We start from the raw sequence: 72,089 nt of genomic DNA, 5'->3' as shown, positions 1-72,089 counted from the left end.
GAGGCAGTTAATTGGACCAATTGGAAGCAATATGCGGTCGACTATGCGACCGCATAACTGTTATGCGGTGCATTATGCTACCGCATAACGGTTATGCGGACCGCATAGTGACCGCATACACAGACAATTCTTTTGGCTTTTTTGTAACCAACTATGCGACCGATATGCTGTCCGCATATCGGTTATGCAATCGCATATACCTTGTTTCGGAGCTCCATTTTTGAGTTTTTAAAACCCGACCCTATTTCGTTAAATACACTCTTTGGGTCATTTTTGAGCTATTATCTGACATTTTAGAGTGAGAGAGGGTGCCCTAGAGTGAGAAGGTGTTCTCCAATATTTGTCCTTCAAATATTGCCCAAGTTTTGGAAGATTAAGAAGGGAAAACTCACTAGGTCTTCATCCTAGAGGTAAGATTCTACATCCTAACCCTCACTTTCGACTTTTGTGTAGAATTGGATAATTAGCAAGATAGTTTATGGGCAGTAGGGTTGTTTATTTACATGCATGTGATATCAAGGGGTGTAGAAAGATTTTTGAACTAGGCATGGTAAATATTGGGTTGTGGGATGATGGAATTCTCCATAAAAGGGCCTTGAAACCTTAATGCACACCTAGTGTTTGATAAAATGCTCAAATGAGCTAGAACCATAATCATCTTCCTAATTTTGGTTCAATTTGTTATATTTCTAAAATAGATTGAAGTTGCTAAGAATTCCGAAACATTTAGAGTGTAAGGAAGCTCAAGTGAGGTATGTTGGCTAAACTCTTCTTTAAGAATTAGAATTCTCGTTATCCTTGTAAGTTCCGAGATGTTGATTATAAATCGAGTATTCCGATAATTTTTGTGATGAAGATATATGTTCAATTCGTATTTCAAATGCTCTTATCATATTGCATTATAAATTGAGGATATGTCCCAAACTATGGATTACGTATCCACATGTTATAATTTTTAGTCGTGATTTATATGAAAGTTATTATGCCAAGTTGTGTAGAGATTGCGATTGTGATACACCTCCACCCGCATACATTGGGGTGAGGCGGCATGACCGCTTTGTGTAGGGATTATGGTATAGATATTGTGATTGTGACACACCTTCACCCGCATATATATTGGGGTGAGGCGGCATGACCGCTTTGTGTAGGGATTATGATATTGTGGGACTGCACCTCCACCCGCTTACATTGGGGTGAGGCGGTACGACCGCTTTGTGTATGGTTTTGGTATTGCTGTGGCACCACCACCCGCATACATTAGGGTGAGGCGGCATAGCCGCTTTATATTGGTATTGATATCGTTGATACATTTTCACCCGCATATATTGGGGTGAGGCGGCATAGCCGCTTTGTGTAGGTTCTTGGTATTGTGGTTATACATCCACCGGCATACATTGAGGTGAGGCGGTAGGGCCGCTTGATTAGAGTTGTGGCATTGTACGTACACCTCCACCTACATACATCGGGTGAGGCGGCGAGGCCGCTTTGTGTGAAGATAGTTATAAAGGATCTCATCTTAAATCCTATAAATGTTATTGATAGCTTTTAATAAGCTTGCTATGGTTGAGACAGTTATCTATATTATTCTATTTCCGCACTAGTTCATCATAATTATCTTGTATTTTTAAATTCTTAAATTGGTGTTTAGTTTTCATTCTAGTACTATTCGACGGTACTAACGTCCCTTTTTTCGGGGGTGCTGCATATTTAAATGGATGCAGGTGGTTCTACAGCAGGAGATATTGATCAGTGATAGCAGTACACCTTCTTCCCTGTTGACTTGGTGAGCCCCACTTCATCCCGGGGTCATGTATCTTTTGTTCTTTATGTATTATGATTGAGGTATAGTCGGGGCCTTGTTTCCGGCATTATCATTGTACTCTTCTTTATCTATAGAGGCTCCGTAGACATAGTGTGGGTTGTGTATTGGTACTGGGAAAGACAAACTATGCTATGTTGTGGTTGCATTACTTGTCCATTTGAGACTTTAAAAATGGTGAAACTTATGGTAAGAAATTGGTAATTGCAAACACGACCACTTTATTGTTTAATTAAGGAAAACATATATTCTCTTTATTCATGAATGAGTTTGGGTAGAAGAAATCTCACAGGCTTGCTCGGTCGAGTTCACTAGGTTGAGCGTCGGTCGCGATCCACGGTTTTGGGGCATGACATTAACCCAGCACGAAGATGAGGTTCGAGAGCTCACCAAGAAGAGGGATACTTATAAGCTTCTGAGTGAGAAGCTTCAGACCGAGTAAGAAGCAGCTCGGAATGAGCATACCGAGTGGGCCGAACAGATAAATTGAGTACTTAAAGATAGTGACGACGAACTTGACTCAGTGGCTAACGATCCGATCCTGCAGGTTCGACAAAGGCTTGAACAAATCAGGCAGCTCCAAGCGCAGGTAGATGCGATACAAACTGAGGCCGAGGAGTTCAAGAAAAACATGGACCTCACAACCTCACAAAAGGAAGCTGTCCAAGCACAACTGGCGTCGGCCGAGGCTCAGCTTCGGGCTGCAAAGGAGAAGACCTCGGTGCAGGCCAAGAGGATTGAGGAGCTTCGATCTGGGCTTAACTCGGCTATTTCTAGCCAAGAGAGCCTGGCCACGGAGCTCGAGGCAGCCAAATCTGATGTGGTCGTGGCCAATACAAAGGCCGATGCTAAAGTGGCCCAATTCAAGGTTGACGTCGAGGCTATTCAGGCACATGCCAATAGCATGGTGGATCATGCAAGGTGGGAAGCTCGAAGGGAATCCATCGAGGGAGTCTATGCTCAGGGCTTTGACATACTGGCGGAAATCGAGAATGCCAAGGTAGAAGAAGCCGGGGCTCGGAAGCTGCCTTTTCCCGAGAAAGGTTCCGAGAGCTTAACTGAATCTGAAGGTCGGGAAGACCCCGATGATGAAGACGCTGCCCCCGATGAGGACCGGGCCACTTAGGAATTTAGATGTTTTTATTGGCCATTGTACATTTCTATATTGGGCCATTTTGGCCTTTGTAAAAAGATTATATATACAAGGCTTTCTTTCCACTTTGGCTTTCAAAATTTTCCTTTGCTTTATTACTTGTATTCATAAGGGCCGAAACGCCTTAACATAAAGTAATTTAGGTTGTGTTCAAAAGTTCAAACAAACCTTGCTTTTGCCCTACTTTATTTTAAGGCATCTTGGGGGTTCAGTGTTACCGGAACATTTTTCCTATGTAGGTAGTCGAGATTGTAGTTTGTCGAGGGTAGATTTTAGAACCCGAGTAATCTATGTGGGCATGGTTCCTTTGACCGTTTAGCCCTTATAATAAATCCTACCTATCAAAACCCTTCCTTTACGAAGTAATTTCCTCACTACAGTTGATATCCGAAGGTAATGCATATCTGAGGGTAATACCCTCCCCCCTAGTATTCGAGGTTGATTTTATAGTGACCTCGGATATTGTTGAATTGATATTCGATACCGATTCATGATCGGACTTGATTCTAAGTTAGCATGATCCATTGTTGCCTCGTCAAAAACCCTACCGAAAAACCCATTTGGGACAAAACCGGTCTAAGGAAAAAAGAGTGCAACGCGTGCTTTCAGACCTAAAAACTTCGTTTCGCTTCTTGTTGATCACCTGCAAGTGTTAATCGTTAATCTAAAATAAAAAGGAAATGAAATAGGGTCGTACCTTAGCAGTAATATCGTTTTAGGTGGGGATATATTCCAATTGCTCGGTAGTTGTTCTCCGTTCATCATTCCGAGATTATAGGATCCTTTCCCCGTGACCTCGAGAATCTGGTACGGTCATTCCCAGTTCATACCCAATTTCCCTTTGTTCGGATTTCGGGTATTTATGGTGACTTTCCTTAGGACTAAGTCCCCGACATTAAAGTATCGAAGTTTGGCCCTTCTATTGTAATACCTCTCGATCCATTGTTTTTGGGCAGCCAATCGAACAAGGGCGGCCTCACGCCTTTCATCCAATAGTTCCAAGCTCGTATTCATGGCCTCGTCATTTGACTCTTTTGTTGTATATCAGTATCTGATACTTGGTTCCCCGACTTCAACCTGTATTAAGGCTTCGGCGCCATAAACCAATGAAAACGGAGTAGCCCCGGTACTGAATTTTGCAGCCGTGCGGTATGCCTAAAGGACTTCGAGTAGGATCTCCTTCCATTTCCCTGTGGCGTCGGTTACCCTCTTCTTAAGGTTTTGGATTATAGTTTTGTTGGTCAATTCAGCTTGCCCGTTCCCGCTAGGGTGATAAGGTATCGATAAGATTCTTTTGATCTTAAGATCTTCGAGAAACTTGGTCACTTTGCTGCCGATAAACTGTTTCCCGTTGTCACACACAATTTCGGATGGCATCTCGAACCGACATATGATGTGGTCCCAAATGAAGTCGATGACTTACTTCTCCCTAACCTTCTCGTATGCCTGTGCTTCAACCCACTTAGAAAAATAGTCAGTCATAAATAAGATAAATTGAGCCTTACCTGGTGCCCATGGAAGAGAGCCAATGATGTCCATTTCCCACTTTATGAATGGCCATGGTGACAAGACTGAATGCAGCAGTTCCCCAGTTGGTGAATCATTGGAGCATATCTTTGGCATTTGTCACATTTTCGAACAAACTCCTTCGTATCTTTTTCCATGTCGATCCAGTAATAGCCGGCTCTTATTACCTTTTGAACCAATGATTTGGCGCCTGAATGATTTCCGCAAGTGCCCTCATGAACTTCCCTCAGAACATACTCGGTATCTCCCGATCCCAGACATATTGCTAGTGGGCCATCGAACATTCTTCTGAACAAGGTTCCGTCTTTGGACAAGGTGAATCAGGCTGTCTTTGTGCGTAGGGCCCTCGATTATTTTGGATCTGAGAGAAGTTTCCCAGTCTTCAAATATTCTACGTATTTATTTCTCCAATCCCAGGTTAAGCTTGTGAAATTTATCTCGGCGTGACCTTCTTCGACTACTGACCTCGTGAGTTGCACAACGGCCCCTGAGTTAAGCTCGTCGTCCTCGACCGACGACCTTAAGTTTGTGAGGGCATAGGCCTCACTATTTTGATCTCGAGGCACGTGCTGCAAAGTCCATTCTTTAAACTAATGTAATGTTACTTGTAACTTATCTAGGTACCTTTGCATTCGTTATTCTCTGACTTCGAACGTTCCATTAACCTGATTCACCACAAGGAGGGAGTTACACTTAGCTTCGATCACCTCTCCCCCAAGCTTTTGGCTAGCCCGAGACCTGCAATCATGGCCTCATATTCGGCCTCGTTATTAGTCAACTTCACAGTTTTAATGGATTGTCTAACCATGTTGCACGTGGGTGGCTTCAGTACGATGCCAAGTCGGACCCTTTTGCATTTGATGCATCGTCCGTAAAGAGGGTTCAGATTCCTGAGGATGTTCCCAAGTTTACCAACAACTCTTTTTTGACCTCGGGTATTAGGGCCTGCGTGAAGTCGGCCACATCTGCCAAGATTTGAGACTTAATGGCTGTTCGGGGTCGATATTCGATATCGTACCCGCTGATTTTCACGACCCATTTAGCTAATCATCCCGAGAGTTCGGGTTTATGCATTATTTTTCATAATGGGTAAGTTGTCACAACACATATAGAGTGGCACTGAAAGTATGGTTTCAGTTTTCTAGAGGCGCTTAACAAAGCAAGGGCCAATTTTTCTAGGTGGGGATATCTTGTTTCGGCCTCACCCAAGGTCCGACTAACATAATAAATCGTAAATTGCGTACCTTGTTCTTCCCGAACTAGGACTCCACTTACCGCTATCTCTGATACTGCTAAATATAAGTACAATTGTTTGTCTATCCTTGTCGTGTGAAGCAGTGGCGGGCTCGACAAGTATCGCTTAAGTTCTTCCAGGGCTCATTGACATTCCGGAGTCCATGTGAAGTTATTTTTCTTCTTCAGCAATGAGAAAAATCGATGATTCTTATCGGAGGACCTCGAGATGAATCGCCCCAGGGCGGCTATGCGCCCGGTTAGCCTCTGCACGGCCTTCATGTTGTCTACTACCGTGATATCCTCGATAGCTTTGATCTTGTCGGGGTTGATCTCGATTCCTCGATTGGATACCATGAATTTGAGAAATTTACCTGACCCGACTCCGAACGCGCATTTTTCTGGATTCAATTTCATGTTGTACTTCCTCAATATACTGATGTTTCCTACAAATGCTTCAAATGGTCCTCTGCTAGTAGGGACTTAACTAACATGATATCAATATAAACTTCAATACATTTCCCTATTTGTTCTTCGAACATCCGGTTTACTAGGCGTTGGTAAGTGGCACCAATATTTTTTAATCCAAATGGCATTATGTTATAGCAGTATGTGCCATACTTAGTGATGAAGGAGGTCTTTTCTTGATCATCTGGGTTCATTTGTATTTGGTTGTACCCGAAATAGGCATCGAGAAAACTGAGGATCTCGTGGCCGGCTGTGGCATCGATCATGCGATCGATGTTAGGCAAAGGAAAAGAGTTCTTGGGGCATGCCTTATTTAAATCTTTGTAATCCACACACATTCTTAGTTTGTTCCCTTTCTTAGGGACTACTACTACGTTTGCTAGCCATTCGGGGTATTTGACTTCCCGGATGGACCCTATTTTAAGGAGTTTAGTTACCTCATCTTTGATGAAGGCATTCTTGATCTCGGACTGGGGTCTCCTTTTCTGCTTCACCGGATGGAATTTCGGGTTCAAGCTCAATTTATGAGTGGTGATCTCTGGTGGGTTTCCTGTCATGTCAAGATGGGACCAAGCAAAATAATCCATGTTAGCTATAAGAAATTGAATGAGTTTTTTCTAAGCTCGGGAGTTAACCCCGTGCCCAGGTATACCTTTTAATCGGGCAGATGTTTGATTGGTATGACCTGCTCCAGCTCTTCGACCGTGATTTGGTAGCGTCGGAATCATCGGAGACTATGAAGGATCGAGAAACCCCATAATCATCGTCTTCGTTAGTCCCCTGCTTATCTAGTTGGGTTGAGGCCGCCATCTGTGATTGCTATTTGGCTTCCTGTTTTGCTTTCGAATTTGGCTCATTTATCGATGAAAGTGTTGATATTGGAATCACTTCATCGACGACAAACATTTCCTTCGCGGCGGGCTGCTCCCCGTAGATTGTTTTAATCCCTTCTGGTGTTGGGAATTTTACCACCTGGTGAAGGGTCGAGGGCACGACCCTCATGTTGTGGATCTACGGTCTCTCGAACAAGGCGTTATATCTCATGTCCCCTTCGATCATATAAAACTTGGTCTCCTAGATGGTCCTGACTACGTTCACTGGTAATGTTATTTCTCCCTTAGAAGTTTCACAAGCCATGTTGAGTCCGTTTAGAACTCGAGTTGTGGGCACGATTTTGTCCTGTAGGCCGAGTTGTTCTACGACCCTCAATCGAATGATGTTGGTCGAACTACCTGGATCAATTAACACACGTTTAACTCGAGTTTTATTCATCAGTATAGATATTACCAGTGCATCGTTATTGGCTGTATGATTCCTTATGCATCCTCGTCGTTGAAAGATAAGGTTCCTTCTGGTATGTAGTCCCGAATTCACTTCTCCCTCGTGATTGACACCTTGGTGCATTTTAACATCGGACCTTGGGGAACATCGACCCCTCCGGTAATTATATGAATGACGTGTTGAGGTTCTTCTTGCTCGTTTTGTTTATTGGAATCCCTGCTTTTGAAATGATTCTTGGCTCGATCACTCAGAAACGCCCATAGATGCCCGTTGTTGAATAACCTGGCTACTTCTTCTCTCAACTATTGACAATCTTCCGTTTTGTGGCCATGGGCTCCATGATATTTGCACATTTGGTTGGGATTTCTCTGGGTCTGGATCGGTTTGTAAAGGTCGAGGCCATTTGGTATCTTTGATGTGTCCGATAGCTGATACGATGAAGCCTGCGTCAACATTAAAGTTATATTCTGATAATTATGGTACCTCTTTAGGTCCGATAGGCCTGTCAAAGTCGTTCTTACTCATAAGCCCTCGAGAGCTCTAGCCTTGATCACTCATCCTTTCATTTCGTACAGGATTTTGCCCAGATCCGCTGCTCCTACGATCTTCATTATACGGCTGGTACCGATCCCTGTTCAACCTCGGTTCTCGGTTAATGTCCCTCTTGATTCTATCAAAGGGCCTAATAGGATAAACGGACCCGGAAGGAACCCCAAATTGGTCATCTTCGACCCTGATCTTTGATTGATACCGATTGTGCACATCGGCCCAAGTAACAATTGGGTATTCTATCAAATTCTGCTTCAATTACTACGAAACCACTGAACTTCGAATATTGAGTCCTTGGGTGAAAGCTTGAACAGCCCAATCATTGGCGACCGGTGGCAGATCTATTCGTTCTATATGGAATCGAGACACGAATTCTCTGAGCATTTCGTTGTCCTTCTGCCTTACCTTAAAAAGGTCCAACTTCCTGGTTTCGACCTTGATGGCCCCAGCGTGTGCCTTTACAAAAGAATCTGCAAGCATAGCAAATAAATCAATAGAGTTCAGTGGTAAACTGTGGTACCATATCATAGCTCCCCTTGACAGGGTTTCCCCAAATTTCTTTAGCAAGACATATTCGATCTCGTCATTCTCTAGATCATTCCCTTTGATAGCATATGTGTAAGAGGTGACATGCTCGTTTGGGTTGGTCGTTCCATTGTATTTAGGAATCTCAGGCATGCAGAACTTCTTGGGAATCGGTTTGGGAGCTGCGCTCGGGGGAAGTGTTTTTGCACAAACTTTTTGGAATTCAAACCCTTCAATATTGTGGTGCCCCCGGGATTTGATCGACCCTGGAATTGTAAGTTTTCACCTTCTTGTCGTTTGCCTCAATCTTCTTTTCCCCCGACTCAACTCGTTTTGTCAATTCTTCGAGCATCTTCATGATTGCAGGATCGACCCCTGATTCTTTCTCGTTCGATTTTCTTGAAACCGATTCGACCATGTGGACAACTTCCTGGGACGGCTCGGGCTCGATCCTGCTCAGTGGGTGATTCTGGTTTTGGAGCTGGGCTATCGCTGCTTGTTGAGTTTGCAACATTTTGAAGATCACCCGTAGGTTGATCCCGCCCTCTTTTCCGCTATGTGTGCTTTGAGCGGCTGATCGAACATCTCTATGGATGCTGCTCTCGGGATCGACGGCCAAATTTGCATTGATGACTACATGCGAGCTGACGTCGATTGGATCTACAGCCGGAACTCCATCGAGGCCAACTGGAGGTACGTCGTTCCCTGGTGCTATGTTATCATTTTCGTCGTGGTGACCAAAATCATTGTCCACATGTATGGGTGCTGACTGAGAGTTCGACATTTTGATCCTGGAATCAAAGATACTCCAAAGAACCAGTGTAAAATAGTGTGTGTTATGAAAGTTTGTACCAGTTAATCACTATTATCCTTAGCCCCACGGTGGACACTAAATTGTTTACCCTAAAAATCGGATAACAATTGAATTTATACGCGATTTTAAAGATACGTGATATAACTTGATTCAAATTAAGGAAACGGATTAGAATTGAAATTGACGATAAAAAGAATAAATGCAAACCACACAAATCGAACAGCCTTACGTCAAATTATTTACCAAATCGAACAAGCCCTCGAGTTCGATCACCTTTGAACCAAGAGATGTCTCAACTGATGTATGAACAGAATAACAAGATGATAAAAGCTAGAAAATGATAGTATATTGCTTTTTATGTTGCGTAATGTGATCTGCCTTACAAATGATCATACCCCCTTTATATAGTAGGGGAATCCTACTTTTGATACAATTCTATACAAGGTAAAAAATCTCATGATTTGCTAATCAATCGGCCTATCCTTGATACGTGCGGACATTTTCGCTGTGATCTACAACCGATCGCGGATATTTCATCCTTCTGTTATTCGGCTTGGCAAATTTCTGTCGATCTCGTCTGATCTCGATTTTGTTTGATAACATGGTCTCGAGCTTAACGAAATAACTACGCACCTCGGTTTGATATAATTTGAGATCGAACTTTAACCTACCATATTTCAGTCTCGATTGGTCACACAAGAGGCGAACCCGGTTTTGACCGTATACACAATTCTAGCAGTAATTTGACTGATGAATACAAAGAAATGGCATGTACCTGCCAACAATGTTTTAGAAACAAAAACAAATTCATCTATTTGTTTTATGGTTTAATTCTTTTGAATGTCGTCGTTAAATTTTGTCAGCAATATACATCTTTTTCTATTATCTTTTTCCGCTCTTTTTCCCTTTGAACTAATCGCATTGCGCATGTAGGTATGCTAGTTTAACTAAAAAGAAGACAAAGAAAAGAAAGAAAAGTTCCGGATGCACAAATAAAGAAAAAACGGAGTGTAAGAGAAACAGATGAAATCGCCGCGCTGAAGCATTTTCAGTTCGCCATTGGCGCGAGCTTCCTCTTAGACAAAGCTATAAATAAATCACCTCAATTTATCAGCTTATTTGGGCGCCAACCCCTTTCACCATGTTTCGAAGGTAAACCTAAAGCAAATCTGAATTTGTACCGTATCAATATCTACTTTAATATTCATAGGTTTTTTTCATTGATTAGGTTATTAAGAACAGAAATTATACTTATTCATCCGGATTATGGAAATGTATTTTTTGATTGTCCATATTATTATTGATTTTACTAGTTAAAAGACTACTTGTATTAATTTTACCGAACTATTTGAATGAAACGAATTAGGGTTCTGAGATGAATTTTCGTTGCTTGAAATGAGAATAAAGTGGTTGAGCTAATTTCTTCTACTTTACCTTTTTTTAAAGGTCCATCCTGCGACTTTCGGCTGGTCAATCAGTAAAAAGAATTCCGATTGAGGTTACAACATAGGTACTTTTATATTATCTTCTTATTTCATGTAAAATTATATAAAGAATGTTCTCTATTATTTATTTTTCTCTTGTCGGTGCTGGGGAGCCAAATAAAATTTATTAATTGGTGATTAACATATCTATGGCACTTTGGTGTATCACATTATGCAGAAGCTTTGTCTGGTCGTCTTCATTTCATGATTACCATTATGAAAATAAATATTGGGTGGTGTTAATGAAGTAAATTGGTTAGCTTCTATTACCCATTATAGTAATTTTGCGTAGTTTATGAGGATATTGGATTTGCATATAATGAAATAAATAAGTCACTGGTGGCTACACATATAGATGCTGAGTATTTGGCTTTCAGATAAAGGCACGAAGAAAAAGGTTTGGTCCATTCAAGTTTAAAAGAAGGTGGATCACAGGTGATGGTTATCAATCTAGTTGGAAGTATAGATGAAGGATAAGAGGAGATGTTCCAAAAAGGGCGTGGTACTTAAAAGTTTCTTGATTAAGTGAATATGTAAAAGTGTTAGTGATTCTCTTTTCTTTTCTTTTCTTTTCCTTTCCTCCTTAGCACAAGCAATGAGGGATTAGGAAGGGAAATGTGAAGGGAAACGAGGTCTTGGGTGGGTATCACTATCACATTTTCGTTAGTGTAACATAAGTAAAAATGGAAAAGAACATAACCAAAAATTTATTGTATGTTAGCATCGTGCACTAGTTTGTGTTATCTTCTTCTTTGCAAAATTCAATACCCAGGCCATTGTTGGCATAGAGAAGTTATTCTGAAGAGTTGACTAGAGAAGGAAAACATATTTCTTTGGTTAACAAAATAAAATAGCATTCTGAAAGTCAAACAAAAATTCTTTTTTAAAATATAAAAAAAAAGAACCAGCAAAAGACTGTCAACCAAAAAAACTTACTTATACTATAATCCAAATATTTTTGATAGTCATCTTGACGACTATTATGAGCGTTTACCTTTTTCTATTTTCACCTATTTCCCATCTTTGACGTTAATTTACTTTTTTAATAATTTATTTCATTTTTGATAAAGTAAATAATATTATTGATATGAAAAAACTCTCGTGTAAAAGTAGTTTATCAAAAAAAAAAATGAGAGCACACACCAAAGTATAGTTCTATGCAATGACACAATCTTCTCTACAAACAACAACCTCTTAGGTGCACCAAAATCTAACTAAGAATTATTTGCTACTCCTTAAAAAAAACAATAAACCTAGTACATTCCCACAGATAGGGTATGTGGAGGGTAGTGTGTACGCAGACCTTACCTCTACTTAGTGAAGGTAGATGGGTTGTTTTCAATACGAAGACCTTACCCCTACTTAGGTGCACCAAAATCTAACTAAGAATTATTGGCTACTCCTTAAAAAAATAACAACAAAAACAACAAACCTAATACATTCCCACAGGTGGGGTCTGGGAAGGGTAGCGTGTACATACCCCTACTTAGTGAAGGTAGAGGGGTTATTTTCAATACGCAGACTTTACCCCTACTTAGTGAAGAAGAAGAAGAAGAAGAAGAAGTAGTAGTACCAAACAGTAACAACAGGGAAATACAATAACTGAAGTGAACTAAACAACATGACGTAATATAGATCTAAGAATATGAAGGTACATAAGCCTAATACATACCCCTACTTAGTGAAGGTAGAGGGGTTATTTTCAATACGCAGACCTTACCCCTACTTAGTGAAGAAGAAGAAGAAGAAGTAGTAGTAGTACCAAACAGTAACAACAGGGAAATACAATAACTGAAGTGAACTAAACAACATGACGTAATATAGATCTAAGAATATGTAGGTACATAAGTGCTACTAATACTATTGGTAAGAAAAAGGGAAACTTTCAACTACCTACTAACCTTCTACCCTAATCTGAAGTGAACTAAACAACATGACGTAATATAGATCTAATAATACGAAGGTACATGAGTGCTACTAATACTACTGGTAAGAAAAAGGGTAACTTTCAACTACCTACTAACCTTCTACCATAATTCTCAACCTCCACACCCTCCTTTCAAGGGTCATGAGGTACGATAACTGAAGGGAACTAAATAACATGAAGTAATATAGATCTAAGAATATGAAGATACATGAGTGCTACTAATACTACTGGTAAGAAAAAGGAAAACTTTCAACTACCTACTAACCTTCTACCCTAATTCTCGACCTCCACGCCCTCCTTTCAAGGGCCATGTCCTCAGTAAGCTGAAACAGCGCCATGTCCTACCTAATCACCTCTCCCCAATACGTTTTTGGCCTACCTTAACCTCTTCTCAAACCCGCCATGACCAACCTCTCACGCATCCTAACAATAGCATCAATGTTTCTCCTCTTAACATGCCCGAACCATCTTATCCTAGACTCCCACATCTTGTCTTCCACAGAGGCAACTCCCACTTTGTCTGGAATAACTTTATTCCCAATCTTATCTCTCCTGGTACACCCACTCATCTATCTCAACATCCTCATTTCTGCTACTTTCATCTTCCGAACACAGAAGTTTTTGATTGGCCAACATTCAACCCCATACAACATAGTTGGTCTAACTACCACTCTGTAGAATTTACCCTTAAGTCTTGGTGATACATTCTTATCATATAGAGCACCAAATGTGAGTCTCCATTTCCTCCATCTCATTCCAATACAATGTGTGACATCCTCATCAATCTACTAGTTACCTTGGATTATAGATCCGAGATACTTGAAACTGCCTCTCTTTGGGATAACTTGAGTATCAAGCTTCACATCTAGGTCCGCTTCATGATTCCCGTTACTGAATTTGCACTCCAAGTATTCTGTTTTAGTCTTGCTTAACTTGAAACATTTAGATTCCCAGGTCTATCTCCAAACCTCAAGCCTCGTGGTAACCCTTAAAAAAGAGAAAGCAAAAATATAGAAAGTCATTTTCTATCCCCTCAAAAGTTATGTTATTTTTTCTCTTTCACAGGACCCATATGATAGTTAGGTGGGCGTCATCATATGCTCTAACATCTTCTCTTCCTTCTTTTAAAGGCTCTGCCATGTAGCGCATGCTCTAGTTGGCATAACGTCATTGAATGTACCCTGAACCAATTCAGAACTACCCGCCATAGTCGTGCAGCCACTCGCCAATGTAACAAGAGGTGATCCACATCTTCATTCAAAAGGTTGCGCATGAAGCATTATCCTCATATTCTTCAAGTTTTCAACTGCCGCAACCTTGCCACCAACTCAGCAAAGAAGCCCACTTTCTAGTGGGCCTTTAGAAGTCTAAGTTGATTCATATGGGAATCCCGAGTCCTTCCTCACCAAAAGTATGTGATAGCATGACTATTGTAAACACTTCATAGCTCCTTGCACCCAACTTCCACGAGTCATGTCCATGGAATATGGCGTTCTATTTGTAGAGCTTATTGATCAACCTTTTGAAATTCGTCGCCTTGTTGACCACTTAAAGGTCTGTTACCTCAGGTCCTTCCCTATTTTTGTAGTCGTTAGTCTCCAATTGACCAAGTGATACTTTCCAGTTTCATCTGCTGAATGAGCCTTTCCACCTTTCCCATCATACTAGATCAATACTTTTCCATCATGCTCTTGTTTAATACTTTTTTCTCCCTTTTGACGAGTACCTCCTTTGCCACGTTGCTTGTCTCTTCTCAAATTTTTGAATTATCAGGTTCCGCATAGATTGGTCTTTGTTCGAAGAACACAAGGCAGTTTGAAGTAAATGGTCATGAGTGGTCAAGTCCTGCAATCAAACACTCGTGCTTGGTCTTCAATATTGTCCATATCGCTTACTAGTATTATCTCACACTTTTTGCGGCAGGTCTTAAGTCCTGACACTTATGGAACCATACAAGAATCTATCTCAAGGATGTCAACTAGGAAATATCTGCATCGCAGAACACCAATGTGTCATCCATGAATATAGGTGTGTGATTGTCACTCTACGATGTTTTCCCGATAGCAGCAGTGAACCCCTCAAATAACCTCTTGTCACTGCTCTGTGCATCATTTTGCTCAAAGGTTCTATTGTTAAGGTAAACAACATAAGAGATAACGGGTCTCCCTACCACAAGTCCCTCGAGCTTCCAAAGAACCAATATGAGCTTCCATTTACTAAGACGAATTTTATGTTTGTTGAGATACAAGACTTGATCTACTTACTCCATTGACCCATGAATGCATTTCTTCATCACAACAGAAACCAGGAACTGTAATTCACATGATCGTATTCCTTCTCAAGGTCAACTTTGCAATTTGCACAAAATCTTGGGCTTTCCCTCCGTACTCGTTGATCCACTACTGCGTTTGTCACCAAAGTCAAGTCTCAAATCTCTCTTTCCTCTCACAAACATGGGATCTCCGAACTCTTCATAATTCTCCTAGCCATTATGCACGAGATCATAGCTTCCGACTAGCTGACCCATCGGACAAAGCATCTGATTTCTAGGCAATTTCTCAACAAACAAAAAGCCTTTGCTCTTTTGTTTGTGTTTGTGAGATACTCGTAAAATGGGTTGTTTTCCGGTTCCCATTCTTTTGCAGTTTCTTTTCAAACCTAGCATTAGTCATATCAAAGAATCTTTGTATGTATGTTGCTCTAGCTTTTGAGCCTGTAGAGAGACAAACAAGCAGGGCCAATTTGGTACTTTTTGAATCTACTCACTCTAGAGTTGTTGGACACAAGTGTTGTTTAGATGGGTGAGATCTATATAAGGACCTAACCTCATGGTAGGTACCTAGCCATAAAGTTGCTGAAATTCGGCACATGCACTGGTGTGTAAAGCCCTCCCCCGAAAACCTGCTACTCTGAGTTCAGATTTTTAATCTCATGCTGCTTCTTTTAAATGTAAAAGTTCTATTTTATTTTATCATTTTTCATAGTGTTATATGATACAAACTTACTTTTTCTTCTTTTGCCAAATATTTTAAAGCCTTGATGGTATATCCACTTAGTAACTTCTCTCTCCCTTACAGAAGAAAACAAAAAGGAATATTTTTTCCTTTTTTCTTTAGCATAGTGCTCTTTCTGAGTGACGCTTGCTGTTTCCTTTTGCTACATTTTTTACTACTACAGCAGGAGAAGTCTTCCCTTCCCTGCTGCATTCTTTTGTCTTCTGAACTTTCATGCCAAGTCCCAAAAAAACCAGAAGAACCTGATACAATTACTGTCTCTCTGTGTTGGTGAAGAAGAAATCATTAGAAATGGAATGTTACCGAAGGTGATACATTGGTAAAGCAAGGATCTTCATTGCAAAGGAGCTGGATAATTTGGTTTACAGTTTTTAAGTAGTGATGGTTTTCCTTCATTTATATTTATGTGAAGTGTTAGAAGAGCTGTAAACCTGGTTCTCTATATTGTCTATCCAAGATTAGTGTTGTCCTGACACTAGTTGTTTGGAAGACCTAAGCTAATTTGGGACTTCCAAGTTGTATTCCTATTAATTTAATTTAATTTCCAAAATTTAGAACTCATGTAGGACTGTTACTAATGTGAACCTGGAGGAAGTTTCAAATGTGGAACTCCATGGACGTTGTTGTATTATAATTTTTGGTAAAACTTCAATTCCTTTCTGATATATTCTAAGGGAGCATTATATATTAGACATTGAATTTTTCCGATACCAAATCGGTATTTATATGGGTGATAAAACTTGCAACCAGTTTAGATCCGATAAATGTTGTGAAGGTGCCGTGATTTTTGGTTGAGAATGATAATGCAAAGAGAATGAGGAAAGGGCACAGAAAGACAAAATATTCTGGGTAGGGGGCTAGGGGCCAAACTTGACATTACATTGGAGTGGCCTCTGGGTGGAAGACTGACAAGACTTGTGACGTGTCACAGAGTTGAATCATTTGAGAGGTACATGCCTTGTACAAATTACTGGTTTGAAAAGTGTGGTTGGCATAGGATCCAGTAGTATTTAAGCTCTAAAGTTTGATTTGATTCTTGTTACCATCTGCAATATGCATTTACTTCCGTGGTCTCGTAGAAAGGTTAACTGCTACTCTACTAGGACAACTGATTGACTAGCTTGTGTCTAGGCCCTGTTATCTCTCAGTCTGAATATGTCAAACAATAGAATGGTAGGCAATGTCAACCTGGGGTCTAAAGCCTTTAAGGAACCCTGTTGGAGCTGATTCCATACATGTTTTAGGTGAAGATATTTTTCAGTTTCCCATATGATTATCTAGGCTTCAATTTCCTTGGCAATGTAGAATGGAGGCCTTCTCATTGTCAGTACTTGGAAGCTCTAAAAGTCTGCCAACTTGCACATCAAGTATGCGTTGAGTGTCTATGAAGGTCGGGTTTACCTTCTGAGGCTCAAATGCTTGATGTAGACATTATGATTTGCTCAGTCCTGTAGGTACTTATATCTGACTTTAGATATACTAGGTCAAAAATTCCTGCCATGGGGATATGACATTGCTGTGGTCATGAATCCCGCTCTAATTCCCAGGTCACTCTGAGGTGGCAATAGACTCAAGCTTGTCTATATACTAATAAGCTTCTTTGAATGGTAATCACGGTACTCTTGGATCGACCTTTTGATCTCTCAGCATTTTTGACTACTTCACTACAATATAGTTATTCTTGTCCTACCATGGTATATCAGAGTTTGAACCAATTTATGATTCAAGAATTCAAAGCCTTATAATAGATTTCATTGGACCATTATGTAAGATCATTTCTTCGGTAGGACTATTGTCAAAAACTGGGATTTCATGTGGTTTGTTATCAAATTTAAAGCTTAAGATTTTCCCTAATGTTTGAGAAAGAAGATGTGCAATAAAAAAATCCTATAATTTGACCAATTAAGATTAAATTGGCTAATCCCCTACACAGTTGATATTTTTCGGCAAGTTCAATGGATCTTTTTCTGGTTCCTAATTTCCTAACCTGGTTGAATCATCACTCTTAAACAAATATACATGATTGTGATCGAGGAGGTTTGGTCATTGTTCAAATTATCCCAGTTTTTTATTTGCACCTCTTTTGATCATTTAATTAGCGTGTCAACAGTCGACTTGTTCCTCAAGAATTGAAACTTGAATTGTGTGGTTTCTGCTGGAAAGTATCTGAATTTGTTTCTTTGTTCTTTTGCTCCTTGTGCCTAAAGTATTTTCTTAGATGCTCCCAACCCCCCCTCCCCCCCGGTGGGGGAGGGGGCAGATTTTTTCTTTATTGGAATTTGTAGCTCTTACATTGAAGTCTGCAGTTCTTTTCTTTGCTGTTATAATTTGTTGTTGTTACTTCTACAGTGAGCAAAACCTCGATGGTTCTATCTCTAATTACTTCTCATTTTAACAGTTTGATACATTAAAGGGGACACTTCGTCACTTTAGCCTGATTCCTCCAGGTGGTGGTGGGATATTGACACATTCTTTGGCTAGTGTAGCATCATGGGAAACTATCAGAAGCTGCTGATGCACTTGAGAAGGATTTAAAGGGCACTCAAGCGGGAGGAGTTGTTGATGATTTGGTTAAGCGTGCTAGGAATAGAGCTATAATCGAGCAAGCACTAACCTTACTGCAATCTTATGACACCACTAATACTATCAGCATAACTTGAAACCATTATCATTATAGCATCAAGGTTCAGTTTATCTGCTGCCTACAAAGTTGCTCGAGAATGGCTTTTTGATGATTAACATGTTGAAATTTTCAGTGATTGCGGCACTTTTATTTTTGTTGCAATCCAAGTAAAGTAGTTATGCCTTTCTTGATCCGGAAATAATCTACGTTGAAAGATATATCACTATTGAGCAGCATTATTGATATATTTAGCAGGAGTAACCATTGGATTTTTCTTTTTTTTGATGAACTATCTTATTAGCTGTTACCTTGTTTGGTATGTATAATAAAGGCAGCTCAGTCAACTGTATAACTTCTTTGGTAGTTTTCCGTGGGAGTTGGATTTGAAAGAGCTCAGCCAAGCATTGCAAGGTTTCTCTTCTGTTCGAGGATAAGTGGACATAATTCAACTTGAAACAAGAAAGATTGAAATTTCTCAAGAAACATCGATTATGTATATTCTAACAATTCTAGTTTAATTCATTTTGAAATACTAGTAAGGGTTTGAAGTGTCATTTATATTCAGAAGTTCTAAAACATCGGCTTAGAAAGCAAAAGTTTTTTTGTGAAATTGTAACTTTAATGGGATTACATGTTTAATAAATTACTAGACTTCATTTTAATTGTTTTAGTACATGTTTGATCGCTAAACCTTTTCGAAACTAAACCTGAATTTTTGACTATCTTCTTTCAGACTTGTAGATAATAAGCTTTTGCAGTTCAGTCTGAACTCCAGAGATTTTTTTTATTGCTTTTAGATTTTGACGTTGTATGTGTTTTTCTCCAGTTAATATAGCTGTTGAAATCAACAATTAAAAAAAAAGAAAAGAAGACCAGAACGAATATAAGAATTTTAAATTGGGAATTCCATTAAGTATGTCATACCAAATATGATACCCCCAATAGAATTGCTTAAGGAGGCTCATCTAATTCCAGTGCGAAATAATTTCCAACTTATATAGATAATGTACCTCTAACTGACAACTCCATTAATAAAAGAGTGATACCATAAGTCAAGACACATTACTCATTTAGGTTCACCTAACTCTATTCAGAAATAGTCCAGCTTAAATAGAACGTGTACTTTCAAGTGATAACTGCAATGAATGCATAATTAGTTTACTAAAAAGTTGTACCTTCAAGTGATAGCTATGTTTAGGAACAGAAAAGTGCTGATAGGTCTCTTTTTCTTAGCAAAATATATATAGATATATGCTATCATGAAAATGAAGACGAAGATTAGTAAGGAGAACAAGACATAAACAAAAGAAAAGGTTGTCAAACGATAAGGTAATGGACACACACATATATATATATATATATATATATATATATATATATATATATATAGTGTGTGTGTGTGTTAAGAAAGTTCCTACACCAAATTTTAAAAATTACCTATTGTAATTGATTGAAAGCTCATGTTTAGAAAAAGTGAAAAACAAAGTTTTTTTTTTTTTTGTGGGGTGGGGGGTTTGAGGGTTAGGGTTGAGGAGCAGTGGGTGGGGGAGAGAGGAAGAAATGGACGCAAATGGAAAAAGATATACCTTACCGGTTTACCCTATGGAGATACTAATCCTTTCCTAATTCAATTTCGTGCACCCAAAATTAGAATAACAAAAAGAGCTAGATTTCATTGTCATCCCTCTAGGATATTTTTATACTAACTAATTGATTATTCTCCTCCTTTTTGTCAAATTGCTTCCTAACTTTAAATAAATTTCGTTCAAGACATTTACAAACCAACGACTTTTAACTTTTGTGCATATCTTGTTCCTCCATATATTAGTTTTCGTCTCTATATATATATATATATATATATATATATATATATATATATATATATATATATATATATTAAGTCCTGTGGTTGTTAGCTTTGATTATCGATTAGGTTAAGTTGGATAGTCATTTCAAGCCACAAAGACTAGCTAACTAATTCTTATAAATAAGTTGGTTTGATGTCTCTTTTTTTTTTCTTTTTCTGATTATGTGAAATATTAAAAAGAATGAAAACAGATTATGTATTATCAGTTTGTTTAGTTATCTAATATGATGGCTACATACAAACTTTCCCTTAAACTAAAATATCCATTTTTAACAAGGAATTGTCTTTATTTTTATGTTGATGGGCTTTTAATTTATATATATAATTAACTTACTTATTTTATAATAATAAGACTATAAGTTTCTTTACCACTTTACTAATAATCTGAAATCCAAATTGCAAAAGTTGAAGAGTTAGTAGCAATGGATTATGTTACATCTAATCTCCCGTTTGACCATAGATTTTGGCTTCTTCTTTTTTGTGTGTGAAAATAGAGTTTGTTCATGGAATATGATCAATTTTTGGAAAAAAAATTTAAGTTCCCAAAAACTAGTTTAGGGTAGTTTTTCCACCGACAAAACTTCAACTTTTTTTTCCAAATAAAATGCATGTCCAAATACAACTACAACTTCACAAAATTATTTTTTAAAATAACTTAAAAAATTCTTTTTTCAAGTTTCAACTAAATTTATATCCAAAAGTTACTAATATTCTAGTAGTCCTACGTCAAATAGTCTTTTTTATTAAGAAGTGATTCAAGAGAACATTCCCGAGAATAGAAAGAAATAAACAAATCGGGTTAAAAGTAGATTGTTCCCCTTGTAGCATGTTGAAATATTGGCGTTTGGTCAGTTTTTCCAAGAAAACACTCACTAGCATTTATAATAGTAATAACACTTTCCGAAAACAATTTGTATTTGGATAAATTCTTAAATGTAAAATAGTTAGCTTTGTGTCTGTATACGGTTAAAATCGGACTCACCCGATTTTACTACTTGATCGAGACCCGGAGGTTGTATCAAAGGATGACCTCGTAACGGAACAGACTAAATCACGACGATAAGGTACCGAGTTTAGAATCGAGGTACTTGTCAAGATCGAGGCTAGTAGCGATCGAAGCCAAATGAGACAGACATCGAGCAAGATCGAAGATAACACAATAACAGAAAGGCGAGATATCCGTGATTGGCCAAGGATCGTGGCGTAAATCTCGGAACGGATCAAATCAGAAATGATTAATTAGCTAATCATGAAATTTTCTTCTACAATTAGAATTATACCATAAATGCAATTCCTCTACTATTTAAAAGGGGATTCTAATCATTTGTAACACACATTGTTCACATATATCAAAGCAATATAATTATCTTTCTCGTTTATACTATTGTTTATCAACTTGTTATATTTTAATTGTTCTTACATTAACCACTTCGAGCGTATCCAAACTCGAGGGTTGAGTTCCATTCTAACACTGGCTTGCTTTACTTTATAGTTCATTTCTGTTATTAATCTTCATATTTATCAATTGGTATTAAGTGAAATCACGTGTCCTTAGAACCACATTATAAGTTTAATTGTTATCCATTTTTAAGGGTAAACAGTTTGACGCCCACCGTGGGGCCAAGGATAATAGCGATTGCTTAATACTGATTCCGATAACATACACTGCTTTACACATGTTCTCGTAAAAAAAAAATTCCAGGATAAACATGTCAAACTCACAAATAGCGCATACACATGGTGACAACGGCCTCAGACTTCACGGAAAAAATGACAATATAGCCGCCCCAGGGATCGAGGCGCCTCAGGCTGACCTCGAGGGAGCACCAATTGCAAATCTCGTCGATATCAGTTCACATGTCGCCCTAAATGCAAATTTGGGCGTTGATCCCGAAGGTAGCATACGCAGGGAAGTTCGATTATGTGGTCGAGGTACGCAGGGCGGATAAGATGATGAAGTTAGCCTCCAATTGATATTCGAAATGTTACAGGCTCAACAAGCAGCTATAGCACAACTACAAAATCAGCACCGAACACCGAGTAGGATCGAACCAGAAGTCGTCCACAGGACCGAGCTTGTGCCGGAAAAGTCGAACGCCAACGAATCGGGGACTGACCCCGCCATTATGAAAATGCTCAAGGAGCTCACTAAACGGATTGAATCGGGAGAAAAGAAAATCGAGGCAAATGACAAGAAAGTAGAGACATACAACTCTCTGGTTGACCAAATACCGGGGCACCGCCGATTCTAAAAGGTATGGATTCAAAGAAATTCGTACAGAGGCCTTTCCCTCTAAGTGCGGCTCCGAAACCCATTCCGAAGAAATTCTGAATACCAGAAATTCCTAAGTACAATGGGACCACCGACCCTAATGAGCATGTCACTTCTTATACATGCGCAATAAAAAGGAATGACTTGGAAGACGATGAGATTGAATCTGTTCTACTGAAGAAATTTGGAGAAACCTTGTCGAAAGGAGCAATGATATGGTAACACAATTTGCTGCCTAATTCTATCGATTCCTTCGCCATGCTTGCAGACTCCTTCGTAAAGGTACATGCCGGAGTAATAAAGGTTGCGACTAGGAAGTCGGAGCTCTTCAAGGTGAAACAAAAAGACAACGAAATGTTGTGGGAATTCGTATCTCGGTTCCAGATGAAACGCATGGAACTACCACCGATCACAAACGATTGGGTTGTTCAAGCCTTTGCTCAAGGTTTGAATGAACGAAGTTTGGTGGCATCACGACAGCTAAAGCAGAATTTAATTGAATATCGAGCGGTAACCTGGGCCGATGTACATAATCGGTACCAGTCAAAGATCAGGGTCAAGGATGGTCAATTGCGGACCCCTTCTGGTTCCGTTTATCCAAACATGCCCATCGACATAACTCAAAGGGATATCGACAGAGAACCCCGGTCGAACAGAGATCGGTACCAACTATACAACGCAGATCGTAGGAACAGCGGCCTAAGACGCAATCCCATCCGAAATGATCAAAAGAACGATCGAGGATAGATCTCTCGAGGGCTCATGAGCAAAAGTGGCTTCGATAAATATGCTGATCCCACAGAAGCACCACGATTATCAGAATACAACTTTAGCATCGACGCATCACATATTATGTCAGCCATTGGGATAATCAAAGATACTAGATGGCCCAAACCCCTACAAACCGATTTATCCCAAAGAAACTCCAATCAAATATGCAAATACCATGGTACACATAGCCATAGAACCGAAGACTGCAGACAACTAAGGGAGGAGGTGTCCCGTCTATTCAATGAGGGTCACCTTCGAGAATTCTTGAGCGGCCGAGCTAAGAACCATTTCAGAGACAAAGATGCAAACAAGAAAAACGAGCGGGAAGAACCATAGCACGTGATCACTTGATCGTTGGTAGGGTCGATATTCCCCAAGGGCCCGTGTTCAAACGCACTAAAGTATCAATCACCAGGGAAAAATGAACTCGAGACTCTGTGCCAGAAGGCAATTTATCATTCAATGATGAAGAAGCAGAAGGGATCTCACAGTCCCACAATGATGCTTTGGTAATCATTATCCTTACGAATAAAATTCAGGTTAAACGTGTTTTAATTGATCCAGGAAGCTCGGCCAATATTATTCAATCGAGGGTCGTGGAGCAGCTCGGCCTACAAGATCAGATCGTACCCGCAGCTCGGATTCTCAATGGCTTCAACATGGCGAGTGAAACGACTAAAGGTGAAATCATCCTACCAATAAATATAGCCGGAACAATTCAAGAAATAAAGTTCCATGTGATCCAGGGCGATATGAGATACAACGCACTGCTCGGAAGACCCTGGATTCACAACATGAGGGCGGACCCCTCAACCCTTCACCAAATGTTGAAGTTCCCAACACCGAATGGAGTAAAAATGGCGTATGGGGAACAACATGCTGCCAAAGAGATATTCGCGGTCGACAAAGTAATACTGGTATCGGCACTTTCGTCAACAAAGGGATTGGAGTCCAAAGGAAAACAGGAAGCTAAATAGCAACCACAGCCACAAGCCTCGACTCAATCGGAGAAGCGGGGAACGGACGAGGACGAGGACTACTGGACCCCCCGATCCTTCATAATCCCCGAGGATTCCGACGCCACTAAATCGACAGTCGAAGAGTTGGAGCAAGTCATACCGATTGAGCATCTACCCGATCGAAAGGTATACCTGGGTACGGGGTTAACCCCCGAGCTCAGGGAAAAACTCATTAAATTTCTTATAAATAATATGGATTGTTTTGCTTGGTCCCACCTAGATATGACAGGGATCCCGCCGGATATCACTATATATCGATTGAGCTTGGACCCGAAGTTCCGCCAGGTAAAACAAAAGTGAAGGCCCTAGTCCGAGGTAAAACATGCATTCATCAAGGACGAGGTAGCCAAACTTCTCAAAATAGGATCCATTCGGGAAGTAAAATATCCCGAATGGTTAGCAAACATAGTCGTAGTCCCTAAAAGGAAAATAAACTTAGAATGTGCGTAGACTATAAGGATTTAAACAAAGCATGTCCTAAAGTCTCTTTTCCTCTGTCGAATATCGATCGCATGATCGATGCCACGGCCGGCCACGAGATCCTTAGTTTTCTCAATGCCTACTCCGGGTACAATAAAATACAAATGAACCCGGAGGATCAGGAAAAGACATCGTTCATCACTAAGTACGTCACCTATTGTTATAATGTAATGTCGTTTGGACTAAAAAAATTCTGGTGCCACTTATCAATGCTTAGTAAATCGAATGTTCGAAGAGCAAATAAGTAAATCAATTGAGGTTTATATTGACGATATGCTAGGTAAGTCCCTGCGAGCAGAGGACCATTTGACACATTTGCAGGAGACCTTCGATATACTAAGAAAATACTACATGAAACTCAACCCGGAGAAATGTGCATTCGGGGTCGGTTCGGGCAAGTTTCTCGACTTTATGGTATCAAATCGGGGGATCGAAATCAACCCCAATAAGATCAAGGCAATCGAAGACATCATAGTCGTGGACAATGTTAAGGCCGTACAAAGATTTAAGGTGCATAACCGCCCTAGGCCGATTCATCTCGAGGTCTTCATATAAAAGTCACAGGTTCTTCTCACTGCTCAAAAAGAAGAACAATTTTGTATGGACCCCGGAATGCCAACAAGCATTGAAAGAATTAAAGCGGTACCTCTCGAGCCCGCCACTACTTCATACTCTGAAAGTGGACGAGCAACTCTACTTGTACTTAGCAGTCTCGGAAATCGTGGTAAGTGGGGTCCTAGTTCGAGAAGAGCAAGGTACGCAATTTCCTATTTACTATGTTAGTCGAACTTTAGGTGAGGCCGAGACCCGGTACCCACACTTAGAAAAATTAGCTCTTGCCCTAATAAGCGCCTCTAGGAAATTAAAACCATATTTTTAGTGTCACCCGATTTGTGTGGTGACTACTTATCCCCTTCGCAATATTTTGCATAAGCCCGAACTTTCGGCCCGATTGGCCAAATGGGCCATCGAGATAAGTAGGTACGATATCAAGTATCAACCCCGAACGACCATCAAGTCTCAAATCTTAGCAGACTCTGTGGCCGACTTTACGCCAACCCTCGTACCCGAGGTCGAAAAAGAACTATTATTAAAGTCGGGTACATCATCGGGGGCGTGGACCCTCTTCACAAACGACGCTTCGAACGTGAAGGGGTCCGGGCTATGCATCGTTTTGAAGCCGCCTACGGGTAATACAATTAGACAAGCTATCAAAACTTCCATGTTAACTAACAATGAGGCCGAGTATGAGGCCATGATTGCAAGTCTCGAGCTAGCTAAAGTTTTGGGAGCAGAGGTCATCGAGGCCAAATGTGACTCCCTGCTTGTGGTAAACCAAGTCAACAGAACCTTAGAGGTCCGAGAAGATCGAATACAGAGGTACTTGGACAAACTACAGGTGACTCTACATCGGTTTAAAGAATGTACCCTAAAATATGTGCCTCGAGAACAAAACAGTGAGGCTGGTGCCCTTGCAAATTTGGGATCATCGGTCGAAGATAACAAGATTAGCTTGGGGACTGTCGTACAACTTTCAAGGTCAGTAATCGAATAAGGACACGTCGAAATCAACTCCACAAGTCTGACCTGGGATTGGAGGAACAAATATATCGAGTACCTAAAGAATGGAAAGCTTCCATCGGATCCTAAGGAATCGAGGACTCTACATACGAAGGTCGCACGATTCACATTGGCCGAAGATGGAACACTATATAGAAGGGTGTTCGATGGACCATTGTCAATATATTTGGGACCAGGAGATATCGACTATGTCCTACGAGAAATCCACGAGGGCACCTGCAGAAATTATTCTGGTGCTGAATCATTGGTTCACATAGTCATCAGAGCAGGATACTAATAGGCCGATATATAAAAAGATACAAAATGAGTCTGTTCGAAAGTGCGACAAATGTCAAAGGTATGTGCCGATGATTCACCAACCCGGAGAGCAACTCCACTCAGTTTTATCCCCATGGCCATTCATGAAATGAGGAATGGATATCGTCGTCCCTCTACCATCGGCCCAGGTAAAGCTAAATTTATTTTGTTTATGACTGACTATTTCTCTAAGTGGGTTGAAGCACAGGCTTTCGAGAAAGTTAGAGAGAAAGAAGTCATAGACTTCATCTTGGATCATATTATATGATGATTTGGGATGCCTACCGAGATCGCATGCGACAATGGAAAGCAATTCGTCGGCAGCAAAGTGACAAAGTTTCTCGAAGATCACAAAATAAAAGGATCTTATCGACGCCATATCATCCTAGTAGGAACGGACAAGCCGAATCGACAAACAAGACCATCATTCAAAATCCAAAGAAAAGATTGAACGACGCGAAGGGGATATGGAGAGAAATATTGCCCGAAGTCTTTAGGGCATATCGAACGACGTTAAAATCCAATACGGGGGCAACACCGTTCTCTTTTGTATATGGTGCCGAAGCTCTAATCTCGATTGAAGTTGGGGAACCTAGCGTCAAGTTTCGATATGCAACGGAAGAGTCAAATCACGAGGCTATGAATACAAGCCTCGAATTGCTAGATGAAAAATGGGAAACCGCCCTCGTTCGAGTGGCAGCACAGAAACAACAGATCGAAAGTTACTATAATCGAAGAGCCAATCTTCGATACTTTAAATCGGGAACTTGGTTCTGAGGAAGGTCGCCCTCAATACTCGAGACCCAAACGAAGAAAAACTTGGCCCGAACTGGGAGGGACCGTATCAGGTCCTCGATATCATTGAAAAGGGATCCTACAAACTTGGCATGATGAACGACGAACAATTACCAAACAATTGGAACATATCACTCCTCAAACGATATTAATGTTAAGGTAGGACCTTCTCCATTTTTGTTTATATTTTATACTAACCATTTGCATGTGTTTAATCGAAGACACCAAATGATTCTTCAAACACAAAGTCCTTAGGTCTGAAAGCACGCGTTGCACTCTTTTCCCCTTAGATCGATTTTTGTCTCAAATAGGTTTTTCCAACGAGGTTTTTAACGAGGCAACCATTGTTCGTGCTAACTTAGATAAATTCAACAGTATCCGAGGCTCATTTACAATCAACCTCGAATACTGAGGGGGCATCACCCTCGGATAGTTACAAGGAAAATATTCAAATGAACCGTGTCCATGTAGATTACTCGAGTCTTAATGGCAAAACATGTACGCATGTATAATCTATTGAAAGAATTATTTTTCCTTACCAGATGTTCCATGCCTTAGAGAAATTTATACTTTACGATTTCATACTTATGATCTATTGTGGAAACTGGCTTAAGGGCCGATCATAACTGAAGTTCAAACAATTTACCCTATACTCGGGAACTGCCGTCCAAAAAATCGACATTATCGAATTACTAAACCTCGAAATTGTAAGACCTTAAAAAGGAAATCCTCGATTTTATAGGCCACGGCCACCCCATTCGGGGACTGACACTTCGAACGAGTTCGAAGTATAGCAGGGAAACAAGCCTAAGGGGAAAATCCCAAACTAAAGGCTACGACCAAATTAACACGGTTCGGAGACGTCCGAATTCCGTTATAAACATGCCTTTAAATATTCTCATAAACCGGTTAAAAAAGGAAACCCTCAACTGAATTACTAAGGGTCTCGATAATATCGACCCTCGAAAAACCCTAAGGGGTAGTGAATTGTTCGAACTCCCGGACAATTTTGTGCTAAGGCATAACAAAGCAAAGGATTTCGATAACACCAATCCTCGAAAAACCTAATGGGTACAAATTTATCTCGTGCTAAGGCATGACAAATTTTTATGATTAATTATTTCAAGCCAAAAAAGGGGAAAAGCCATTCTTTTGAGGCCATATCGACCTAATTCAAGAGCCTAATGGCCATTTTAGTTTTTGAGTTCGAGAAATCGTCCTTACTCAACTAAAACCTAAGGGTCACTCTACTTCGAGTTCGAGCAAGTACTCACTCAATTTTAAAGACTACACTGGTCCGACTTCGGTCTAGTTGCCTAAAGTCCCAAACTTGTGAGCAAAATCTCCATAAGGCACGAAGGCATGAATGAAATGGAATTTTCATGGGGTAGGAAAGAGAATAAAGACAAGTCAAAGAGAAAAAAGATCTTTTATCTATACGAAAATATTTACAAGAACCGATCAGGGTCCCACACAAAAAATAAAAAATAAAAAAGTCTAAGATTCCTAATTTTCCTCAAGAGCAGCTTCTTCTCCATCGAGGTCCTCCCCATTCTCGGAACCGCTCTTGCTGCCATCATCATCATCAGAAGAGGCCAGCGCTCTAGCATCAGCTTCATGCTCTTTAGCCTTTATTATCTCGTCGGTAAGATTGAAACCTTGAGCATGGATCTCCTCGAGGGTTTCCCTCTGAGATTGGCATTTGGCGAGTTCAGAAATCTAATGTCCTCGAGTTTTGAGCGGTCTCGGCTGCCTCTCTCGCTTGGACTTGAGCGGCTTCAGCATCGGCTCGGTAGACGGCCATGATCGCCTCTGCCTTTTCGGCTTCAGATTTGGCCTTTGCAAGTTCGGAAGCCAACCAAGCCTCGATATCCTCTATTTTCTTTGCCTGAGCTGAGCTCTTCTCCTTCATCCCTCGAAGTTGACTTTCGACCGATGACAATTGGGCTCGAGCAGCCTCTTTTTCAGCAGCAAAGCGGTCCATACTTTCTTTCCATCCCAAGGTCTCCGGCTTCATCATGTTGACCTCTTCGCGGAACTGTTCGATCCTCTCGACCTTCTGCTACAGCTATGAGATTAAAATGTTAGCCACCATTCCCGAATCGAGCCCATGAGCTTTTAAGATTTTTATTACCTGCTCGATCAGGTTGGTCTAATCTTGGTGAGCCTTGGCTAACTCGGCTCGGAGGTCCTTGATCTCATCTTCTTTTTGCCCACTGAGAAGTTTAAGGGCATTTCTCTCCTCTATGAGCCCTCGGAGGTCGGCCTCACATCGGCTCAGCTCTGCTCGGGACTTTGAAGCGCCAAAGCCTATACGAAAAAAAGAAAGGAAATTAGATAGGAAGAGAAGAAATAAACTAAGTATGATATCGACAAAGGGAGTTGAGACTCACCCGATTCAAGGCTTGTTGAGCCTCATCCAAAAGACTCGATGTTTCAGTTAGGTCGGTAGCATCCTCGACCCTAAAAAAGTAACCACGAAAGGGGTCCTCCCCTCCATGGGCCCCGTCTACTTTAGGAGTCCTCGTAGCTTGGGCCTCCCAAATTGCCTCCTCGAAAAACACAAGGAGAATCGACGAGTCTCCAACATCTATTGCCACAAATGAGCCACTTGGGTCGTTCTCCTCGCTGCGAAGGGCCTCGGAGCCGGCCCCTTCAGACATACCCGCCTTTTGTTCATCTCGGCGGGAGGCATCTTCGATCTTCGACGACTGAGGGACTTTGCCCTAGTCTTTTTCCAAGACCCCCTCGGCTTGAGGCAGAATCTCTTCAACCACAACCGACTCAGCGGTCTTTGGGGCCTCAATGGTTTTCTTCACTCGAGCCACCAGTTCCGAGCCATCATCTTCATCATCTTCTTCTTCTTCCTCCCTTAGCCATTGAATCACATCCGCAGGCAGGGCAACAATGTCTTTCTTCGGCTTACGAACTGGATTCTTCTTAGGCTTTGGATCCTGAGAGGTTGAGGTCCTTTTCCTCTTCTTATCCTTAGCTGACTTTAGAACCGGGATCGAAGTCTCCTCCTCAGTCCTCACCATACGGGGGCCTCATGACCACATCCTTGCCCAAGCATGTACACGAGAAAATTGAATAATTAGAAGAAGGGCATCTTAATCAAATCATCAAATACACAAAAAGTGGGCTTACCATGATTCTTGGCCTCCCATCGGCCCTTTGATAAATCGCGCCATGAGCGCTCGGCGTATATAGAGGTCAAGGCCAGGTACCGAACCCAGCTCTCGAGGTAGGGAATCGCACGGGGCATCCAAGCGACCGATACATCATTTAAAAAGACATCGATGAGAAAAGGCAAAGGAACAAATAATACATGGAAGCTAATAGTGAGACGGTACTTACGATTCATGTTTCATTTCTCAGGAAATGGCATCTTCTCGGCTGGGATTAGGTCGGAAGTCCTCACTCGAACGAACCGGCACATCCAGCCTCGATCCTTATCCTCGTCTATGCTCGAGAACTTTACTTTGGTAGCCCGACGTTGGAGTTTTATTAACCCGCCTTAATAGAGGCGGGCTATACAATCTGATAAGGTGATCGAGTGTGAAAGGGAGCCCCTCGACTTTGCTCACGAAGAATCAGAGTAGAATAACAATTCGCCAAAAGGAAGGATGGATTTGGCCTAGGGTTATTTGATATTGACGGCAAAAATCAACGGGTAAGTATAAACACTTAGAAACCCTTCCACATGGGTGGTAATATCTTCTTCGGGGGTCGGGATCACCACCTCTTTGCCCTCCCAGTTACAGTCTTTCTTTACCTGCTTAAGGTATCCCTCAGTTATCAAGCATATATACCTCGACATTGGCTCGTATCGACCAGGAATCGATGAGGCTTTATCGGTCTTGAAATCAGAGTTTAGCACGTACCCCCCAGGAATGCATTCCTCAAGACGGGGTTCCACCGGCATTTTTTCGCCGTCCGGTTGAGAAGATGAAGCAACTTCTTTTTGTGGTACCATTTTTTATGTTTTTTCCATTTTTGTGTAAGTTTAAAGAAGAGAAAGATAATAGGACTTGACGTTTGAGAAATGATTAACAGCAAAACCTGAAGATTTGTAAAAGGGAAGAACTTAAGAGATGTAAAAGCTTTGGAGATTACAAGGAAGTGAAAGTAAAGTTTGAATCAATAAGGAAGGGGTCTATTTATTGGATTCACAACGATGGTTCAAAGGCACTAGTGGCCGACCACCGACACTCATTAATGACTTGGGAAACTGTACCGATTGGATGTTTCGGTCACTCCCATCGCTTACGTCATGAGGATGACGTCATGATAGGACGAGGTAGAAAATCGAAGGCTCACTTCGTTTCTTGTCATTTCACTCCAAAAAATGAGGAAACTATCTGTATACGATTAAAATCGGGCCTTTTACTACTTGACCGAGACCGGGAGGTTGCATCGAAGGATGGCCTCATAACGAAACAGACTAAATCACGAGGATAAGGCACCGAGTTCAGAATCGATGTATCTGTCAAGATCGAGGCTAGTAGCGATCGAAGCCAAATGAGACAGACATCGAGCAAGATCGAAGATAGCACAATAACAGAAAGGCGAGATATCCGTGATTGGTCGAGGATCGTGGCGTAAATCTCGGAACAGATCAAATCAGAAACTGTTAATTAGCTAATCATGGAATTTTCTTCTGTAATTAGAATTATACCATAAATGGAATTCCTCTACTATTTAAAGGGGGATTCTAATCATTTGTAACACACATTGTTCACATATATCAAAGCAATATAATTCTCTTTCTCGTTTATACTATTGTTCATCAGCTTGTTATATTTTGATTGTTCTTACATCAACCACTTCGAGGGTATCCAAACTCGAGGGTTGAGTTCCATTCTAACACTAGTTTGCTTTACTTTATAGTTTATTTCTGTTATTAATCTTCATATTTATCAATTGGTATTAAGTGAAATCACGTGTCCTTAGAACCACATTATAAGTTTAATTGTTATCCATTTTTAAGGGTAAACAGTGTCAAAATATATTTTTCCCGTTTGTTGGAAATGTTTAGTTTGACATCTAAAAGGAAAATTTAAAAAATGAACAAATTTGTAATTTCCATAGAAGCTCTTTTTCCCGAAAGATTTGCTTAAAATTTATTTAATTTGATAAATAATTGCTCTAAGTCATTTGGTATAAACGAATTTTATATACGTCGAATAATAACTGAATAAATTAAACTGAGAGTAAATAAGATTTTACCAGATCCTACTAGTGGAATTTTATTAGGAAAAATTCAAAAATAGCAAGATTTACAAGTGGTAATTGAAAAATAGCCACAGTTTCAAAAGTAATCGAAATTTAGCCACTTTTAATGTAAAAGTAAATTTGAACGAAAACACTATTCATAATTCGGAAAATATTCCAGCATAATATACTGGAGTTCTAGTATAATATATCGGTGCAGCATAATATGGTGGAAGTTCATACACATGTGCTCCAATCTCCAGTATATTATGCTATAACTTTCCACGTGTTGGAGTTCCAGCATAATATGCTGGGAGTTCATACACAGGTACACCAATCTCCAGTATATTATGCTGGACCGGTCCGTGTTGCAGCAAAATAGTGGCTATTTTTTAATGACTTTGCAAACGCTTGCTATTTTTAAATTATTAGTCCGAAAACTAACTAGTCCGTGCTATTTTTACGATTTTACTGGGTATGTATGTTGTTGTTGTAGTAGTAAATAAGATTTATCTTTTCACTATCAAAATTGTTTGGCTAAGTAATGGAATTTTAACTCGAGTAATTAAAAACATGGGGACTTGAAACACAAAGCACTAACACTACATTACAATTGACAGGAAAGTGATGTGGTGATTAGAATCTTAATTTACATGTGATACATGACAAAACAACTTACATGTCTACTAATGGGCAAAAATAATTAAAAATAAAAACAGAAAAACACCCCACAAGGTGGAACCCACAACAAAAATTTCTGCTTTCACATTACTACTTAGCTAATGATTTGATTCCACGGCTTGTAATTTATGGATGGGCCATAGAAAATAATCAGAAAAGCAAAGAACGGAAAAATAGATGATATTGTGAAATTTATACGCAATATTAAAATATAATCATGGTTTAAAAAGCTAAGATTCTGTCACAGTCATTTAGTATTACACATTTCAAGAGAAATGTTTTGGATTATTTCAGTAGTGAACTTTTACTAAAATAAATTTCATAGAATAACATTGTTTACCTATCATATTTAAAAAAATATATCTTACTTGAACTAATAGCACGAATTGTTTAAATGGATTATTAATTCTACGTAACTTACCCAATAATTTTCTAAGTTATAATCTGAAGCAATTTTACAGTAAAAACAAAAATAGATCCAATTCTAAGACCAAAAATACATAATGAACCTGCTACATTGAACTCTGTTTTTCTTTTATTTCATGTTGAGAAATTTAAAATTAATTTAATTACTGAAAAATATTTATCCCAATAGAACTTATGCACGAGTTTTATTCCCAAATTGCATGTGCAGTATTTATTGATTAAGTTGCTAATTATTAATCATGTGGGTGTTACAGCATATGCCTGTTACCACCTTAGTTACATGCATGAGATCAGAACATGCAATTCAATAAAACAATATCCAACATAGAAGCATCCTTATTAGGTGTATCTTTCTGTCTTATTTTTTATGTCAATTAAAAACTTGAAAAATATGTAGTGGATTATTTTCTTGCCAACCCACGTAAATCAGAAATCAGAAATGACAAATAGAGAGGCATGAGCCAGCTTGTAATTCAGCTGCATTTAGCTGAAGGCTAGAAGCTGTGCTTTAGTCACCTTTCTTGTTTTTTTTTTCTTTTACTAAAATGATAGGCATGCCCAAATATATTGTTCTCATCCGGTGATGGCAAAATGGTTAAAAAAAAATACTTATTCATCATATTATTCATTAAAAAATTAGTTGGATAATAATTTTTTTAAAAACGGGTTAAATATGGATAAAAATCATATTATCCACTTAAAAGGGGATAACTAATGAATAACTAATGGGTTTAACTTTTACATTTGTAAAACCTCAAATTAGGGGTTCCTCGTGTTTGGGAGACTAAAAATTCTCCCAAAAGTAATAATATTCATGAAATCATGAATAATATGGATATCCATATCATCCCCTGGTTAACCTTTTTTTATCCGTATTAAATATGGGTCAGTTAGGATAATTTATCCATTTTGAATTATCCATTTTTTGGCTCGTCCATATCCAATCTGACCCGTCTGTTTGCCACCCTTATACCCATCTTGTTAAAAAAGACTGATCGGTACACTAGGTTCCGCACTTACATGAAATTAGTCGAATCATATTACATTTTATGTACGAAAAGGGAGTCTTGGTGTAACTCCTAAAGTTGTTGCCATGTGAGCAGGAGGTCACGGGTTCAAGCCGTGGAAATAGCCCCTTGCAGAAATGCAGGATAAGGTTACGTACGATAGACCCTTGTGGTCCGGCCCTTTCTCGGATCCCGCGCATAGCGAGTATTTAGTGCAACGGGCTGCCTATATTACATTTTATTTACGTAATATTACCTTGTATATCTACAAATTATTTCAATAGCCTAGACATATAACGTCCTTATCACATGAAAGGGCAAGACAAGCTTGGCAAGGGCTTGACAGAGCGGTATGGCAAACAAGACGTCATGGCATGATGGGCACCGAACAACATGGACACGACACTTTAGCGTGTGGCATGCGCCAATGTCGGGCTAAGCTATGACAAATCAAGCGGATTCATGGAAACGACTAAGAATAGCTAAGGCAAAGCTAGCTAAAACAAAAGACAAGCAATAGTACATGTGAAACAAGAGTTGGCACGGGCAAGAATGAAACTCGGCCAGAGCAATATGCGAGTGGCATAGGCGACATACATATGTGGCAAAGTCATGGACAAGGAGTGTGCGGACATGGGATTGGAAGGAGGTAGTGTCAAGATGCTAAGGTTTGGCGCAAAGCAAGCCTTTAGTGTGTAGCAGCTGGGCAATACAAGCACATGCAAGGCACATGCGAGGCAATTACCCGTTTCTTTTAGTTATAAATGCTTGTACCCGATGATAGCATCATCTTGTAGACTGCATGAATAGTGGCCTAAGTAGTTGGGGATATCAACTACATGTTTGCCATAAGTGCTATAAATTTATGCCTTTCAACTTAATCAAACTGTGTGTGGGAAATTCGTGTAGAACTTCAAAAAAGGAAAGTTAGAAAGAAACGTGAGGGTTTTTAAAGAGTGTTCCTAAAAGGGCTAATACTGGACATGGGCAAGTCTTAGTGTTGCATTGATCGACTTGTAATCTTTACTTAGATGAAGTTGGCTGTGAATAATTTATGTTTATAGCAAGTGGGGGTTTCTTTGTAGAATGCAAGTTAGAGTGTGATTTTATTTGTAGAATTCGGGTTGGAATGTGAAATAGAAATAAAAATGGACTATGAACGACTTGTGTTCAAGTCAATTTGAGACTTAATTGCTATACGGAGATTTAAACCTAGGACAGAGATGGATCACTCTTATAACAACTTTCTCTCTCTCTCTCTATATATATCTAAGATATCGTGAGTTAAATTAATTGAAAATTCAACAACAAATCAAGAGCTCCGAGCCAATAAAGATTGAGAAGATTGACTCAAGAATCAATTTCACGATGAGCTCCATTGTAGAATTCAGACCTAACTATTAAGTAAAAAGTGATGGGAACGACATAACTTGTGAATGCAAAAGATTCTATTGAAAAAGGAATCTTAATGATTCACTAGTCGGGATAGCGGAACGAACTAGAGATTAAGTGAATTGTCTAAGTGCTCCCCTTGTCTCATTCTTTAACTCGTAATCATTCGGTTCCCCTCCTAAAGCTAGCTCCTACTCCCCCTCCTTCTCCTAGGATATATGATGCTCCTTGGTCCGTTTTACATAACACTCTTGGCCGCCTAAGAGGACTGGGCGAAGATGGGGATAAAGAAAAATGATTGAAGCCTCCTTAGCTCTGCCAGACACTGGACATGGGTTAGCTCTGTAAACGTGTAGAGCCAAGTGTAGTGTGGTGTAGCAGTAGGCACTTCAAGTCCCCTTCCCAGCTACTGGATAACTCCAGTGCTTCGGGTACTACGAACCCTCTGCCATCCATTACAGCATAGTCGTTTCATGAGGAAGGGGGAGGGGGCGCTAAGCGCAATTTTTCAAATCAAACGTCTTCCCGCCCTTTTTTTTCAGGGGCAGAGTCAATTTTGTTACGGTCAGCAAATCAGTCCCGCATCGTATTGATAGCGATCTAGATCACTTCCCCTAATCTAATTGTGTGTGAGCAATCAATCGTGACCTTATTTAATATTCTTGAGATGTAATGTTTGAGTCTCATCCATTTAAGTTTCTATTTCACACTCCCACCTGCATTTTAGTGAATAAGAATATAAAAGTTAAAAAAAATAAGTTAATTCTCAATTTCACTCGAAAAAGCCTAACCAAAATGGATACCTTCTCGGCCAAAATTGAACGCAACGTTAGCCTAAAATCAAGAAAGTAAAAAATGGAAGTCGAAGAGAAAAAAATCCAAGAAAGCCAGCTTGCTAGCTCCAAAGCTTGAGCTTTTTCCATCACTCACACTCCCATTCTCAGCTGTCTGTCGGTGGTCCTTCTTACTTCTTCTTTCTTGCTACTTGCTAGCTCACACACACACACACACACATCTCTCTCTCACATTCACACACAACAATATACATACATAATATAATGCTGTATCTCTCTTTCTCTCTCTAACTCCTTCATACATATTCTTCTTTCCTCTCTTCGCTTCTCTACTACGAAACCTCACTCTTTCCCCCAAATGCAATAACAAAAGACAAGCCTTAGATCCAAGGTCTTATCTTTTTCTCTGTCTCTCTATTGCGTCTTTCTGCATTCTTTATTATCAAGATTTTACTGGATTTCTATATACTATAGTCTTAAAAGGTTCAATTTTTTCCCGCATTCGTTAGATCTTTTGGCTATATTTGTATAAACTGTATAAACCTTGGTGAAATGTGCATGTGGGTTTTGGTTTTAATGGAAAAACCCATTTGGGGTTTTGTTTTTTGAGGTAAAGGTGTGAGCTTTAATTGTGTGTGATCTGGATCTTGTGTTTCCTTGGATCAATTTTGTAGGATTTATGTTGGATTTGGTTTGAGATTGTTGTAATCTAAACTGGGCATTGATGTTTAGTTCAATTTATTGCTGAATCTGATCTCAGATTTATGTGATTTCCATATATGAATTTTGGTTAGTTTTTTGCTTTGAACTAGTCAAGTAATTCACTGCTCAAATTAAGGAAGTAAAAACTAGTCAAGTAATTCTAGTGGTACTATCATTCTTAAAAACTAGGCCATTACAATTTGATCTGTATCTTTTGTTAATGTATGCCAAAAACACTTCATTTTCTTAATTGAGCTAATTTTATTTTGGGTTTTCTCCAGAAGTTTTGTAATAAATATTTATTTTACTGGTGGTTTGCAGGAGGCTGTTAGCTTTCTTCTGTGTCTTGGAGGTAGATCTGCTACGAAGATCTTGAGATCACAGCAAAGCTGGCGGCCACACTTGCTTGGAGGTTCACTGCTGCCAATGGCAGCAGTCTTGCCAGTAATGATATGGTAAAGTTCCCTTTTTTAGAAGAAAAAGCAACTGATTTAATAAATTTTCTGGGGATTTATATGATATGTGAGCTGTTGAATTAGTTTTACTCAAAGATCTGGAGATACCCGTTGGCGCATTCACTCTATCTGGGTGGTCTTTACTAGTAGTTTTATGTGCAATCATAGTGTTGGTGTAGTTTGTTTTCCATTGAAATTGTAATGCGGTTTATTTTTCAGTCTGACATGTTCTAAGTAAGTACGTATTACTCGGTAGCTAAATCCAGATGGTTGTCACTGTTCTACTTCCTTTTCCCTCTGAACTCGCCTTGTGGAATGGGAGGGAGATAGTTCTTTTTGCATTTCTTTTTGTTGAAGAATCTGTCCGTATCATGTACAAACATGTAAACATTTTAAATTGAAAGGGGTTGCATCACTGACTCAATGCTGCATCTCGAATATCTATTTCTGTGATTCCATCACTGAGAGGAAAAAAGTTAGGTTTATACATTTTTGCTTACTTTGTTGAGTCGTAAAGTTAAACTGGCTGTTTTCTTGAAGATATTAGTCATGCTGTTTATGGTTGACATTTTCCTTCTCAAACGACATCACCAGATTCACTGTGATTTCCTAGACTCTTGAAACATTCCTCACCAATATCTACCAATTCTTTTCTTGTTACAGGAAAGAAATGGGGATGCTAAACCTCATGATATGGAGCCTCCAACTCCACATTCAATCATGAAAACATCTTCAAGGTTAGTCTAATCATTAACGGTTTCAGTTTAGGGGCTCATAATGATCTGGTCTATGGCTTGTGTTTTACTCGATGGGAAGCAATAGCTGTATAGTCAGTAGATGCTGTTTTTTTAATTTTTTGTTGCTATAAGCATGACTGCATGAGGAAAATGAAAGCACACTTGTCCTTGCAAAACTCTATCTGTTGCTGTCTTCTCATGGAATCTATATCTGCAAATGCTGCTACTGTTTCCTATACTTCATGAGTCCTCAGTTAAACTCGTCTACCAGATTCTTCTTTTTGTTTATAAGAATCCATTAGTTTTATCTCAATGCAGTATCCATATTTCCATAACTCCAACATGCATCAGTTGCACAAAACTTAAATGATACATAAGCTTCCACTGTTTCACCTTTCCTCCACAGATAGCATAGATTCTCCAAGCTGCAAAATTGATTCACATAACATAGAGTTTGTGGAATGTGGATTACATTCTGCTTTGAACATTGCTGGTCTTTGCTGTTACATTTTAAAACTGAAAATATTTAAACTGCAGTTGACTATATCCTGTACTTAGTTTTCTGTTGTAAGATACTAATCCGATGAAAGTTGTTACCAGTAAGAAAAGCAGCAATTGAACAAAAATTGTAGTACTATCATTTAGAATCATGCAGCTTTTCTAACCTCATATGAACCAAATGACCATTTTACACGATGATATTCATGAAAGAACGTTTTGCTATTAAATTGTGCAGAGATCGTAGTAGCATGGAGGATCCAGATGGGACGTTAGCAAGTGTTGCTCAATGCATTGAGCAGTTACGGCAGAATTCGTCATCCATGCAAGAGAAAGAACATTCGCTTAAGCAATTGTTGGAGCTTATTGATACACGAGAAAATGCATTTAGTGCTGTTGGCTCACATTCTCAAGCTGTTCCAGTACTTGTTTCTTTACTTCGTTCTGGCTCACTTGGGGTAAAGATGCAGGCAGCTACAGTTTTGGGTTCTCTGTGTAAAGAGAATGAACTGCGAGTGAAAGTACTATTAGGTGGTTGCATACCGCCGCTCCTTGGTCTTCTCAAGTCAAGTTCAGCAGAAAGTCAAATTGCAGCAGCAAAAACCATATATGCTGTGTCTCAAGGTGGTGCAAAGGATCATGTTGGCTCAAAAATATTTTCAACTGAAGGAGTTGTGCCAGTATTATGGGAGCAATTAAAAAAGGGACTAAAAGCTGGAAACATAGTTGACGACTTGCTAACAGGAGCTTTAAAAAACCTTTCAACGAGCACTGAGGGATTCTGGTCTGCAACAGTACAAGCTGGAGGAGTGGATATACTTGTTAAACTACTGAATAATGGACAGCCAAGTACTCAGGCAAATGTCTGCTTTCTCCTTGCTTGTATGATGTTGGAGGATTCTTCTGTTTGCTCGAGAGTCTTAGCTGCGGAGGCCACCAAACAACTTCTTAAACTACTTGGATCTGGCAATGAAGCCCCAGTTAGAGCAGAAGCTGCAGGTGCTCTTAAATCTCTTTCTGGCCAAAGCAAAGAATCCAGGAAGGAAATAGCAAATTCCAATGGTATTCCTGCTCTGATAAATGCTACCATAGCTCCTTCAAAGGAATTCATGCAGGGTGAATACGCCCAGGCTTTGCAGGAGAATGCGATGTGTGCCCTTGCAAATATTTCTGGTGGCTTGTCATATGTCATTTCAAGTCTTGGTCAAAGCCTTGAATCTTGCACCTCACCTGCACAAGTAGCTGATACATTGGGAGCTTTAGCTTCGGCTCTCATGATATATGATAGCAAAGCAGAAAATTCAAGAGCATCAGATCCTTTGGAGGTGGAAGAAACATTGGTTAAGCAATTTAAGGCCCGCTTACCCTTTCTAGTGCAGGAGCGTACTATTGAAGCACTTGCCAGTTTGTACGGGAATGCTGTACTGTCTAGCAAACTTGCGAATTCTGATGCAAAACGTTTATTGGTTGGTTTGATCACAATGGCCACGAATGAAGTTCAGGATGAGTTGATAAGGTCTCTTCTCTTTCTATGTAAAAATGAAGGTAGCTTATGGCATGCACTACAAGGTCGTGAGGGAATTCAGCTGTTAATCTCGCTTCTTGGGCTCTCATCAGAGCAGCAACAGGAATGTGCTGTTGCTCTTCTTTGTCTTTTATCCAATGAGAATGATGAAAGTAAGTGGGCCATTACAGCAGCTGGTGGCATACCTCCACTTGTTCAAATTCTGGAAACTGGGTCTGCCAAAGCTAAAGAAGATGCGGCAACTATCCTTGGAAACCTCTGTAATCACAGTGAAGATATCCGTGCGTGTGTTGAAAGTGCTGATGCTGTTCCTGCTTTATTGTGGCTTCTGAAGAATGGTAGCTCCAACGGGAAGGAAATTGCTGCAAAGACACTGAACCATTTGATTCACAAATCAGATACTGCAACTATTAGTCAACTCACTGCACTATTGACTAGTGATCTTCCAGAGTCTAAGATTTATGTCTTAGATGCATTAAAAAGTTTGCTCTCTGTGGCCCCTCTGAGCGATATGTTGCGTGAAGGTAGTGCAGCAAATGATGCAGTTGAGACGATGATAAAGATATTAAGCTCCACCAAGGAAGAGACTCAGGCCAAGTCTGCTTCAGCTCTTGCTGGAATTTTCCATCTCAGGAAGGACTTGCGAGAAAGTAGCCTTGCTGTCAAAACTTTGTGGTCACTTGTGAAGCTTCTGAATGCTGAACCTGAAACCATCTTAGTGGATGCGTCCCGCTGCCTTGCTGCAATATTTCTCTCTATTAGAGAAAGCCGTGACATTGCAGCAATTGCTAGAGATGCATTGCCTTCGTTAATGGTGCTTGCAAAGTCCTCAGTTTTACAAGTTGCAGAGCAAGCAGTATGTGCTTTGTCCAATCTTCTTTTGGATCCCGAGGTGTCTGAGAAAGCAATTCCTGAAGAGATTATCTTGCCTGCTACTAGAGTTCTTCGTGAAGGCACAACTGGTGGAAGTACCCATGCTGCTGCAGCAATTGCTCGTCTTCTTCAATTTAGTCAGGTTAATCCTGCCTTAACTGATTGTGTTAACCGTTGTGGAACAGTTCTTGCATTAGTTTCTTTCCTAGAATCAACTGGCAGTGACTCTCTTGCTATATCAGAAGCTTTAGATGCACTTTGTTTCCTTTTAAGGCTGGAAGGAGCTAGTGGTATCAAACCTGCGTGGGCAGTTCTAGCTGAATACCCTAATAGCATAATTCCAGTAGTTTCATGCATTGCTGATGCCTCACCAGTTTTGCAAGACAAAGCTATTGAGATATTGTCAAGACTCTGCCAAGCTCAGCCCACTGTTCTTGGCGATGCTATTGCTTGTGCCTTTGGATGCATTTCTTCAGTTGCAAGAAGGGTAATCTGTTCCTCCAATGCTTTGGTTAAAATAGGAGGAAGTGCACTTCTTGTTTGCGCTGCAAAAGTGAATCATCAGAGAGTGGTGGAAGATTTAAACGAATCAAAGTCTTGTGTTCCACTCATTCAATCTTTTGTTGGGATGCTAAATGCTTCAGAGTCTCTACATTTGGAGGACCAGGGGGGTAAGATTGCAATTAGCATCTCCAGGGATGCTGAAGAAGAATCAAGAAAGGATGAGACGGAGAAAAGTACTTCAGTTGTTTCCGGGGTCAATATAGCTATATGGCTACTTTCAGCTCTTGCCAGTCGTGATGACCAAAGTAAAGTTGAGATTATGGAGGCTGGTGCGATTGAAGTTCTTACAGAGAGAATCACTCAATCTTTTACTCAGTTTACACAGGTAAGTACTACCTTTAGTTGAAGTGCTTTCTTTCTGTGATAAAACCACATCTAACCTAAGACTCTTGAATTTGTTATGGTATTTATCTTGTTCCAAAGCACTATATGACCTTTGTTAATACTTTTACAGATTGATTTCAAGGAGGACAGTAGCATATGGATTTGTGGATTGCTTTTGGCTATATTATTTCAAGATAGAGACATCATACGAGCACATGGAACGATGAAAGCCATACCTGTGCTAGCTAATTTGCTGAAATCAGAAGAGTCAGCAAACAGGTATTTTGCCGCACAAGCCGTAGCCAGCCTTGTCTGTAATGGTAGCAGGGGAACTCTGTTGTCTGTTGCAAATTCAGGTGCACCATCAGGACTCATAACATTGCTTGGTTGTGCTGATGAGGATATAAAGGACCTTGTTGCACTATCGGAGGAATTTGCCTTGGTCCGTAACCCAGATCAAGTTGCACTTGAGAGGTTGTTCAGGGTCGATGATATAAGGGTTGGTGCAACTTCTAGGAAAGCTATACCAGCCCTTGTTGACTTGCTAAAACCTATCCCAGATCGTCCTGGTGCGCCTTTTCTAGCTCTTGGACTTCTGATTCAGCTTGCCAAAGATTGTCCTTCAAATAAGATTGTTATGGTGGAATCTGGGGTTCTGGAAGCATTGACTAAATACCTTTCACTTGGCCCACAAGATGCAACTGAGGAAGCTGCCACTGATTTATTAGGTATCCTATTTACTACTGCTGAAATATGCAGGCACGAATCTGCTTTTGGTGCTGTTGGTCAGCTAATTGCAGTTTTACGTCTTGGTGGAAGAGGGGCAAGGTATAGTGCTGCCAAAGCCTTGGAAAACCTCTTCTCAGCAGATCACATCAGGAATGCAGAATCAGCTAGACAGTCTGTTCAGCCTTTGGTTGAGATTCTAAATACTGGTCTAGAGAGGGAGCAGCATGCAGCCATTGCTGCATTAGTTAGGCTTCTCAGTGAGAATCCTTCAAAAGCACTTGCAGTTGCAGATGTTGAGATGAACGCAGTAGATGTTCTTTGCCGGATTCTTTCATCAGGCTGCTCAATGGAGCTGAAGGGTGATGCAGCCGAGTTATGTTCTGTTCTGTTTGGAAATACAAGAATAAGGTCTACAATGGCTGCAGCTAGGTGTGTGGAGCCTTTGGTTTCTCTTCTTGTTACTGAATTTAGTCCTGCACATCATTCTGTTGTCCGTGCATTAGATAAACTAGTGGACGATGAACAGCTGGCTGAACTAGTTGCAGCACATGGTGCAGTCATTCCCCTTGTTGGCCTTCTTTACGGCAGAAACTATTTAATTCATGAGGCTATTTCTAGAGCTCTTGTTAAGTTGGGGAAAGACAGGCCTTCCTGTAAGATGGAAATGGTCAAGGCTGGGGTTATCGAGAGTGTACTTGACATTCTGCATGAAGCACCAGACTTCCTCTGTGCTGCATTTGCTGAATTGCTCAGAATACTGACAAATAATGCTACCATTGCTAAGGGACCATCTGCTGCAAAGGTGGTAGAGCCACTTTTTGTATTGTTGACGAGACCAGAGTTTGGACCTGATGGGCAGCACAGCACGCTGCAGGTCCTTGTGAATATCCTAGAGCATCCGCAGTGCCGCGCTGATTATACCTTGACATCTCACCAAGCTATAGAACCTCTTATTCCCTTACTTGATTCTCCTGCTTCTGCTGTGCAACAACTGGCTGCTGAGCTTCTGTCTCACCTGCTTTTGGAAGAGCACCTGCAGAAGGACCCAGTTATCCATCAAGTGATTGGTCCCTTGGTACGGGTCCTTGGTTCTGGTATACCGATTTTGCAGCAGAGAGCTGTGAAGGCCCTAGTCTGTCTTGCGCTGACTTGGCCAAATGAAATTGCAAAAGAAGGTGGCGTTGGTGAACTGTCTAGAGTGATATTGAATGCTGACCCTTCACTCCCTCATGCCTTGTGGGAGTCAGCTGCTGCAGTATTATCCAGCATTCTGCAATTTAGCTCTGAGTTTTATCTGGAAGTACCTGTTGCAGTGTTGGTAAGATTGCTTCGCTCTGGCTCTGAAGGCACAGTTCTTGGTGCATTGAATGCTCTCCTTGTGTTGGAGACTGATGACTCCACCAGCGCTGGAGCTATGGCTGAAAGTGGGGCGATCGAGGCTCTCTTGGAACTTCTCAGATGCCACCTTTGCGAGGAAACTGCTGCAAGACTCCTTGAGGTTTTGCTGAACAACGTGAAGATCAGAGAAACAAAAGCCACCAAGTCAGCAATTGTGCCCTTATCGCAGTATCTTTTGGATCCCCAGACTCAAGGTCAACAAGCAAGGTTACTGGCAACTCTTGCTCTTGGTGACCTATTCCAGAATGAGGCTCTTGCTCGAAGCAGTGATGCTGTTTCCGCTTGCCGGGCATTGGTGAATCTGCTTGAAGATCAGCCTACTGAAGAAATGAAAGTCGTCGCCATTTGTGCCTTACAGAACCTTGTCATGTATAGCAGATCAAATAAGAGAGCAGTGGCAGAAGCTGGTGGTGTCCAGGTTGTGTTGGATCTGATTAGTTCAAGTGATCCAGAGACATCAGTACAGGCGTCAATGTTCATTAAACTTCTCTTTTCCAATAATACCATTCAAGAGTATGCTTCAAGTGAAACTGTCAGGGCTATCACTGGTAAATTTCTTTTCCCTATACTCCAACAACAACAACAACCCAGTATAATCCCACTAATGGGGTCTGGGGAGGGTAGTGTATACGCAGACCTTACCCCTACCCTGGGGTAGAGAGGCTATTTCCGATAGACCCTCGGCTCCCTCCCTCCAAGAACTCCCCACCTTGCTCTTGGGGTGACTCGAACTCACAACCTCTTGGTTGGAAGTGGAGGGTGCTCACCACTAGAGCAACCCACTCTTGTCCTTTTCCCTATACTCCATGGTCACAAATTATCTGCATTACGCTGCAGAAGAAAAATGATATTTTTGGTTTTCTACACATTCTTTTTCATTTCATTTATTGAGAATTAGTATGGTTTTCTACACTTCTTTTTCATTTCATTTATTGAGAATTAGTATCTCAAATAGAAATTTTCCTAATATGATGGTGGATTCTCCTTAGTGTTCTTGATCCTGGTTGGTTAATAAAATGGTTTACTATTTGGATCCTGCTAGCTTGAAGAAATGAAGGGATGACGTGTTATTGCGTCCAAAAAGTTTATAAACTTCAGTATTTTGTGCAAATTGAGTCATTTCTTTTTAGTGTTAATAGCTTATTAATCTAATTGATTTCTTGGCTTTGTAGCTGCAATTGAGAAAGATTTATGGGCAACGGGAACTGTAAATGAGGAGTACCTCAAGGCTCTGAATGCACTGTTTGGAAACTTTCCCCGTCTAAGGGCTACTGAACCTGCAACACTGAGTATTCCACATCTAGTGACATCCCTGAAGACTGGTTCAGAGGCAACTCAAGAAGCTGCTTTGGATGCACTGTTCCTTCTCCGACAAGCTTGGTCAGCATGTCCTGCTGAAGTGTCTCGAGCACAATCAATTGCTGCTGCAGATGCCATTCCGTTGTTGCAGTATCTGATACAATCAGGCCCCCCTCGGTTCCAAGAGAAGGCAGAATTTCTATTGCAATGTTTGCCTGGGACTCTAGTGGTAATAATAAAGCGTGGCAACAACATGAGACAATCAGTTGGAAATCCAAGCGTTTTTTGCAAGCTTACCCTTGGAAATACTCCACCTCGCCAAACGAAGGTACAGTCAATTTTCAAATACTTTTTCGTTTCAAGTAGACTTACATTTCTCATTGCTATGTGGGCTTTGAACCCTTTTTTGTGCGCTGTTGGCCAAATTCTAATTTTATAAATAACTTTTACTTTCTTTTTGTTTGGTTTGTTTGGGGGGGGGGGGGGGTAGCAGGCGTTGTGTTTGGGGGATGTTTGATTCAACTATGACTAGTAACAGGAATTGCACTTCTCCAACAACAAAATAATTAAGTTAACTTATTTCAGAACCCAGCATATGGTTCATAATTCCTTGTTTTTCTCCTCTGTCAGGTTGTTTCAACTGGTCCTAATCCAGAGTTTGATGAGAGCTTTTCATGGTCCTTTGAAAGTCCTCCTAAAGGCCAGAAGCTCCATATTTCATGCAAGAATAAGAGCAAAATGGGAAAGGTAAGTGCATTTTATAATTTTGATAGAGGACAATGGGACACTAACATTTTTGTTATAATATGCTTGTCCATTTCTATCACTTCTCAACTTCTGCTAAACTCGTTCCAATTTATTGACAGAGTTCATTCGGGAAGGTCACAATCCAGATTGACCGTGTAGTTATGCTGGGTGCAGTCGCTGGGGAGTACACTCTGTTGCCCGAGAGCAAAAGCGGACCCTCAAGGAACTTGGAAATAGAATTCCAATGGTCTAATAATCTTACTCAAAATGCAAATTAAGGTAGAGGAACAAATGTTTGGAACTTCTTTCTGTTTTCTGTTTCTTTCTTTCTTCCTGTTTAATTATAAGGTGAATGTATATAGTGTCAAGTATAGGTTTTACAACTCTTGATCATATTTTAGTTTTGGAAAACGGCTATTTGTCAATGTATTCTTTTGTAACTTGAGTCATTTTAGTATCTTTAAGGAGGGGACATGGATTCATGGTTTCCTTCCTTTGTATTTTTTGTAATCATATTTGTTTGATGAAAGAAAACAATGTTTCTGGTTTGGGCTGTCTAGAGAAGTTTATTGTAATTCATAACGTGCATTTTCACTTATTGTGATATGAGAATTCTATCTACTGCTTTCACTTTTCTGAATATCAATCACCCTTTTCTTTCCTTAAAAGATGCTTCCTCTAAATGGCTGTTTACCTTTCCTCATCCGAAGTTTATTTGACCAATATTAACATCTGAACACAGTCCTTTTGACTTCATTTTTCGATTAATGCCAAATTGTCAATACTGCCTTTATCTTTTTTGCTTAAGTTTCATTAACTATGTCAAATTATATGTCAATATTAAAACTCCTAAAACATGAACAAGAAATAATATGAAGTGCTTTATAAACATAAACCATGCCCTTCAAGTTCTCGTGCATTGATATCATTCAAGAAAAGACCCCATTCAAAGATTTTTCACCATAGTCATGTCAAAGCCTCTATTAGAGGAGGCTGTGGCTGTGAAGTCACAAGCTATCAAGAACATGGTGGAACACGACTGTGCTTCTAACACTATTATTCCTCTGCCTGATGTCAGTAGCAAAACAATAAGCAAAGTGATTGAATACTAGAAGAAACACTTGGAATTGGAGGAGAACGACTTTTTACAAGAATTTCTTGAAGATGCATCACTCGGAGTTGTGTGATCTTATCATAGCTGCTAATTATCTTTGATGATAAGGAGTTGTTGATAGAATCAAAGGAAAAACGCCAGAAGAAATATGTCAAGAATTCAATATCAAGTATGATTTTACCCCTGAGGAAGAGGAGCAAATCTGTAAAGAGAATGCTTGAGCTTTTGAATGGTTTTTTAACAATGTTCTCCTAGTTTGAAAAACTCGAATTCACACGGGCATGGCCTAGTGAAAAAGGGAAATACCCAAGGCAAACTAGGACAAAATTTAGTTACTCTAACATGGCTTTATTTGTTCCACTGACATCATGATGTACTTTGCTTTCAAACATGATAATGTTAGTATCGATTTCAAAAAATAATTTCTGCAAAAATAAAACAATAACAGAAACATAAATAGAAGAATAAAAAATTCTGAGCCCAACAGAAAACTGTATTTCCTTAAGGGATTTAATCTCCTCACTGTTGCCCAAAGTTATTGGATTAATTCCTCCCAGGATAGAACGGAATAACTATTCTGTAATACCAACAATGGAAATTACAGAACTTCGAAGAACTCAACAAACGGTAGTAAACCATACTTATGCTTTGAAAATAATAATACAGAAATGCAGAAGATGAAGGGAGATTTTTCAGATTTTTGGTGGTGAAAAATGAGGCTACGCCTCTATATTTATAGCCAACGATTTGGGTTTCGACAGGTGCCAAGATACCTGTTCGTTTGAAATGGTGTCTGTTCGCCAGAATTAAAAGACGATGACGGCGCAAGGCATCACTTCTTCTTACCTCTTTAAGAGCTACAAAATGTGGTTCTTTATATAAGCACAAAGATTTTCTTTCTATTTTCCGATGAGGGACAAAGTGCATTAGTAAAGGAAGAAACAACTTCAAACTTTTCGTTTCCCTCCAAATCATTTCCCTCCATTTCCCATTCATACCTCTTATCTAATTAGATAAAATCCCAACAATCCTCCACATGAATGGGGAACGACTATCTGTAAATATGCATGCATAAAAAACTGTGTGATTTACAAGTAATGATTAATCGCATCTGGATAAGTAGGTCCCCCTTTGAACTTTCCATAGTGAACTCATGTCGGATATAGTCGGTCAATCGATAGATTTGATATCTTTGAACCGTCGAACTTTGGTGTATACCTAGACAAGCATAAGTCACACAATCAACCCTTTAACCGCCTTTGGTTCTCACTGTTGTGTTAGTTTTAGCCATGAATACCGCATGGTTCATAAGTACGTAGAGAACTGGCCTTACAGAATTCTCCTTAAAGCAGCTTACTCTTCACACTTATATAAGTGATTCCTAAACGTGTTATCCCATAGATACACTATTTGATATACTCCGTATCAAACTTAAAAACTATTAAAAATCCTTAACGCTTTATCCTTGGTACTGAACATTGTCTCATCACGAGAATAGACCAAAATTTTATTTGACAGCGTTGAACCGTCACTAATGACTTTGTTTGATCTCCTTGAACCTAGATCTTGGGATCCAGTCTTTTAGGTAGAGTTACTGCCACAGTGACTTGTCCTTATCCATAGTCCCGTTGCCTTTGATGATTTATCAACCACCTCTCTATTTAGGCCTTTTGTAAGCGGATCCGGCACACTATCTTTTGACTTTACGTAGTCAATTGTTATAATTCCACTAGAGAGAAGTTGTCAACGGTATTATGTCTTCGTCGTATGTGACTAGATTTTCCGTTATACATAACGCTTCTAGACCTTCCTATTGACGCTTGACTATCGCAATGTATGCATATAGGAGCCACTGGTTTGGGCCAAAATGAAATATCTTCCAAGAAATTTCAGAGCCATTCAGCTTCTTCTCTAGCCTTATCTAAAGCTATAAACTCAGACTCCATTGTAGAGCGAACAATGCATGTCTTTTTTGATTGATTTCCAAGACACTGCTCCTACCAATAGTAAACATGTATCCAATTGTGAACTTTGTTTCTGATGGCCCTGTGGTCCAATTTACATCACTATATCCTTCAATTACCGCATGATACTTATTGTTTTGAAAAGCATAATCTTGGTATGTTTTAGATACCCCAAAACTCGTTTCATTTTCATCCAATGAGTTTGGTCGGGATTACTTGTGTAACGACTCAGTTACTTACTGCACAAGCTATATCAGGTCGTGCACAATTCATGATATACATTAAACTTTTCAACACTCGAGCATAATCCAGTTGAGATTTGCTCTCACCTAGATTCTTTGTAAGAGCAACATTTACATCAATCAGGGTCTTTGCGACTTTGAAATCTAAATACTTGAATTTTTCAAGTACCACAATGAGATTGAGACAATGCGAGTCCTTGAGGAGTCCTATGGATTTTAATTCCTAGAATTAAATTAGCAACTCCTAAGTCTTTTATATCAAACTTGCTAGCAAGCATACACTTCGTGGCATTTATATCCGCAATGTCTTTGCTCATTATTAATATATCATCAACATATAAACATACAATGACTATATGATTTGGAGTGTTTTTAATGTAAACACATTTATCACACTCATTAATCTTAAATTCAGTTTCCAACATTGTTTGGCCAAATTTCGCATGCCATTATTTGGGTGCTTGTTTCAATCCGTAAAGTGACTTAACAAGTCGGCACACCTACTTTTCTTTTCAGGGAACCACGAACCCTTCAGGTTGTTCCATATAAATTTCTTCCTCCAAATCTCCATTTAAGAAGGCTGGCTTTACATCCATCTGATGGATTTCAAGACCATACACGGCGGCTAACGTTATTAATACCCGAATAGATGTAATCCTCGTTACCGGCGAGTACGTATCAAAGTAATCAAGACCTTCTTATCGGATTCAATGACCGTATTAATATAAATATTGGAATTTTTTGATTTATGGACCATAAAATAATATGCCTTACTATTTCTTGCATATCCTATGAAAACGCAATCAACATTTTCGGTCCAATCTTCACCCTTTTGGGTTTAGGAATTTGCACTTTAGCCAAACACCCCCACACTTTAAAATATTTTAAGTTGGGTTTCCTACCTTTCCATTTTTCATATGGAATGAATTATGTTTTGCTATGGGAAACTCGATTGAATATTTGGTTAGCGGTAAGAATAGCTTCCCTCACAAGTTCAGTGGTAAACCCGAACCTATCAACAAGGCATTCATCACTTCCTTTAACGTTCTATTCTTTCTTTCCTCAATTCCATTAGATTGCGGTGAGTAAGGGACAATTGTTTGGTGAATAATGCCAAATTTCAAATATATTTCTTCAAAAGGAGATTCATATTCGCTACCCCTATCACATCTTATCATTTTGATCTTTTTATTTAGTTGCGGTTCAACTACATCTTTGTATTGCTTGAATGCCTCAATTGCTTCATCTTTATTATTAAGTAAGTAAATATAGCAATATCTAGTATCGTCGTCAATAAAAGTTATGAAATATTTTTTCCCACCGCGAGTTGGTATTGACTTCATGTCACAAATATCTGTGTGAATTAAGTCTAAATGATGTGAATTCCTTTCAACTGACTTATAAGGATGTTTAACATACTTAGATTCCATACATATTTAACATTTCAAATTGTCGCATTCAAATTTAGGCAATACTTCCAAGTTAACTATTTTTCATATAATTTTGAAGTTGACGCGACCTAAACGTGCATGCCATAAATTATTTGACTCAAGTAAGTAAGAAGAAGCTTAAACTTTATTGATGTCAACAATTATTACATTCAACTTGAAAAGGCCCTCAGTTAGGCAATCTTTTTCCTATATGCACATCATTCTTACTCATTAAACACACACTTAAAACCATTCTTGATAAGAAGTCTAGCAAACACCAAATTCTTGCGAATTTCAGGAACATGGAGAACATTGTTTAGAGTCACAACTTTGCCCGAAGTCATCTTCTCCACTCCTTCATTTTTTGCTGTTGCGGAGTTTCCCATAAAGATAGTCGCGTCGGGCCCTACGGGAACATAAGAGGCAAATAACTCTTTGTTAGCACAAACATGGCGAGTGGCTCCAGAACCAATCCACCACTCTTTGGGATTTCCTACCAAGCTGCATTCAGATAACATGGCACATAAGTCCTCAATTTCATCATTCTTTTCTACCATGTTTGCTTGACTCTTCTTCTTGTCCTTCTTCGATGCACGACAGCCCATAACCGTATGTCCAACCTTTCCACGGTTGTGGCAATTACCTTTGAACTTCTTCTTGCTCGAGTAATTCTTTGGTCCATATGGCTTCTTTCTCTTTTTGTTGCTTGTAGACGCTTCCTCAACAACATTTTCCCCCATTATTATTGAGTTACCACGTGGCTTCTTCTCAGCAGCCTTGTTGTCCTCTTTAATCCGTAGACGAACAATAAGGTCTTCAAACGTTATCTCCTTGCGCTTATGTTTCAAGTAATTCTTAAAGTCCTTCCACAACGAAGACAACTTTTCAATAAGTGCTGCAACTTGAAACGCTTCATTTATAATCTTGAATAAAAATATTAACTCGATTTATACCTTTAGCAAGGAGGTCATAAACAATCACTTGCAATTCTTGGACTTGCATTATGACATATCTGGCGTCAACTATTTTGAACCATTTTGAAATCCAGAAATTTTGCGGCCACAAACTTCTTAGGTCTAACATCTTCAGTCTTGTACTTCTTTTCAAGAGCATTCCACAACTCTCGTAATATTTTCATGACGTTATAAACATTGTACAAGCCGTCTTCCAAGCAACTTAAAATATAATTTTTGCATAAGAAGTTAGCATGCTTCCATGCCTCCGTGACCACAAATCGCTTATTTTCAGGAGTTTCGTCTCCCATAACTGGAACGTCCTCGCTAGTAAAGCATTGCAAACCGAATGTGGTCGGGTAGAAGAACATTTTATGCTGCCAACATTTAAAGTTCACGCCGAAAAACTTTTCGAGCTTTTCTGCCGGTGTCATCACCGGTGTAGGCATTGTGCGACTTGAAGACGCAGTAGTCATTGTAACAGTAGTAGTCCCAACAGAACCATTTTGTTGTTTCGTACTTGTTGTTATTTTTTTGTAAAAGAAATTGACACAACCAGAATTAGTAAGTCGGTTAAGTTTTTATATCTTCAAATCGAATACAAACAACCAAATAGTCGAATTGAGTAGAAAGTCACAAAGACTTTAATCTTAAACTGGAGTAGAAAATTCGAAGATTTTAATCTCCAAAATGAGAGTAGAAAATCATTAGGATTTTAATCTCCTAAAGCAGAAAGTAAAATGAACATAGAATATAAAAATAAATTCCTTAAGCTTGTTAGTATCTGTATTCGAGAAATAATTTCTGCAAAAATAAAACAATAACAGAAGAATAAAAAATTTCGAGCCCAACAAAAAATTATATTTCCTTAAGAAATTTAATCCTCTCACTATTGCCCAAGGTTATTGGATTAATTTCTCCCAGGATAGAACGGAACAACTATTTTGTAATACCGACAATGAAAATTATAGAATTTTGACAAACTCAACAAATACGGTAAACCACACTTATACTTACGTTTTCCTTTGAAAATAATAATGCAGAAATGTAGAAGATAGGGGAGATTCAGATTTTCGGTGGTGAAAAATGAGGCTACTCTTTTGTATTTATAGCTAATGATTTGGGTTTCAAAAGGTGCCAAGATTCCTGTTTGTTTGAAATGGTGTTTTGTTCGCCTGAATTAAAGTTCATCAATCATATAAATTGACCGAAGTCGAAGCCTAGCGACGACGACGACGGCGTGAGGCACCACTTCTTCTTAACTCTCTAAGGGATGGAAGATGTGCTTTTTTATATAAGCACAAAAATTTTCTTTCCATTTTTCGACGAGGGGCAAGTGCATTAGTAAAGGAAGAAACAAACTTTAAACTTTTCGTTTCCCTCCAAATCTTTTTTCTCCATTTCCCATTCACACACCTTATCTAATTAGATACAAACCCAACAAATAATACTATTAACACGTATCAGAAAAACTGTTTGGTCCGAAAGATAAGTTCTATGGGATTCCATCACTCACACAAATTATTACAGCATTTTGCCTCAGGGAAATTCAGTATACAAAGGCTCTAACCATAATAAAAGATAATGATCTATATAGATGACCAAATTAATTGAGTAGATGAGATATTAAGAGCATAACCAATACAAAAAACAAAGGGAATATAAAACTATATTGCTTTTGTGCCATGACAATCTCACTCAAATTACGGGAATCTATACATATTAGTGCAATATACCAGGATCCCGAATAGAGCGACACGTGCAAGCTGTAGTTTTACTAATTTTTTACTTTGGTTCAATATGTGTTAGGATTCGTTTAATTTTGTTAGATATTTATACGTCAATAGAAAATAAGGTCCCCAAAATGAAGCAATTTTCTCCCAGATTTTAAGTACCACACATGGGAAATCTTTCATAATTATAGAAAAAAAAAGGTTGGTGTCACATCTTCCAGCTACAAAACCAACTGAACTGATTTAGGACACTTGAACTACCAAGGCCATAAAATCTTCAAAACTTTTGTCCCTTAAGAAATACAAAGAGTCCTTCCATTATTATGCTTTGCCGATTCATCCTTTTTGCATTCACTTTTCTCTATTATTGCATTCTACTTGTCATTTAAGCAAAGTTTGATGTGTTCCTGGCCATTATTAGTCCAAAAAATTGGAAGTGAAAGAGCCATTTAGGGATCGTTTGGTTTGAATGCTGCTTATGCCGGGATAATTTATGTTAGGAGTAGTTATCCTGATATTGTTTTTTATTCACTGTTTGGTATGTTGTATTAAAAATGACAATTGCATAATTTCTAAGAAGAACGTATAAGTTATCCCGGCACTAATTACCCCACCCTCTATAAGGTATAAGTTATCGTGGTACTAATTATAATCGCGGAATAACTTATACAAGGTTTGCTAACCAAACAAAGTATTAAGATGGTATTAAATTTTTATACTAGCACTATACCTTCTTATACCTCATAAATTTAAGCTCTTTGGCTTAGTAGTTTCAGTAAAATTAAGCAGACAAACTGTAATTCTTTGACAAGTTACTATGAGTAGATGTATTGCATTATTAAGAAGCTTTATCCTTTCTTCCTCCTGCTTTATTTTTTTATAGGCTCTCCCCATAAATTTGGAAGAATGCCTCAATCAAGAGAACAAATATAAATTTAATTTAAAGTTGCCACTTTATTTCTTTAAATAATGGTGTCAGGATCAGTTTACGCACACCTCTAATAATTTCACTGTATATCTATTATCTTCTACTAGTACAAGTACTGTGTAACTGTGTCCATCAAGATATAGATTACATAGTCTTTATCTTCGATGAGATTTGAATATATATCTCATGGTTCACACTCACATATGGAAAGAAATTTAAAAGTGCTATCTACCTCAAAAATTAAAGGTTCAAAATTTCAGTCAAAATTAGGAATTTGGCTATCAAAATTAGTTAATGTAATTAATATTTTCGGACAAATTAAGGCTTAATTTTTTGATGGGATTTGTATACTAGTTTAGTCAGTACCTATTACTATTTTCACACTTTTGCTTTTCGAGGTCAAAGTGTCAAATACTACTCTAAGATTTAATTAATATTTCAATTAATTAAATATTAAATATACTTAACCAAATATCACATGAACCAAGATAAGATTTTTTCATATTTGAGGGACTAATGGTGGCTCTTTCCCACGCCGCTTTTTGGCAACCTATGTTAACATCTATCTTGTAAACACTGTAGGACTACAACAAAGTCACCAATGAGGCTCAAAACTCGAATGGATCGTCTAGTTAGCTGTTAGCAGGATAAAGATACTAATTTTTTTTATAATAAAAGGTAAGATCGTATTTATAGTCACCTACTAAAGTCGGTCAAGTGAATATTTTTATATTCTGTACATAAGTCAAATATTACTTTATATGACTATATATTATATTTTAAACATCTTTAATATAGTTGATGAGGTAATTCAACGGTTTAGAATGTTCAAAGTGAGATATTGTTCACGCGTTTGATCCCTGTCTAGATATTTTTATCTGCTCATTTTGTTTGCCAAAAATAAAATGGAGACTATTATATGTGGTCTATTTGACTCTTTTTCAATCTATTTTTTTTAAATAAAAACCTCTTAAAACTTAAAATTTATGTAAAAACAAATGACTAATCTTAAAAGTTATTTCTTAAACAAATTATATAATTTAAAAGTCAAGCTATACAAAAATTTCTTCAGCAAAAGCTCTTTACATACTACTGACTCGCTCGACTTCAAGGAGGTCTCTCTTTCCTTTGGTTTTATGCTTACTTTTATTGGTAAAATTTCTTTTGTTGTCTTATTTTATGCTAGTTTTAATTTATAAAATAGTTCTATTACACGTGTTTTAATTGTTTTGTTAAATATTGCATAGTTTGATTAAAAAATTTCGATTCACCTATTCATCGAAAAAAGATGTATCGACTTTCTTGAAGTTTGAACACCCTTACCGAGATTCTTGGCTGCGCCGCTGATGTATCCATGTCTGGTTATCGGTATATGAAATACATTTTATACTAAAATGGTGAGATAAATTATCTCTAGCTAATCCCATAGGATATCCCAACTCATAGGATATCCTTGTCTATCCCACATATGAACCAAACAACTTAGTTCTGAGATATCCAATGAGATTATAATTCTGAAATATCCCACGGGATTATTTATACCACCGTCCTATATGGGATAACTAATATCACCAATTTTATATAAAATTTAACTTTATATCCACAACCAAACATATGATAAATATAATCCCACGTTTTATAAGAGTTTAGTATCCTTATCCTGTGACCTAGCTTTAGTATAAGCAATTACTTATGCAAGAAAATGCTTTTAAGATAATAAGTATGTTAACTTGTTAAGGCCAGTTATATGATTCTTGTTAAAGTAATTGTTTCTCAAAATTAAGAACAATGAAAACAACTTCTCTTTTTCCTCTTTTCAGTTGATTGTAACTTAATTCTCTTTTGATTGGCATATTTAGGTGAGCAATCACCAAGTACATTTCTTTTGCAAGACAGCTGGAGAACTTCTTATGCTGGTTATGTTCATTACCCTAACTCAAATTATAATCAATTGCTTATACAATTAGATTTATAATATGATTCCACTTTAAATGGAAAAAAAAATCGAAAATAGGCCATAATCGAAAATTGAGGGAAGTATAATTCAATTTTCAATTCTCTATACAAAATAAAACTTGGAAAAATAAAGATCAATAAAATTCGTATTGTTTTCGTAAGAATATTGAGCTACATATAATTCAAAATTCAAATATCACTAAGCTCCCAAATTTTGTCATTTTTTTAGTTACAACTAAGAATTAGTTGGAGGATCCATCACTGAGGTATACTTTTACATCAAAAAAGAAACAAATAGAAGGAAATAAAAACGACAGTCAGATGGCAAAAAATCTACAGAACTATTTTACTTAGGACTTTATCTCTTATCTCATAAATGTTTGATATTATTTTATCTGTTCAATGCCTAATCTTATCTGTCGCAGTTTATGTTTTGTAGTTTGGAACTATTTTAGGTAAAATGTCTGAGTTTAGATAGTTAATTGAAACCAAACTTTAAGCTTAACTATCATAAATTATAAATGAAGTGGATAAATATTAGGTTTAGGAATATTCGAATGAAATTATCTTCATCCCTGTACATGAAAGAAGTCGTATATCTAGAACTTCATTGACAAGACTGCCGTTGTTGTTTGACCCAAAATTTAGATCTAAGTTTAAACAATTAAATTTTCTTAATAAGATAGAGCTAATCTTAGCCAACAATAATATCCACTAGATTATTTAATTAGTGTTGTGACAAAATATTACGAGATATGTGGTAACAATGATAGATATATGATTATGAGTAACACTTTTTTTTTTGGTAACCGTTGTCAAATTACCATTAACTCCAAAAAGCCATTACAAATAAAGAGCACCTCCTTTCTGTATCATTGGCCTCCAACAAAACAAGAAAATAGCTACTATGTTCTCTAATTACATAGGATTTGTTGTACTAAACTCCTACATCTACATGCTTTATGTGAATTCTTGGTAACTTGTATTCTTTCTATGATCTTGTGCTTTATCTGTTGTACTACATCCTCTTTATGTACATTAATGTCTCTGAAAATCTTCCAATTTCTTGCACGTCATGTGTGGTAAATCACAGCCCCGTTGATACCAGCTGCTAATTCTTTCTTATAGACCTTCCAATATTTCCTGTTAATACTATCCAAAGATTATGAGATATTCCCTGTTGGTATCTTGATGTTTGTCCATTGATTTACCTCTTGCCTTAGAGTTGTGATCCATGTACACTCCACAAATAAGTGGATGTTAGTTTCAGTAGTGTGAGCAATACATAAACAACACCTGCTATCCTCCACTAGAACTTGCAACTTGAGTAATCTCTCCTTTGTGAGTAGCCTCCCATGCACTGGCAACCACACTATAAACCTTTGTTTAGGTCGAGCTATTGAGGTCCATATCAGATTAGTTATCTTGAATTTAGGATGTTCGCCAATTAGAGCAAGATAACTGCTGGTAATAGAGTAGTCACCACTTCTAGTAAGCTTATAATTATCTTGCTCATACTAGCCTTGCATTTTGATTTTCAGACCATTAATCTTTCTCCGGTACCAACTACTATTTGTCGGGAGTGATGGTTTCATACATTTGTTTCTGCTCTCATGTACACCCCATGTATCCATTTCACCCATAAGGCTTCTTTACATTTAATCAACTGCCATAACAACTTACCCACTGATGCCATATTCCAGTTTTCGCAACCCTTAACATTCAATCTCCTAGCTTTTTAGGACAACAAATCTTTTTCCAAGCAACCAAGGATAGTTTCTTTCTCTCCTCCGAGCTGCCCCATAGATATTCTCTGCATATCCTGTCAACCTCATTAAGTATACTTTGAGGTAATATGAACATTGTGCCCCAGAAGCTATGGATAGAAAACAACATTGCATTAATATTTTGCAGTCTTCAGTATATGATAGAAGCCTGGAGTAGGTGACTCTGATCCCTTGAGAGATTTTCTCTACCAACATATGATGGTCAAACTTATTCCATTTCTTTGGGGAGAGGGGAAGTCCAAGGTACCTTATGGGAAGAGTACCTAGCACAAAACCAGTTATTTCAAGCAACTTCTTCTTAGTATTATTATCCACACCAGCCATGAAGATACTAGATTTGTCCATATTTTCTTTCAACCCTGTTACATTGCTAAAGTGATTTATTATTTCCATAATCCTTTTAACTGAGCTTTCATTTCCTTTACAAAAGATCATCAGATCATCCGCAAATATGAGATGAGTCAGCTTCAGTGTTTTGCACATTGGATGATATTTGAAATCAGGAAGTTCTCTAACTATCTTCAACATCCTTGATAAGTATTCCATTCCAAGCACAAATAGAAGAGGAGAGATATGATCACCCTGCCTAATCCCTCTCTTCCCAGCAAAATATCCATGACTTTCTCCATTGACTTTAACTAAAAATATTATAGTAGACACACACACACCCCATAATACACTGAGTAAATTTGTCTAGGAACCCAAAACCCCTCAGAGCTTCTCCTAGGAACTCCCAACTCACCATGTCATAAGCCTTCTTGAGATCAATCTTCATAAGACATCTTGGAGTTGTTTTTCTGTTATAATGTCTTAGAATGTCATGACAGATTAAGACATTGTGCAGCATGGACCTCCCATGTACAAATGCAGACTGGTTCTCTACTACTAAGTGATCAACTGCTGCCTTTAGTCTGTTGCATAGAAATTTAGAAATGCACTTGTAAAATACATTGCAACATGATATTGGTCTGTATTGTCTAACTAATTTGTATTGTCCACCTTTGGGATAAGAGCTATGACTGTTGAGTTGAGTTGCTTAAGGAATTTTTCATTGTGAAAAAAAATTCTATTACTGCCTTTGTGATATCCTGCCCCACTATGGGCTAAGCATCCTTATAGAAACCACCCCCAAAGCCATCTGGACATGGACTCTTATTGTTGTCAGTATGGAACATTGCCTCTTTAACTTCCTTATCCACAACTGGCCTTAGTAACTCTAGCTGTTGAGTAGTTGACAAAGTAGGGCCATTTTTATAATGCTAGTAAAGGCTTGCACTCTAGAAGTAGACTTTCTTCCTAATAGTTCAGAATAGTAATCCCCAAACAAGTTTGAAATAGCCCCTGGAGAAGTTTTCCATGTGCCTGCATCATCCTTAAGTTGTGTTGTGGCTTGTTTCAGCTTCCTATGCTTTATAATTGAGTAGAAATATCGTGTGTTATTATCTCCTAACTTAATCCACATAGCTTTACTTCTCTGTTGTAGGTACATTTCTACCAAATGTGAATACTGTTTGAACTTCTAATAAGCCAAGGATTCAGTCTGCTGAACCTCTTTATTTGAAGGATCCCTTCGGAGTTTCAACTGACTTTGCTTAAGCAACTTCCTATCTTCTTCTGCTTCTCTCACAATATCATGAGAATATTGTGACTTCTGAACCTTCAGATTCTTCTTAAGTAGTTTCAACTTTTTCACTACTTGATACATTTTGGAGCCCTCAATACTGTCAGCCTACCCTTCTCTTACTATTGTATTAAATTGTGGATGTTAAGCCCACATGTTACAGAATTGAAATGATTTTTTAACATACTTCTTTCTTTAACAGTGACACTTTTGTAGGACAATGGTCACTGATTCCTTCTGGGAGAAATATGGCCCTACATGATGGCATTATATCTAGCCATTCCCCATTTATGAACACCAAATCAATCTTTGAAAATATCATTTATTCTTCATGTTTGTCATTCCAAGTGTACCTATTGCCTTGTGTTGGTAACTCCAATAAGCCACATTCTACTACACAGTTGTGGAAATCTTTCACTTCTGCCCAGGTCACAAGGCTTCCTCCTATTTTGCCTTCTGCTTTGAGAATTGAGTTAAAATCCCCTAAAACCATCCAAGGCCTTGTACATCCCCTGCTATGAGACACTAACTTATCCCATAGTTCCTTCCTCTCTTCTCTAGTATTTAATGCATATACATAAGACAATTTAAATATCATTTAAAAAGGAATGTAATTAACTTCACAGTTGATTACTTGAGTTGACATACTCATAGGAATGACCTTGTAATAATCAGGTCTCCAACTAATCTAAATTCTACCATTATAATGGTACTCTAGGTTTGTAAGGTACTTCCATCCCACAAACATGTTATTTGCTAGCTTCTCAATTCTGTTGCCTTTTATTTTGGTTTCTAGTAGACCAACCAGCCCCACTTATTCCTCATTGCAAAAGAGCTTCACCTCATTTTGCTTATTAGGGGCGTTAGCCCCCTAACATTACAACTTAACGTATTAAACATCCCTGTGGGAATGATTGTTTTAGACTCCCATATTTGTACTACTCCCTCCCTTATCTGTTATGTTGACCTCTTTATTATGCAGGATTTGAAAAGAGTTTGAATTCTCACCTTGTTGTTGCTACTTTTGTTGTGGCTTTCCTACTCTCAATGGGGTCTGCCAACTTGTAATATCCCATTGCTTTTGCTTCCCTGACTGTCTCTTTATCATTTGCTCTCTATTACCATCAGTTCTAGTACTTATTGCCTCATTCCTTTGTTTAGAGTTCACCTGAATTTGTTCCTTGTCCATATTATCTTTAGGTTCTGTTTGTGCAATAGTGTTTATTTTCTTCTGTTGTTCTGCATTTGCCATTGTCAGTTTCTTCATGTTCCTACACACTTCCTCTACATGCCCATATTTAGAGCAATGACAGCACAGGATTGGCTTCCAGTCATAGCTGACTTTTTGCTCAATTAACTTGCCTATTTCATTCCTGAAGAGAACTACATCTAGGAGATTTGCATTCATTCCTACCTCAACTAGTAACTTTGCAAAATTTAATTCATTTCTATTTTTTGTATTTTGGTCCACCATAATAGGTTTTCCTACTAAGCTGCCTATCTTGCTCAAACCTTCCTTACACCAATATTTGAAGTCCAGTCTAGGAAATTTAATCCAAATTGGAATAATTTGCAATTCCTCTCTAGTGAATTCCAATTCAAGTGTCCAAGTCTTCACAATAAATGGTTTGTTATCAAAGTGGTAAATACCACCCTGAATCAGCCCTTGCTTCCCTACCTCTGTCTCAAATCGAACCACTATCACTCCATTTTTTAGTATAGCGATTCTTCGATGCCATACTTCCCCCACAAGCGTTTGATGTACCCATATATTACTGTGAATGGGTTATGTGTCCCTAACACTTAACACACTACTGCTTTTCCCAGTAATCAATTTCAGAACTAATATCATCCAATTCAATTTGTACTATTGAGGACTCACCATATGTTTTAGGTGCTACATATTCCAATTTATAACCAGCATTTAAAATTTTTGCTATGTTGAAATCATCCTAGATTGATCCTTGCTTCTTCTGCGTTTTCAGCTCCTCTTCAACCTCATCTTCCCACTACTAGTCGGTACTGCTTGATCCTTGCTTGGTGAGGCTTGTAACATTTCAGACCATACTCGTTGTGCTTCGATCCGCTGAGATTTCTCTATTTCGCTGTTTAGAGTTAATGTTTCATTGGGTTTTGGACTTGACTGAGTTTTCCTTGCTGATTCTTAGCTATCATTGCTTGATTTCTGCCCTCACCGAGCAATTCCATATGATGTGGATACTTCCTTGGCCATTAGAGTCTTATGGGATGGGATGCGAGCTCTCTTGCCCATGGCTGGCGTAGGTTAATCTAACAAGCACCGAAAACAAGCCATCTGTTTTTGGAATTAAAAAGCATTTATTGCATTTAATGATAAATAACACTTAATGGGACAAATATAAAAAGATTGGCATTTAATAGCAATAAATGATATATGATGGTATTTATGTAAATATATATAACAGAGATGAGCGAAAAAGCAGATGAAGCCATGTAATATTGCTTCTGACAATGATAAATGATTGATAAGCCTTGAATGTTCTGATTCTTCTTAGATCGTGGGAGAAAAGCTAGACAGGGATCTCAAGAAAATAATGTCTTTTGTATGTATGTAATAAAGCAAGAATCTCAAAAAATATCAAAATGTTATTCTTTTACAAATGCGTGTTACATGTCCCCTATAACTATGCCTCTTTCTATTTATAAGGGGACATGTGCCACAAAATCCTAATAGTACAGATCCAGAGAATATTCACTGGAATATTCCATTTAAAGTCTTATCCTAAAACTAGCTGTTATTACTCTTTTTAAGGAGAGTTCTCGTCCTCGACCTTGATCTCTGTTGACTCATCGACTTAGCCCTTCATCTATTATTAGATCACTTCGACCTTTAATCGGTCTTTTGTTGGAGTCATATTGATGGCATGTGGCTGCCCTCGAAGGCCTTCTTAATGGTGACGTGATTTACTAAGATAATTTTTGGCCCATACATTTGTATCATTATGTTTCGGTCTTTTTCTGTATTTTTATTATTTACAGATTTAATTTCAATTAGGGCACAATAAAACAAATTTGAATATATTGTATATTAAAAGTACTAAAAATTTAATTATAGACTAAACAAACTGGGATTAAAAAAATGGCAACAAACTCTATGGGTCAACCATGGAAGAAAAACACATTTTTAGTCCATCACCCGCCCATGAGCTTAATAGCCTGTTTGGCCAAGCTTCAAAATTCAACTTATTTTGAGAACTCTTTTTTTTCTTCAAAAATTGTATTTCTCAAAAGTACTTTTGGTGAGAAACAGTTTGTGTTTGACTAATTAATTTGAAAAATACTTAGTATTTTCCCAAGATTTCTAAAAGTACTTTTAAGTGTATTTTTTTCAAAAGTGCTTTTCAAAAAAGTAATTTTAGAGAGAAACTACTTTTTTTTCTTCTCCAAAACCGTCTTTGCTTCCACTCAAAAACATATTTTTTTTCTTAAAAACTTGGCAAAATACTTCAAATTTGAAAAAAAATCACTTTCAAAAAAATACTTTTTGCCTAGGAGAAGCTTGGCCAAATACGCTATAAATCCCTTGGACTTTTGGTCTTGTCTTTTGATCTAAACATCGTTAGCAAGGTAAATTATTTTCTATTCATTATAGTATATATTTTTATGTAAATATACTGTATGTTGAATTCTTTTTTCTTATTTGTATGTTTAGTTCTTTGTATTTTGATACCTTTAGTTCAATTCCTAGCGTCGCGATAGCCTAAAGCTCAAATGCAAAATCTTTGATTAAAAATAAAGGATCCTAACGTAATTTCTTATCACACCTCTTAGAAGTCTAGTGTCCATATTTTACGTGGCATTTGCATCTATACCTAATTTTGATTTTAAGTTATACCAATTTGTACAATAATTTGCAAGTCTACCCGATTTAGAATCAACTTAAGACTTATCAGATATGAAGTTAAAGAAAAAAATATTAGTCTGAAGTGCAATGAACTTAATGCCAAATACTTCTTAAGTGCAACAAATATTTTCATGCACTTAAGGCCAAATAGGTCTGAAGTGCAATCAATATTCTCAAGCACTTAAAGCCGAATAAGTTTGAAGTGCAAATTACCCAGAATACAAAAACTTGTTCTTCGAATTTCAACAATCTAACACATGGTTCAACACCTAAATCTACTCTAAATAAGCTCAAATTTGAAACGTAACCTCTAAATATCATAAAGAACAAATGTCAATCATTTATATGTCAAAATAACAAAAAATATAACAACATATTTACAATTAAGAAGAAGAAGAAACTTTAAGTAGTAGCAAAAAAAGAAATGCCGTAGCAACTCACAATTGTAAAATACCATAAGTCATCTTAAAAAATAGTCACAGACACCATGTAAATTCATTGTCATTTTTATTTTCACAATGTTGTAGAAGAAGAAGAAGAAGAAGAAGAAGAAGAAGAAGAAGAAAAAAGAGGAGGCGGAGAAGGAGGATGAGGAATCCTAAAGTTGTCTGTACTTTAGGCAGTATTTAAACTTTTAAAAAAAAATGGGTACAAGTTAAATGAGGCGACCAAGTAGGGTGCCTCTTGAAATGTTTACAAATTTTACTAACAGTAGTACACATGACACTAACCCAATAAATAATGATTGTATAGGGTAAAAATATACTATGCTAAGTAATTACTTAAGAGAATGACACATGGAGCCGAAGAAAGAGGATAGCTAAAACCGAAGATAACTGTTCCATTTGTTACCGGGAAGAATGATGCTCATGCAATAAATGCCTGCCACCCGGTAGCATTTAATAAAGAATATTCGGCACCATTTAGTATATTGCCCGTTATAAAAAGAATTTGTCATTTATTCTCACTGTTACACATTCTTCAATGGCCCTCATAATTGACATTAAAGAAAGGCATGATCCTAGGACCCATTTTACAAGGTGAAGCTATAAAATAGTGAACTTTGTTATCATTGTAAATGACTTGAATTTTCTGGCAAACATACTCTATAATCTATTCAAATCTCTGTACAATTTTATCTTCTTAATTTTCGATTCGTTACTGTTATGTCCGGAAGTCTTGCTCCCAGATTTACTGTTTCTGCTATTTCATCTTCATCCCAAGGCTATGTATTTTGTATTTCTTAAATTCTTTTATTATTTCAGGATCGAATTAATTTACTTGTCTAGAAACCATATATAAATTTAACTATACCATTTTACGGGTAAATAATTGGTGCCCACCGTGAGGCCAAAACAGTCGTGTAATTAAGTTGGTCCTTACCTCTTTTACTAACGTGTTTTGATTATTTGTCTTAGCAAAAATCTCAAAAATGGCAGATAATGGTGTTAACAACACACATAATCCTGAGGCCCAAGGAGACCAGCCTCATCACGAGGATTCAGTCAGTGACACCCTCAATAAGGGAAACGATGCTACACCGGTCCACGAAAGGCGGTACCCGCGATAGGTTTGGGAGGCAACTCTCGATGATGCTGAAGAGGAGCATATTGTTGAAGCGGCAAGGGTCCTATAAGAGCAACATGCGGTAATTCTAAGCCATCTCACATGGCATGATAAGCTTATGACAGAGTTGAAGAAGGCGTTGTCGGGGGCTTCCAATAGCGTGAATGGACGAGGTCTAGTTCCACCCGATGCTCCCGCAAATCAAATGACGTAGAGGGTCGACAACAACACCCCGATAGGTGAGGTTGGCTCCGATGGGGCTGGGGGAGCGAATCCGGCCCAACAACGAGAACGATCCCTTCAAGAGTGAATGCCTGCATGGACCAAATACGGGGTGCACGAGGAGGTGATGGGGAACGATTTAGCTCCCCACGAGATTGAATCTGTTTTGCTGAAAAAATTAGGAGAGACAATCACGAGGGGAGCCTTGACGTGGTATTCGCTGTTACCCGAGCATTCCATAGATTCCTTTGAGATGCTCTCGAATTCTTTTATTAAGGCCCATATTGGGGCTAGAAAGGTACATGCCCGAGAGGCCGACATATTCAAAATTGCACAAAGAGAATCTGAGTTGCTGCGGGAATTCGTCACCCGATTCCAAATGGAGAGGATGTTGCTCCCGGTTGCTCCGGATGATTGGGCGGCTGAAGTATTCACCAAGGGTCTGAATCCGAGAAGTTCTGTTATTTCTCGTAAATTGAAGGAAAGCTTGCTTGAGTTCCAAGTGACAACTTGGGCGGATGTTCACAACTAGTACGAGTCTAAGATAAGGATTGAAAATGATCATATTGGCTTCCCGGTGTTGGCAAAAGGTCGGGAAAAGGATAAAGAAAAATTAAAAGACAATTTTGACACAGATAGACGGTTTTCGAGGGGCCAGTTTTTGGCCTACGAATGGGCCGAAGGACGCAGAAGAGGTTTCCGATCGGCAGATAGGTTCGTTACTGACAGAAGAACTGATCACAGTCGGAAAATAAGATCATTGTAGGACAAATAAGCGTCAGGTACACGGGATCCTTCATACTCAGTCTATCAGAATACAACTTCAACGTCAGTGTAGTAGAGTTGGTATCTGCTATGAGGAACATTACAGAAGCACGGTTCCCTAAGTTGATGAGGTCCAATCCCGGCCAGAGGGATCCCAATTTATCGTGCGAATACCACAGGACGAATGGCCACTGGACTGGGGACTGCCGACACCTGCGTGAAGAGGTGGCGACACTACTGAAAAATGACCATCTCAGAGAATTCTTTAGACCGAGGCAAGAACAATTTCGGTTGCAACTGTGATAACATGGAGAACTCATAAATAGGAGAATACCCCCGTGCCAGACGATCAATATGATCTTTAGGGGGAACGAGATCAATTGGGTCACCTTCTCGGCAGCAAAAAAGATGAAGGTATCAATAACCCATAGCAAGAGACTCCGGTAAGTCGCTCAAGACTACGTCACTTTCATGGAGGAGGACGCAGACAGACTGTTGCTACTGCACAATGACGCATTAGTAATTTCTTTAAATGTACAAGATTTTAAAATCAAACGTGTTCTGGTGGATCCAGGAAGTTCCACCAATATCATACAATGGAGCAATCCAAACTCACCGGAAGCATCATTCCGACCACAAAACTCCTCGCTGGATTTAATCTCGCAAGCGTGACAACTCGAGGAGAGATCCTACTGCTCACGAATGCCGACGACTCTTTTCGAAGTTGTTGACGGTGATATAGGCTGTAACATTATTCTGGGAAGACCGTGGTTGCATGAGATAAGAGCCGTACCATCAACATATCATCAATTGCTAAAATTCCCAACACCCGAAGGAAACAAACAGATAAAAGGCGACCAACCGGCGGCAAGGGAGATGGATGTGATTTTGGTCTCTAGTAGAAAAGGGAAGAAGCATGTGACATAGCAATTAGAGGAACCAGCTCCTGCTACCAAATCGAGTGAAGTTATCCCGGAGGGAGAAGCGTCTAAATCTTATCAGGTACTGAGATATTTTCAGGTACCAGAAGAGACGGATGCAACAAAATCCACAGCGGAAGAGATCGAGCAAGTTGAATTGTTTGAAAAGTTCTTGGAGAGGAAATTCCACTTGGGGACAAGATTGCACCCCGAGCTCAGGTCTGGATTTATTGAATTTAGAAAATATAATGTCGATTGCTTTGCATGGTCGTATACAGATATGACAGGTATCCCAATGGATGTGGCCGTACAAAAGCTAAGCTTGGATCCCAACACCCCTCCGATAAGACAAAACAAATCACCCTATTATGGAGGCCATGAATAAATTTGTCAAGGAAGAGTTAACTCGCCTACTTGATATCGGTTCGATCCAAGAGGTAAAGTATCCAGACTGGCTAGCTAATGTAGTAATAATTCCTAAGAAGAACAATAAATTTTACATGTGTGTAGATTACATGGACTTGAATATGGCGTGCCCAAAAGTCTCGTTCCCACTGCTAAACATCGATCAAATGATTGATGCAATGTCGGGCACGAGTTAATGAGTTTTCTCAATGCTTATTCCGGGTACAACCAAATTAAGATGAACCCGGAGGATCAGGAAAAAACTTCGTTCATAACGAATTTCGGCACATATTGCTATAATGTGATGATCTTCGGGGTAAAGAACGCCGGAGCCACTTATCAACGGCTCGTAAATAAGATATTTGAAAAACAGATAGGGAAGACCATGGAAGTTTATATAGACCATATGCTCATTAAGTCTTTGAGTGCAGGTGATCATCTTAAGTATATGCAAGAAACGTTCGACATCCTATAAAAGTATAACATGAAGCTTAACCTTGAGAAGTGCGCGTTCGGGGTCAGCTCTGGCAAGTTCCTAGGATTTTGGTATCACAAAGGGGGATTGAGGTAAACCCCGATAAGATCAAAGTCATTGAAGACATCTTGGACCAGCTATCAAGCGTGAAAGAAGTTCAAAGGCTCAAATGGAGATTGGCCGCTTTGAGCAGTTTTATTTTCCGGTCATCAGAGAAATCCCATTGTTTCTTCCTGTTGCTAAAAAAGAAAAACAACTTCGAATGGAGCCCAGAATGCCAGTAGGCTTTGAGAGATTTGAATACGTAATTGCCAAACCCTCAATTACTATCAAAATCGAAGGAAGGTAAAACACTGTTAGTTTACCTAGAAATGTCAGAGGTAGCGGTAATCACCATTTTAGTCCGTGAGGATAAAGTTATGCAATCTCCCATTTATTATATTAGTATAATTTTAATGGGATCAGAAACTCGCAACCCGCATTTGGAGAAGCTGGCCTTAGCTCTCGTAGTCGCCGCTCGGAAGCTGAGGCCTTACTTATAATATCACCCGTTAGCTGTGGTGACCACCTTTTCCCCACGGAATATCCTTCACAAACCTGAACTCTCAGGTAGATTGGCCAAATGGGCCATCGAAATGAGTGAATTCGACATAGAGTATAAACGGAGGAGTGCGATTAAGTCAGGACTTTTGGCCGACTTTATGGTCGATTTCAGTCCGAGATTCGTGCCTCTACCAACCAAATAAGCAGTGATGGTGTCAGAATTGACATCGAGATTTTGGACCTTATTTACGGACGGAGCTTCCAACGTAAAGAGGTTCGGGCTTGGCATAGTATTAACCACACCTTCGGGAGAAACCCTAAGGGAGGCCATAAGAACGACCCATTTAACTAACAATGAAGTGGAGTATGAAGCTTTGATTGCAGGACTCGAACTGGACTGGGACTAGATTCTGAGGTCATAGAAATCAAATACGACTCCTAGTTGTTGGTAAATCAGGTCTATAGGATTTTCGAAACCAAAGGGGAGCGCATGCAACAATACGTAGTGAAGGTACAAAATCTTCTATCTCAATTCCGGGAGTGTTCGATTACTCACATCGTGAGTGAGGAAAATGTCGAAGCAGATGCATTAGCTAACCTCGGTTCATCAACGGAAATAAAGGGATCCGATTCCAGGATGGTAGTACAGCTCAGACACTCGGTTCTAGATGTCGATAGCTGCTATGTGGTAAATATGACTAATCTGGTCTGGGACTGGAGGAGTGAGATCATAGATTACCTAAAGTACGAGAAGTTGCAAAGCGTCCCGGGCGCTGTGCGCCAAAGAAGCACGATATAGCTTCAAAGAAGGCCAATTGTACAGGAAATCTTTCCAAGGCCCGTTGTCCCGATGCTTAGGAGCGTATGAAACTAATTATGTTATGGAAGAAGTCCACAAAGGGATATGTGGAATCATTCGGGTCCAGAGATTTTGTGAAAAATGCAATATGTGCCAACGCTACGCACCTATGGTACATCAACCAGCAGAACCATTACATTCAGTTCTATCTCCGTGCCCGTTCATGAAGTGGGGAATGGATATTGTCGGATCACTGCCGCCGACCCCTAGTAAGGTAAGGTTTCTTTTAATTTTAACTGACTATTTTTTTAAGTGGGTTGAAGCAGGTCCTTATCAGAAGATCAACGAACGTGTGTGGGAGAACATAATTTGCATATTTGGAATATGAAAAGAGATAGCCTGCAATAACGGGATATAATTTATAGGCGCAAAGATTACAAAGTTCTTTGAAAATTAAGAGAATCACATCTTCACCCTATCATCCGAGCGCAAATGGTAAAGAGGAATTAACGAACAAAGTGATTATACAAAATCTCAAGAAGAGGTTGGAAGCGACTAAAGGTAAATGGCATGAAGAACTGATGGAGTGCTATGGGCGTACTGAACAACAACCAAATCAAGCACAGGAAAAACTCATTTTCCCTTGTGTACGGAGCAGAAGCCTTAATCCTGGTATAACTAGGAGAGCGTACCTTGAGATATTTCCAGGCAAGTGACGAGACGATCAATGAAGAAATATTAGTCAACCTGGAGATACTCGATGAGCGCAGAGACTTGGCATATATAAGAATGGCAGCCCAGAAGCAGAGAATGGAAAAATATTATAATCGAAAATCCAACCTCCGTTACTTCAAAGTGGGAGACTTGGTTCTAAGGAAAGTAACTCAAAACACCCGGGAATCAATGCATGGAAACTAGGTCTAACCTGGGAAGGCCCCAACAGGGTTTTAGCAGTCACAGGGAAAGGTTCGTTCATACGAGTTAGAGAATCAGGATGGAGAAAAGTTTCCAAGCAAATGGAATGTTGCACACCTCAAGAGATATTATTGCTGACAAACATCACTTGTACTAAAAGTATGTGCAACACTCTTTTTCTTTTCGTCCAGTTTTTGTCCCAATTTGGTTTTTCTGGCAATGTTTTTAATGAGGCAGCAATGGAAATCATACTAAGAAGTAGGTTTCAACAGCACTAATAAGACCTTTAATAGCAAGGCACACAAGCGAAGAACCACTCCGTATCGGTTAGATAATTTTTGGCTCGATAGCAAAATTCTCACCGGGAAATTGAGTTTGCTATCAAGCAAAGGTTACCTGACTTTTCACAAGTGCAAACCACTAGAGGATTGTTAGATAGTCTTTTGCTCGATAGCATAAATTCCTAAAGAGAAGCGAGGTTTGTTACCGAGCTTAAGATTGTCTACCAATTCATTAGTGGAGTCCTCGAAGGTGCACAACTTCCAGTGTTCTAATTCTCATTCTACGCATTCGAACACTAGGGGAATGATATGAGGATACGACAACAATGACTGGCATGTTGACCGAAATAAGAAAATAGGAGATATAGTTGTATCATCGGGACCGGGGACTGCGCGACCAGCCCCGTAGAAATAAGTTGTATAAGTTAGCCACAAGAGAATGGCAATTTATTTTTAACATAACGAATGCTTATGTACTTTTTGAAAATGGAAGGAATAAAGCAAAGCCCTTTTATTTCTATCTTGTTTTTTGTCTGAACGATGAATTGATTTTATCATTTGAAAGTTAAACAAGTACTTCAAATGCTAATGTTGTAATGAACAGGAGACGTCCTTTTCAAGAGCACCGTAAACATAAGAGGGCACTCTCTTATGAAAATCCTCATGATAAATGGTTGATTTCGGAAGAACTTGTTCCCCGAAATCCAAATAATTTTGGGGAAA

At 38.9% G+C, this 72,089-nt stretch overlaps 1 protein-coding gene and 1 long non-coding RNA gene across 2 annotated transcripts; both read left to right on the top strand.

Moving 5' to 3' along the window:
- Positions 1–10,329: 10,329 nt before the first annotated feature.
- On the top strand, positions 10,330–18,813 carry LOC104110633 (uncharacterized). The gene is made up of 3 exons (XR_689515.4): positions 10,330–10,521; positions 10,816–10,879; positions 18,193–18,813. It is a non-coding gene; the product is annotated as an uncharacterized lncRNA (long non-coding RNA).
- Positions 18,814–37,243: 18,430 nt separating this feature from the next.
- LOC104110632 (protein CELLULOSE SYNTHASE INTERACTIVE 1) lies at positions 37,244–47,412 on the top strand. The gene is made up of 8 exons (XM_009620159.4): positions 37,244–37,404; positions 38,037–38,170; positions 38,834–38,907; positions 39,644–42,692; positions 42,822–45,366; positions 45,991–46,445; positions 46,748–46,864; positions 46,984–47,412. The coding sequence occupies exons 2-8, from the start codon at positions 38,168–38,170 to the stop codon at positions 47,140–47,142; spliced, it is 6,402 nt and encodes a 2,133-aa protein (XP_009618454.1). The 5' UTR covers positions 37,244–37,404; positions 38,037–38,167; the 3' UTR covers positions 47,143–47,412.
- Positions 47,413–72,089: the final 24,677 nt, after the last annotated feature.

Source organism: Nicotiana tomentosiformis, chromosome 5 (assembly GCF_000390325.3).
Source record: "Nicotiana tomentosiformis chromosome 5, ASM39032v3, whole genome shotgun sequence".
Taxonomy (NCBI): Eukaryota; Viridiplantae; Streptophyta; class Magnoliopsida; order Solanales; family Solanaceae; genus Nicotiana; species Nicotiana tomentosiformis.
This window is presented reverse-complemented; position numbering and strand designations above follow the sequence as displayed.

Bases quoted from the DNA above. Each gene is read 5' to 3' on its own strand.
- LOC104110632 (XM_009620159.4), top strand. The intron at 38,908-39,643 runs GTTAGTCTAATC...TAAATTGTGCAG, and splicing joins ATCATGAAAACATCTTCAAG to AGATCGTAGTAGCATGGAGG. The intron at 46,865-46,983 runs GTAAGTGCATTT...ATTTATTGACAG, and splicing joins ATAAGAGCAAAATGGGAAAG to AGTTCATTCGGGAAGGTCAC.